The sequence below is a fragment of the Scyliorhinus torazame genome, chromosome 16, assembly GCF_047496885.1.
Source record: "Scyliorhinus torazame isolate Kashiwa2021f chromosome 16, sScyTor2.1, whole genome shotgun sequence".
Classification (NCBI taxonomy): domain Eukaryota; kingdom Metazoa; phylum Chordata; class Chondrichthyes; order Carcharhiniformes; family Scyliorhinidae; genus Scyliorhinus; species Scyliorhinus torazame.
The window spans coordinates 105,019,026-105,091,114 of record NC_092722.1 but is presented as its reverse complement, the minus strand read 5'-3'; the positions used below and the strand labels follow the sequence as shown (position 1 = coordinate 105,091,114).

The window sequence follows — 72,089 nt, the reverse complement described above, 5'->3', positions numbered from 1 at the left end:
CCCTTATTAATCAAGAACCTATCTATCTCTGTCTTAAAGACACTCAATGGTTTGGCCTCCACAGCTTTTTGCAGCAAAGCGTTCCACAGATTCACCACCCTCTGGCTGAAGAAATTCCTCCTCATCTCTGTTTTAAAGATTGTCCCTTTAGTCTGAGATGGTGCCCTCTGCTTCTAGTTTTTCCTACTGGTGGAAACATCCTCTCCACGTCCACTCTATCCAGGCCTCGCAATATCCTGTAAGTTTCAATAAGATCCCCCCTCGTCGTTTTAAACTCCAATGAGTACAGACCCAGGGTATGACATGGAAGATAAGAGGGGCCATGGGAGGGAAAACACATGCTATTCAAATATTTTCATTTTGCACCAATCAAGACTACTTGCAAAAAATTACCAACAGTAATGGGACAACAAATTATAGTTATCATTTAATCCTTATAGTGCAGAATGAGGCCATTTGGCCCATTGAATTTGCACTGACCCACCAAAAAAACACCCCACACTGGCCCACTCCCCCACCCTATCCCTGTAACCCAGCAATCCCACCTAACCTTTGGACTCTAAGGGGTAATTTAGCATGGCCAATCGACCTAACCTGCACATCTTTGCATTGTGCAAGGAATCCGTGGCATCCGGAAGAAACCCACACAGACACGGGGAGAACGTGTAAACTCCACACAGACAGTCATTCAAGGTCGGAATTGAAACTGGGTCCCTGGCGCTTATCTGCTACCCCCTGGAACAACCCACTCATTCTCGCCCGAGTCATATACACCCTGTGCACCAACTTAAACTGTACCAGATTCATCCTTGCACAGGAGCAGATCCCGTTTACCCTATGCAGTGCCTCACTCCATACTCCCCAATTGATCTCCCCTCCCAACCCCTCTTCCCATTTCTCCTTGATCTTTACCACCCGCTCACCTCCCTGCTCCCCCAGCCACTTATATATAACCCCAATTCTTCCTTCCCCTTCCACATCTGAAGCAGAAGTGGAAAGTATTCCATCACACTCCTGACTTGTGCCTTATAGATGGTAGACAGGCTTTGGGGAGTCAGGAGTTAATCGCCTCAGAATTTCTAGGAGCAGCATGGTGGCACAGTGGTTAGCACTGCTGCCCCGCTGCGCCAGGGACCCGGTTTTGATTCCGACCTCGAGTGACTGTGTGGAGTTTTCACGTTCTCCCTGTGTCTGCGTGGGTTTCCTCCGGGTGTTCCGGTTTCCCCCACAGTCCAAAGATGTGCGGGTTAGGTGGATTGTCCACGATCAATGCGCAGGTTTTGGGGATTAGGGCGGGGGAGTGGACCAGGGTAGGGTGTTATATCTGAGGATCGGAGCAGACTTGATGGGCCGAATAGCCTCTTTCTGCACTGCAGGGATTCTATGTTCGATTCCCCAGATGATCAAGATATGGGCTGATGGAAATACCAGACATTGTAGCAATGGCTAATAATATGAAAAGTAAAGAAACAAAAGAATGATCTAAAGAGGTGTAAAAGGAAAAAGTGCAGCCATGACTGACAGCTGCTGCCTGGCAGAATTGGGACAATGGTTATGATCAGAAAATGCTGAATTCAGTGTTGAGATTGTAAAGGCTCGAATTGAAATATGAGGTGCTGTTCCTCAGGCTTATTTATAGCTTCATTCAATCTGGCTCCAGAGATATTTGAACATCGGCTGTGATTGAAAGGGCCTCACACTTCAAACCTTCAACTTTTCTCTCTTGTAGTCAAAAACGGAGTTATAAGTGTTCCACCAAACTTCTCACTTTTGCTATCTTGCAACATTTGGGGCACGAATCCCCCAAAAGGGAACCAAATCCCCTTACGAGCGTGTTTAGCCAGGTGTTTCCCGGCACTCGCAACTTTTAATGCCGTCCAGATTTCCGAGGACTCCAAAACAATCCCCGACCACTCCCCCAGCCCGAACGGTATATGGGAGGGCCCCGCAACACCGCCCCCCCCCCCCCCCCCCCGCCACAACCTGGACCTGATCACATGCACGGAAAAAATGCCAGCTTGGCACCTTGTCATTGCCAACCTGGCAGTGCTCATGCCAAATGGCAGTGTCACCTGGGCACTTTGGCAGTATCACCTGGGCACCTTGGTGGTGCCAGGCTACCACCCAGGTGACACTGCCAGAGTGCCAAGATGGCACTGCCAAGTTACCCAGGTGGCACCAGCAGTGCCAGGGCATCACGCTGCCCAAAGGGTATGCAGCCAGGGGCCTCCGATCACCTTGGAGACCCCCACAAGTGCAGTTCCATTCGGTCCCCGTTTGTGGAGACAGTGCTGTATGGCGCTCGCCCAAAGTCTCTGAGGCGAAGGGGTTGAATCCAAAGACTCAGGTAACTCGGAAATCTGCACATTAGAGTGAGGCTCACTGGCCATCGTGGGCGGGATTCACATCGCAAGGTCTTGCAAAATTGTATTGAATCTCGTGAGGTGTTACGAGCCGGGTCGATCCCGGGAAATGGATCTCTCGGCTTTCAAGGGACGCGCTGCGCCACGGCATGCTGCTTCTCTGGTACAACGTCGGATCGTGCCCTTAACCTGTTAATGTGGATCGGGGGGCTCAAGGACCCCCGATCAGGTAAGTTGAAGCGTTGGGGACGGGGTCCGTGGGAGCTCCTCAGTGCAGGAAATGAAGGTAAGTCCGGCTTTAGCAGGACCTTCCACACCATGGCCTGAAAAAATAACAGAGTCCCATTCGATAGCAGGGTTGTTAATCACGCCCTAAATCTTGGGAACCAGTGACTTCACAGACCAAGGAACAACATCCGGAATAATCCTGCCCAAACATGAAGGAAGATCAGTGGTCACACTCTCCCCTTATGTAAGAGCAGAATGTGGTTCCAGGTCATGAGGTGATTCTTCCCAGAGAACAGTGGACCTGTGGAACAATCTGGACTTGCTGAATTCTTTCCAGTGAGAGCTGGAGTTACATTTGATTGGTGTGAGGGTCACCTCGTACAAAATACAGATCTTGTTCTAAATTAGTCAGAGCCTGAGTGGTTTCCTGGAGTAGGTTTGATTGTCTAAAGGAAGGAGAGGTTTCCTCCTCTTCCTGGAGAGACATGACTCTGGGCGGCATAAGGAGGGTAGATACTGTCATGCAGAAGGACATCGCAGTTTTGTGGGGCATGTCTACCATTGTCATATGTTCATACACAAATAAATACCCAAGTTCCACGCGGAATCTTAACTTGTTGCTACAATAAGAGCAGTGACTGCATTTTAAAATTGGTTGTGAAGTGTTTTGGGACATTCTGAGGTGCTATTCAAATGCAAGCTCTTACTTCCTTTTCAGCTGCTGTGTGTTTTCTGGTGTCAGGAGGCATAGAAACATCCGTCTATTTATCATTGATTGGAATCTCCTGCTTCCGCTTGTGCAAGCTTGTAGGCAGGAAGGTGGGACTGCTTAGGCAGGGTGGGCATAACCCGAACCCCGCCACTTTCTCTCCTCCACCAGAATTAAGTTCCAGATGGTAAGGCTTTGCGACCAGCTTGTCAACTCATTTGGGCAGGGTGGGTGGGGGGGGTGTCTTAGATCAAAGGTACTCAGTGCCTGACCGAGGGATCGGACAAAGGGAAAGGGAACCACCAACCCTGCTCATTCTTCCCACCACCCTTTCCGCCTTTCCCCTTGACCCGATACCCAATGAAACTCCCCCCATTGCTAACTTATAGCCTGGGTCCCCTGCGATCTCTGGATTCCAAGGGAGAGACTCTCCCACAACTGTCATGACCTCCGCAGTGACGTGACTGAGCACAAGAGCATTGGGCTTTGATTGGCTTCACTGGGCAGAGTTTTCGCCCCCGGGGTCTTGATTCGAGGGGAAGGCCTGCCAGTGGGCCTTGTCACTGCCTGATTGGATCTGGTTCAGCAGACCTTCCCAAAAAGAAGACCACAAGATTCTGCCCAATATGTCTGGATGTTTTGGTTCTGTTTTTATTCTCCTTCTGCTCACTTAGTAAATAAATGCCAAGGCACCAACCACACATAAGTAATCATTAACGCACAATGTGTATGTTCATTTATGAAGGATTTGGCAAGTTGGTAACATTATTGCACAGTTGGAAAACTTGTACACATGTCTGAGGTGGGAGTTTTCTCTGAACAATTCGAGCCTGAATCACATGACAACACATTGCATTGTTTCTCCTCTTGTGTTGTATACAGGAAAGATAACCATACTCAAAGAACAAAGAAAAGTACAGCACAGGAACAGGGCCTTTGGCCCTCCAAGCCTGCGCCGACCATGCTGCCCGACTAAACTACAATCTTCTACACTTCCGGGGTCCGTATCCCTCTATTCCCATCCTATTCATGCGTTTGTCAAGATGCCCCTTACACGTCACTGCTTCCACCACCTCCTCAGGCAGCGAGTTCCAGGCACCCACTACCCTCTGTGTAAAAAACGTACCTCGTACATCTCTTTTAAACCTTGCCCCTCGCACTTTCAACCTATGCCCTCAAGTAATTGACCCCTCTACCCTGGGAAAAAGCCTCTGACTATCCACTCTGTCTATGCCCCTCATAATTTTGTAGACCACTATCAGGTCGCCCCTCAACCTCCTTCATTCCAGTGAGAACAAACCAAGATTATTCAACCGCTCCTCATTGCTAATGCCCTCTATACCAGGCAACATCCTGGTAAAGCTCTTCTGCACCCTCTCTAAAGCCTCCACATCCTTCTGGTAGTGTGGCGACCAGAATTGAACACTATACTCCAAGTGTGGCCTAACTAAGGTTCTATACAGCTGCAACATGACTTGCCAATTTTTACATTCAATGCCCGGGCCAATGAAGGCAAGCATGCCGAATGCCTTCTTGACTACCTTCTCCACCTGTGTTGCCCCTTTCAGTGACCTGTGTGTCATAATATCCACTCATGTACATAATGAGATGCAGACAGGCAGTGATTGACACACAGGATGACCAGTAAGCACACAACATAGTGCAGCCGATCACCAGACAGGACACTACCACTATAAAACCAGAGGGCACTAGGTTTCCCACCCTCTCGGGACCCAGCCATTGAGACAGTCAGAGTCCACGAGCTAGCAAGTGCAAACACCATGCGGTAGCTAGTAAGTCTGGTCAGGCTACTACAAGGTCTCCAGTCAGTTCAGTATAGTGTCGACCCACAGCTGAATATGTATATCAGTTCTACCAGTTGAATAAAACAGTGTTGGATTTTCTCCAGTGTTAGACGTCTGTTGACGTCTGTTTCTAGCTTCCCTGCATCGAGTGCAGTCCACATCGAACCTACCGGCCTAACACGTCACTGTGGACCTGTACACCAAGATCACTCTGACTGTCAATACTCTTGAGGGTTCTACCATTCACTGTATATTCCCTACCTGTATTAGACCTTCCAAAATGCATTACCTAACATTTAGAACATAGAACATACAGTGCAGAAGGAGGTCATTCCTAAACTTTTTGGTCACTAAGGGCAATTTATCATGGCCAATCCATCTGACCTGCACGTCTTTGGACTGTGGGAGGAAACCGGAGCACCCAGAGGAAACCCATGCAGACACGGGGAGGCCGTGCAGACTCCGCACAGTGACCCAGCGGGGAATCAAACCTGGGACCCTGGCGCTGTGAAGCCACTTTGCTGTCCACTTGTGCTACCGTGCTGCCCATTTGTCCGGATTAAACTCCATCTGCCATCTTGCCGCGCAAGTCTACAAACGATCTAAATCCTGCTGTATCCTCTGACAGTCCTCATCGCTATCCGCAATTCCACCAACCTTTGTGGCGTCCGCAAACTTACTAATCAGACCAGTTACATTTAACTTCAAATCATTTATATATACTACGAACAGCAAAGGTCCCAGCACTGATCCCTGCGGAACACCACTAGTCACAGCCCTCCAATCAGAAAAGCACCCTTCCTTTGCTACTCTCTGCCTTCTATGACCTAGCCAGTTCTGTATCCATCTTGCCAGCTCACCTCTATTCCCATGTGACTTCACCTTTTGTACCAGTCTGCCGTGAGGGACCTTGTCAAAGGCCTTACTGAAGTCCAGATAGACAACATTCACTGCCCTACCTGCATCAATCATCTTAGTGAGCTCCTCAAAAAACTCTATCAAGTTCGTGAGACACGACCTCCCCTTCACAAAACCGTGCTGCCTCTCGCTAATACGACCACTTGCTTCCAAATGGGAGTAGATCCTGTCTCGAAGAATTCTCTCCAGTAATTTCCCTACCACTGATGCAAGGCTCACCGGCCTGTAGTTCCTTGGATTATCCTTGCTATCCTTCTTAAACAAAGGAACAACATTGGCTATTCTCCAGTCGTCCGGGACATCACCTGAAGACAGCGAGGATCCAAAGATTTCTGTCAAGGCCTCAGCAATTTCCTCTCTTGCTTCCTTCAGTATTCTGGGGTAGATCCCATCAGGCCCTGGGGACTTATCCACCCTAATATTTTTAAAGATGCCCAACACTTTGTCTTTTTGGATGTCAATGTGATCCAGGCTATCTACACACCCTTCTCCAGACTCAAAATCCACCAATTCTTTCTCTTTGGTGAACACTGATGCAAAGTATTCATTTAGTACCTCGCCCATTTCCTCTGGCTCCACACATAGATTCCCTCCACTGTCCTTCAGCCACTCACTTAAAGGTGTACTACAACAGGCTTAATGATAAAATTTCAGGAAATGGAACTGAGTCAGAAAGATCTTGGCTTCAAGCCCCGTTCCACATTAAAAAAAAGAACAATACAGCTCAGGAACAGGCCCTTCGGCCCTCCATGCCTGTAACCGTTCATGATACCAACCTTTGCCAAAACCCTCAACACTTCAAAAAGCACATAGTTTGGGCTTACAGTCCCAGAGAGGTTCCTGGATCAGAGGCCCTTTGCCTGCACTCTCAGGGTGACTCAAAAGATTTAACAACATTTTTATTTTTTGTATTCCTACATGGGATGTGGGCATCGCATTTTATTGCCCATCCCTAATTGCCCTTGGCACAAGTAGGCTCACATTAACACTTCAATGAAGTTACTGTGAAAAGTCCTCAGTCTCCATGTTCCGCCTGTTCGGGTACACAGAGGGAGAATTCAGAATGTCCAAATTACGTAACAGCACGTTCTTGACCCAGCGACAATGGAGATGATCTTCTTTGAAGGTAAAATAGGGGGTTTTCCCTGGCGTCCTGGGTAACATTCTCCCTCAGCCAACATTAAGGGAAACAGATAAACTATTTCATTGGGATCTTGCTTGCAAAAATGGCTGTTGCTATCACCCGGGGATAACATTTCAAAATGTAATTCATTGGCTGTGGAAAACCCTTGTCTGCTAATCTGGCGTGTGAAAGGTGCTATGTCAATACAAACTCTTTCATTTTGTACCACCTGATCAGAACAGTGGATTCACAATGAATTTCTGACATCCTTGAAGTACATCAGGGGTTAAGTCTTGACTGGTTCGCCAACTCGGACATATTCTATTCGTACTAAATCCAGCAGAGCTGGGAGATTTGAATAAACAAAGACTATCGGTGCTGCTCGCTAAACCCACAGACCTTCAGAGGATCGATCCAAGTAGAACTCACATAAACTTAGGTTTTGTTCATGCTAATAAGGCCAATTGTGGTTTGTGTGTAGGATAACTTGCTTCTCTCACACTGCCAAATGCCATTTCTCTACTTAATATGCCATGCATTTATCTTACTTTAAACAGCACCAAATGCTAGACTGCTCCAGTTGTGCTTTTGTAACTTCTTATTTCGAAGGCACAGAGATAGATCGAGACCACCAAACACAGAGTACACCGACGGCCCTCAACATCAGACATCCATGTGTGAGCATCGACTAACTGAGAGCCGAACTAACCAATATTACTGTAGATATTGGCGCTTAAGCAGAAAGGTCTGGCAACGAATCTGCAGGGGCAAGACAAAATGGGTTGATCTCCTGTGGCGTCCGAAGTGATCTATTTTTAAATTCATTCCCGGTATGCGGGCATTGCTGATAAAACCACAATTTATTGCCCATGCTGTATACCTTTGAGAAAATGGGGAGGGGGAGGGCTGGAGGAGGGGATAGTCTGCAACTGTTGTAGTTCTTTGCAATGGTTTGTTACAATTGAATTGCCTGCAGTCGGCACATAAGAGATAACCATGTTAGTGAGATTGGTGACCTATGTAGGTCAAACTAGGTGATGAAAGTAGGTTTCCTTCTCCAATTGTCCAAGGCCATTTTTATCTCTCAGCCAAGAACGACAACAAACAATCTGGGTACTTCTTTCATTGTTGTCTGTGGGGGCTTGCTATTTGCAAGTTGGCTACTTCACTGCAGTAGCAATGACACTTCAAATGCTCATTCTAATATTTAAATTGGGACGGGGAGGGAGAAACCAAAACACGACAGAACCCCCCCCCCCCCCTCCATGAGTTGAACCTCAGTTGTGGCGAAATAGGATTCCAGAGAATGTGAGTGCAGCTTAAGAATGTGGATGGAGTTAAAAACAAAAGAGTCTGGTAAGATAAAGCTGGGATTTGTAAGAGTACCTATACAATTGTTGGATTGTTGAATTTCGGTGGTGGGGAAGCCACTGGAACCTGCCGTTTTGGACCGAGGGACTGAGCACTTGGATATTTAAGAGAGCTAGCCTGGAAATGTGAATGGTAGGTCACTCAATTTTAGTTGAATGCTAACATTTTGGATAAGGGTGTGCGTCTGGATGTTGTCCCTATGGATGTCTAGACGGCATTTGATAGAGTTCTTCAGTAGATTACTATATGTATAAATTAATTAGCATCGAAATGAAAGTACCTTTGGTTCATAGGTTGATAATTGTTTGAGGGGCAGGAGGCAGAAATTAGCTGCTGTATTTTTGCTACGGAGGTGGGGAGCTTCAGTTGGGAAATTTACCGACTGGGCAGACCCATTGAAGATTAAAGGGCCGTGTTTGCCCCAATTTTCACTTTAGGGAAGCGAGGGCTGGATGGAGTTGGGCCCATCAACCCTGAAACCAGATCCTCGGTGGCTGCTAGGGAAGGTGAATGAGAAGACATGTCACAGTTCTCTAAGACTTGGTCCCAGTTGCTTCAGAAGCAGCTATGCCCACTCGCCCTCACACCTCATGCCACCTCCATGCTGACCCATGCCCCCAACCCCATCCCCTCATACCTCGAAAGCAACTCATCCATGGAGAAAGCCAGGGGCCATGTGGAGATGAAAAAAATACTTCTAGCCATCTGTTACAGCTCTCATTCATACACAAATGATGGCAAAAAAAAACTCCCATTCACAAAATACATGCAAAGTTTTAAAATTTCCCAAAGTAGTTAATCTCATATAAAAAAAAACTTTGGCTTTTACCTAAAATCAAAGACAGATAATCCTTTAATACCCTCTTTAAACTGGCAATCAAACTGTGAACTCAGAACGTCTTGCTGAGATAATTGTAGATTTTGAAACTTGTCCACACATTCATAATGATATAACAATAACCATTGGAGAAGTGTCAAGAAACGACTCTATTCTATTGAAACTGCTTTAGTATATAACATTTATCTTTTTAACCCATACCAGATGGCCTGTCAATCAAAGCAATCCATCAGTGGGTTTAAAAAAAATCTGTCATTGATAGCTTCAGCTTTATTTTTTTGTGTTTGAAATGCCATGGGATTTAAAAGACTTTAGATCATGACACTTAAGCAGGCTATTCTCCCTTCTGGGGACTAAGTACTCACGCCCGCCGGAAAACAGGCAAGAATCACTCGGACCTTTTCCTCGAAGGTCTGGGGTGATTCTCCATTTTCCAGGAGGCTAGCAGAACCCTACCGTGTGTCCTGCAGCTCTGGCTACTGGCAGGGTCCTGCTAGCCAGACCATGCAGCCGCGCTTGCGCACGGCGGCTGCAAGCGGGTCCGCACATGTGCACGGCGGCTCACTTCGGCGCGGGCGCCGCCGAGATGGCGGGGCCACACAGCGGGCCTGCACGGAGGAAGGTAGGTCCCTCCCAGATCACAATGGCCCACCGTTCGGTGGCCCCCGATCGCGGGCTTGGCTACCGCTGAGGTGCCCCCCCCCCGGAGTCAGATACCCCCGCCCTCCACCAGGTCCACCACTGCAGCCCCGGGTCCCAGCTCCCGCCAGGTGGTACCACATGTAAACCGTGTTTGCGGGAGTTTGGCCGGTCGACCGCGGAAAATTGCTGCGGGGGCCTGTTCCAACGGCCCCCAACTGGCGCGTGTCGACCATGCAAGCAGGACAGGTGGGTCCATGGAGAATCGCGGAAGGGCGGTCGTGCCGGGTTTCTGGCGTGAACGGCTATTCTCCGCTCCCGCGCTGGGCGCGGTCCCGGCGCGGAGGGTCGGAGAATCCCACCCCCTATCTGGTATTCAAGAGCATTTACGTCTATTGAATACACTTGTGACTCCTACACTGTCGGTGTACCTAAAATGGACTCTGTTTGAACACAGCACTAAGTTCAAATGGCCTGGCTGAGTTTGGGGGTCCTCCTTTTGTAAATCCTATCCATTCCCCTTCCCTCTATTGGCAAAAATGGAGACGGGTCTTTTGCCTTCGAGTCTCACCTACCATTTTTAAATGTTTCCAGAGTCTTCCCAACTGTGAAAAAATCCAGCCCGAGTTATAGCGACAATTCAGAGAGGACTTTAGTGGCTTTGGAGCAGTTTGGGATTCCTGTGCTCCTGAAACTTCCGTACGAATGTAAGTTCTTTCTTTCAAAACAGTAGGATCACATTTTAATACCATTCTGTGATCTGCTGGAAGATCACTATATCATGCCAAATGAGAACTGAAAACTAAACACAATAATTAGTATGCTCAACTGAGTTTATTTGCATTTTGTGACAGAGGAAGTGCTGGGAATCAAACAATTTCCAAACACAATTATCAACATCAAACTACCAAAGAGTGGCTTCGGCACCAAGTGAAACTTCTTTAGCTATCCCTCAGTGGCAGCTCTCGTCTCTGAATCATAAAGTTGAGAGTTTAGATCCAAAGACCTGAGCATGTTAATCCAGGCTGACACTGACCACTGAAGGAGCTCTGCTGGAGATGCCATCCTTCAGATGAGACATGAAATTGAAACAGAAATAACTGCCCTCTGAGGTGGACACACCGATCCCCACAAAACTACTTGAGGAGTAGTGGCCTCCCTAATGACTTGGCAATAGCACTGACCACCGGTCATTTGCTTCATTGCTGAAAAAATGAGACAGGCTGTCAAAGATTTTCATCTTGCACTCATCAGGACAGATTTGCAAGAATACCAATTCTAAAGTGAACAACAATTTACACTGCATTAGAAGCGGAGGGCTGCATGGTTGGCAAGTGGACTCTGATTGGTAGAGATGTTGCCATGGAGAATGCGCCCAGGAACGTTTAGCTGTCAAACTTTTGCTTAAATTTCTTTAGTAAATTAAAGTTAAATGTATTCAATTAAAATTATTCCACTGACGTTTGTGGGAGCTTGGTCTGTATAAATTGACTGCCATGTTCCCTACAATACAACGCCCGCTACATTTCAAATGCACTTCATTGCCTGTGAAGCACCTCAGGATGTCCTGAGATCATGTAAGGTTTACTTATTCAAACTCATGTTTCTTGAACTTTTCCTGTATGTTTTATTTGAATTTACATCGGTTACTTTGACTGTACTAGTGACTGATTGTTTTATAAAATTACAGTAATATATGACTCTCTTCATGGTAACTAAGTTTACGAGAATCCCAAAGGTCTATCCACAGAAGAATATTTAGGTATTCGCTGTGTTAATCGATAAGAGGAAATGCAGGAAAGCTGATTACATTTTCCAGGCAAAATATTTTAAATTCATGGAGATATCTAGGGGTGGAAGGTCTGATTATTGCACAATGTGATTATTAATGCTGCAAATTAAAAAGGAAATCACATGACAGCTCCCCACCAATGTACAGAAATATGGACAAGTGCTGGAGAAAGCAGTATCTCATTCGGAACGTGACTGATGACTCATTATTATGTTAAGCTATGCTTAAACACAGGAGTAAAAATATTCTGTGAACAACGAAGACAGCAAGATCAAATACCAGGCTCAGCAGCGTGTCATCCAAGGGAATTAATGGCACAATTTTGAAGAATTATTCCTCGTGATTATGCCATTCAATTTAGTGACTTATATTTAATGTCTGATGCAGAACTAAAAGATAAAAACATAGCACCTTTCACAACCATATGATGTCCGGAAGCAAGTTACAGGAAATTAAGTAGTTTTGAAGTGTAGTCACTGCTGTAATGGAGGGTAGGATTCTGAGGCCTCATTTCGCCCGACTTGGTGTTCGGGTGAGGCCGCTAATCTCGAGAGAGAGACCTCTCGTGAGATTCGCAATGCTCAAAACATATTGTCAGATTCAAAGGCCAGTAGGCTCATTTATTTCACCTGGCGCCCAGGAATCAAGGACCACACCTCGGAGACCTGGCCAAGAGGCCATTTAGCACTGGTTGCCTCAAACGTGGACCAGTCGTGATGGCAGCTGGGGGAGGGAAGGTGGCAGCTGGGGGGGGTAGCAACGCCATCCGGACACTGCCAGGGTGCCCGAGGAGTACTGCCAGGGCTCCAGGTTACTGGCAGGGTTAGAGCCCAAAGGGCTCCCATCATGTGGTAGGAGAGTGAGGTTTTTTTTGGGGGGTGGCCTCCCCAAGGTTGTGAAAGGGGGCGGTGAGGAAGGATCAAAAGCTGGGGTGGGGGCCTGAAAGGTGGCTAGAGGCAGATCAGGGCTGCTTTTCAAAATGGCGCCCTGCTTTGCAAGGAGCCTCTCCTGATGGCGAGGTTCAGCTCAACGGCAGGAAATCTTCTTGGTGCGGCCTCGGTGGAGAAAATCTCTCTGAGGCCAAAAGAAATGACAAACTGCTGTTGAATGTTGAGATGTTTATCATTGCTGCAGGCACCGAGAAACGCTCTGCTAAATTTCCATTCAGCGGACATTAAATCACGAGCGCTGAATCACGTCCATAGTAACTTTTGACAAGTAGAAATGTGACAGTGACCAGACAATCTGCTTTTGTGATATTGATTGAACTTTGATCATAATCAGGATAACACACCTGCTCTTCTCTGGAATAGTGTCATGGGATCATTTACATCCCGGGTTAGATGGAGCTTTGGCTTAATTCCTGATCCGAAAGACCAATATTTGTATTTACATTCCAAGTATCAATAAAATAGATTGTTTGATATTGGTACTAATATTCCAATATTGTATTGATTTACGTTGCTGTGAAAGACTGTATGTACATCTTACATTAACTCACAAATTCTACTCTCCGCAAGGTCATCCAAAACTCCTTGGGTGGGATTTTCCATCAGCCGCCTCCGAAATCGGGAAATGCAATTGGGCAGAGAATAGCTTCCGGTGCCAAAATCACGGCAGGTGCCAATTTGATGCCAAATCGTGATTTTCCATCACCTCAAAAACGGCGTCAAAGCATTTCACTCCGCACGTACGATAGGCACCGTTTGCATATCATTAGCGGTCCTGACCCAGTATTCCCTGGGGCCTCCGCGAGTCACCACCTCCGATGGGCCAAATTCTCGAAGGCATGGTTCACTTCTGCTTTTAAAATCATGAAACCGGGGTGGCGGCTGCTGAGGGAGAGAGAGGGGGTCGGGAAGGTGTCAACATCGCCATAGTTTGCTGACAATTGTGCTGCTGGCTGGGGGCTTCTGCCAGGGCCGGAGGGTGGGGGAGGGGGTGGGAGGGGTGGTTAGTGGGAGTGGCCACGAGGTGGGCTGTGGGGTTACATAGAACATAGAACAATACAGCGCAGTACAGGCCCTTCGGCCCGCGATGTTGCACCAAAACAAAAGCCATCTAACCTACACTATGCCATTATCATCCATATGTTTATCCAATAAACTTTTAAATGCCCTCAATGTTGGCGAGGTTGGGGTGGACGGACACAGAATACCATTGCCACAGCTGGCAAGGCAGCCATGCAGCTGTGCACACCGCTAACAACCCACTTTGAACCTGCTTCCATGGGTTGTATAGTACCCTCCCCCCCCCCCCCCCCCCAGGCCACCACCCCTGAGTGCCCTTTGGCCCCAGCCGACCCATCAGCTGTAGGGGCCCGCTCCAGCACAACCAGTACCATTTTTTGGCTGAGATAAATGTGTGTGGGGAGTGTAATGTGTGTGAGCGGCTGCAGCTTGTCAGCCTCCCGAGTGTCATTCACGGACCCGGCGAATCGCGCACCATTTTTCATTGGAATCGACTGTGTTCCACGCGGCACCAGTGCTAGCCCCTTAATAGTAGCTGAATCAGTTTTTCTGTCGTAAAGGTCCACGGATTCTCCTTTGGCATCAACACTTAGGTCGGGATTCTCCGATTGCCCACGCGAAATCACATTTGGCAATTGGCTGGAGAATCTGTTTTTACACCAAAATCGAGAGCAGCGCCGTTTTGCGGACGCTCCGCCCCCTCAAAACGGCATAATCACTGAGTACGCCGCACGCCGTTGGGACTGCCTAAGGATGTCACCTGAGGCCCTGCCCCAATGTTCCGCCCCCGATGGGCCTACTTCCCGGCGGCGTGAGGTGCGTGTGCTCACATTTTCGGGGACCTCGCATGGCGGCTGCGGACTGTGTCCAGCGCCTCCACAGTCGAGGGAGAGCCGTTCCGATCGCCGGGGGGCTTTGGCGGGGGCTGGGCGGACTGGTGGGATGTGGTCCGGGGGTCGCGATGGGGGTTACAGGGGCCCACTATCTGGCAGGTCGGGTCCGCGTGTGGCCAGCGCCATGCTGTACGGCACGGCCGTCGCAGGCCGCCACCGTGCACCTGCGCGTCCACGGACCCGGCAATTCTCCATCCGTACCTGCAGGGGCTTTACGTGGTGCGGCTGCTGACCCCTTACCGGGCGGAACATTGGTGCGGGGGCACAACAAGACGCTTCCTCCGGACATCACCTCAAAATCAGAGAATCCAGCCCTCAGTCTCAGCAAAAGAGAATCTTGCCCCTGGTTTTCAAACGCCTCAATTGTATTTTCTTCTAAAAAATTATTTCCAATTAAGGGGCAAGTTAGCGTGGCCAATCCACCTTGAGTGGCTGCAGCTGCTCTCTGTCTCTGTCGCTGAGTGCTGGCTGTTGCTGACTTGCCTGCAGGAAGGAGAGAGAGGGTGGAGAGTGAAGGGAGAGAGGAAGGAGAGAGGAAGGAGGGAAAAAACAACAACAACAACAGGAAGGTGGCTGCAAAAACAAGGTGGGAGTAAAGCCCCTTTGTACTGTTTGTTTGCTGGGCCCCTGCCGGGCTGTGGGCTCGGTTCTCCCCGGTTCTCCCAACTGGTCAGGCCTTCCTCATTCCATCTGGTGAGCTTGTTCCGGGACGGGGACGGGGACATTGAGTGGTTGCTGGGCTCCTCCCAGGCTGAAGATCCCATACACCAGCAGGGAGGAGATCGGTTCCATTGGGTGGTTGTTCCAGGGTGGAGCACAGACTGTATTTTGCTGAGCCCTACTTGGGCCAAAGACTTCTTTCAACCAGCATCACTTACCTCAGTGTGGTGACCTAGGGTGGGAGCACGGACTGTTTTTTTTTTTCTGGGTTCGCTCCTGGGCTGAAGATCCCCAATCCTCCCACCCTCCAGCTTCACCCGGAGTCTCAGGAGTCTCTCACCTCAGGCACCATTCCATCTACGGTGCCACACCTTCCTGTGCTGCTACCCTCCTCCAACAGTGCTCCTTGTTCTCTCTTCTCTTCCCTTCCCTGCTTTGCTCCCCCGTATACCTTCCAAGGGGGAGAGTATGTCATTCCACCTCGCTCTTCCCCTAACATCCCCCCCCACCCTTCCCACTATCTATTTCATCAATTAAATTCCAACACAACAAAACCCACATTGGGGTGGGTGTGGCACTTGACCTGACGGCCACTCCACCTACATCACTGGCGGGGCCGGCCAGAGCCACCTATGCGAGGGTGATAGCCTCTTCGGCCTCTACTGCTCTCGCAGCCCCGCCACCTTTCCGGTTGATGACCCAAAAGCTGGGTGTAAAGTGCTACGCTCACCCCACCGACAACATAGAGGCGTGCGTTCGCACAATGGCCGGGGCCCTCGGCCCCTCGGCCATTGTGGCTGCCTCTCGAATGTATGGGAAAGTCGTGTTCTTCCTGAGGGCCGAGAGTGCGGTTCACCTCATCATTGAAAAGGGGCTTGTGGTGGGCGGGACCTATGTGGCAGTGGACCCTCTTGAGGTCACTGCCGGGCAGGTCATATTGTCCAATGTCCCGCCTTACCTCCCTACCGAGCTCCTCCTTCCCCACCTCCAACTACTGGGGGAGGTTCGTTCTGAGGTAGCGCCGCTCCCCCTCGGCCTGAAGGACGCCCCCCTCAGGCACATCTACGCCTTCTGGCGCCAGGCTTTCATCCGCTTAGCCCAGGAGGATGTATTAGAGGGGGTATTCAGGGCTCCCATCTAGGGGAGACCCTCCGCATCTTCTGGTCTGCAGATGGCATGCAGTGCCATGCCTGCAAGAAGGTGGGGCACGTGCGGAAGAACTGCCCAGCTTCCAAAGTCACCACTGACACCAAGGTGGCTGAGAGTGGCACCGGCAGCCCCTCCCCCTCCATTGGCATTACCACCCTGACCCTACAGGGGGACACCGTTCTGGCGTAGACTGGCCGGTCGGCTGCCGGAGTGGAGGAGGGAGGGCATCCACCAGGCCGCAAGACCCGAAAGAAGGCAAGGCGGGGATCGGCTGCAAATACCCCCAACCCCATCAGCCTAGAGACCCTGACCTGGAGCCACCGCGGACACTCAAGCTCATCCCGGGCCCAATGACGCCTCAGCATCGGGTACTGGGCCGGATGTCGTTTTGGCATGGGTCAGCAATGGTGGGGGGTGGTGATGCCCGAGCTCAGAGGCCGGCGCAGAAGATGGCAACATCTCGAACCCAGGGGCAAAGTGTTGAGGCGTTGAGAGAATGGAGATTCCTTCGGCGCCACTCCTTGGAGGGGGGAGAGAGAAACATCATGACCCCCCTCGGAACGGAGCGCGTGGCGCTCCGACCCCTGCCCCTCGACATTACACCACGCCCCCGGAAGAGATTAGACGAAGTCCTTCATTTGTCGCCCCCTGAGCTGTCGCAGCCCCCCGAACAGGTCACCTCGGGGCAGGGTGCGAACGAGACCCCCGTGGGCCCATTCCGCCCGGTGCCATTTTGCACCCCAGAGACGTTGCTTTTTACAATGCCGGAGGGCTGTGGTGGCTCCCTGACCTCAGGGTCATTGGATGGTGGTGGCGAGGAGCGCCTCCCCTCTCCATCCCAGCCTCCGACGCTGGCAGGCCCCATCTCCACCCCGGAGCTTTTTCCGGAACTGTTCACGGGTCTATCCGGTGGCCCGGCGTCACAAGAGGAGGGGGGACCTGAGCTGCCACCTCACTCTGGCCTGATACAATTAGAGGAGTCTATGAGGAACCCGTCTGTCAACGATCGAGGCAGACCCAGGGCTGGTTGGTGGGACCGTGCCGTCCGCCACACTCAATGTGGCGGAGGACTCGGTCCCAGATGGCGACTGCCCGGAGGAGAAAGGTTGCTCGGTGGGAGGCACCCTTGTTGCTAACTTTTAGTTGGCTCTTAAATGTTCCTCGTTTTGTCTTTACTTAATTTGCTCTGTTTCTGTAATCTTTGCTCTAGAGTCGCCAGGTATCTTTATGATACCACCACGAGTTCAAGTGCTGATCAATAACTCAATACACCAGTTAGTACGTTTCAAATCAAAACACATTTATTATACACAGTCAATCACTACTCATGCATAAACTCTACTTACTAGACTATCTCTAACACTAAAAGGCCTATACTTAGCTTCGGAACTGGCCCACCAGGTCAGGGGAACAAATAGCTTTTCATTCGATTCTGAGTCTGCAGGATTCAAAAGATGGTATGGACAGGTAGCTAGGAGTGCCTATCTCGTGGCGTGCGTTGACTTGAGACTTACTTGGTTGATGCGGCAGCTAGGCAGGTCACTGTCAAGGGTTGTTTCGAGCTGCTGAGTGACCCTGCCAAGAAGGACGATTTGAACTTGGGGACTCTACTTTATAGTCCCCGGGGGCTTTGCGCCTTTCGGGGCGGACCCCGTATCTGGTTCCAAGTGATTGGACTACGTTCCGATCACTTGGATCGATTTCTCCAATACTGGAGTAGTTCCCTGATCGCTGGGCGGTCCCTAGGTGTCCGTTGGCCTTCCTTTGTCTTGGCTCCTGCTGGCGCCGAGGAGTCTGGCTTGGCCTTATTCATCTTAAATGTTTCAATTGTCCCAGAGATCGCTCATTAGTATGTGGATGGTTGCTAGTTTCAGTGCTGTCTGGGTTTCTGCAAGTTCTAATACACAGGAAACTTTGCACCTGCTAGTTTTTCCTGACTTGACTGAATTTCCCTGCATTCTTTGCGGACCTCCATTTCAAGTCGGGAAGTGGCCAACCCAGGTGGCTACACCCTCAGGGAATGATTTTGGGTCCATCAGCAGCGAGATGATGGACTCCCTTGTGGCCGACACCGAGTCGCCCCTCATCCCCCAAGGGGAACTCCGGGATTTGCTGTGTGCAAACCGCGGTCGCTGAAACCGAGTGCAGCTAGCCCTCGACCGGTGGTCGGACTTGCCGCTGCTCATCCGGTCTTCCCTCACCTACGTTAAAGAGGTGGGAGATGCGGACACTTCTGAGCAGCACTGGCAGAAATCATTCCTCGCCGGACTCCTGAGGGACAGAGGGGCCCGCGATCCTCTGCTCCTTCCAAGCACTGAAATGGTGAAGGTAGCACTTTATTACTGACATGGAGGTGACCACAGCCAGCCTCAACATTAACGGCAGCAGGGACTGGCGAGGGGGGGTCTACATGAGTCACCTAACCTCACGTCTAGGCGGGGTGGCTATCTTGTAGGCCCCACATTTTCAGCCGGCGATCTTGGGGGTCAAGGAGCCAGTGCCAGGTCGGTTGCTGCACTTGACGGTCCACGGGGGAGGGTCGAGGTACTTTTCTTTGTGAATGTCTATGCTCCCCAGGCTGGCCACCAGCAGACGGCTTTCTTCAAACAAGTGTCCACTCATCTTGGCACAATCGCTGCGGGCGAGTGCATCATCCTGGGGGGATTTTAATTGCACCCTCGGGACAAAGGACCGCCTTGGTGCCCAGTGCAGCTCTCGTGCGGTGGTGAAGTTAAGGAACCTGGTCGGGTTCTTTGACTTGCTGGACGTCTGGCGGACTCTCCATCCTGACTCCAGCGTCTTCATTTTGTGAGGCCTGGGGTTGGAGAACCCAAAATCACCCGCCGATACATTTGAAGGGCGTACCTGCCCCGGGTCCCGCCGGCCTCTGTGCAGCAGGTGCCGTGCTCGGACCACCGTCTTGTGTGTGCAGGGCTCGCTCAGTCGCGGTCCGCGTACTGGCATTTTAACAAACTGCTGCAGGAGGACGAGCGGTTCCTGGGCTTGTTTCGTCACTTCTGGACCGGCTGGAGAAGGAAGTGGGGAGGCTTCCTGTAGCGCACAAAGACTCCCGAGAGACGAATAGAGGTGAAGTCGAGGCTTTATTAAGCGTGACTTGTTCCCCGCAGTTCAGTAACAGACTGGCCTGCGGGGGAGAACTCCTGGTTCTTATACTCCGCCTTCAGGGCGGAGCTAGAGGTCAACAGCCAACCAGGACCCGGGATCTGTCAGCCAATGACATCACAGCTTCACAGTCCCACATGACCCCTAATGCATACTACCACATTCACCCCTTGTTAAAAATGAACCCGGCGGGGTGGTGCTTCGCATGGTGGTAGAGGTTTACAAGGCTGGTCCTGGGAGGAAAAACTTTTGCATGTCATCACAGTATGTACAGGGTATTTTTTGTTTTGAACTATTTACAGTATTCGTAAGAGGGAAAAAAGGTAAAAAAATTCTCGTTAAAGTCCACAACATTCTAGTGTTACACCGATGCCACAAGTCGGTCGGGCGGTCTGGTCGTCCTTGTCGATCGCCTCAGCCCTGGTGGTGGTGGTGCTTGTTCCAGTGTTGTCGCCTCCGGGAGCTTTACGGTTTCTGCTTCAGCTTCACTTCTGGTCGGACCTGGGAGGAGGACCGATCCTCCCGGGAAGGGGGCTGTCGCGGGGTGCGCCGGTGGCAGGGAGGGGGTGATAGGTGTCGGGGGGGTGATAGGTGTCGGGGGGGTGTGCGTGTTGGCGGCGGGTGCCAGATCTCGCAGGGAGACCGTGCCCTGTCGGCCGTCGAGGTACTCCACGTAGGCGTACTGCGGGTTCGCGTGGAGGAGGTGAACGCTCTCGACCAACGGGTCCGACTTGTGCGCCCGCACATGTTTCCGGAGCAAGATGGGTCCTGGGGCCGCCAGCCAGGTCGGCAGCGACGTTCCAGAGGAGGACTTCCTGGGGAAGACAAGGAGGCGCTCATGGGGCGTTTGGTTAGTAGTGGTACACAGTAGCGACCGGATGGAGTGGAGGGCATCCAGGAGGACCTCCTGCCACCGTGAAACTGGGAGATCCCTGGACCGTAGGGCCAGTAGGACGGTCTTCCAGACCGTGCCGTTCTCCCTCTCTACTTGCCCGTTCCCCCGGGGGTTGTAGCTGGTCGTCCTGCTCGAGGCTATGCCCTTGCTGAGCAGGAACTGGCGCAGCTCGTAACTCATGAAGGAGGACCCCCTGTCGCTATGGACGTATGCGGGGCAACCGAACAGTGTGAATATGGTGTTCAGGGCTTTAATGACTGTGGCCGCTGTCATGTCAGAGCAGGGGATGGCGAAGGGGAAACGGGAGTACTCGTCCACCACGTTCAGGAAGTATGCGTTGCGGTCGGTGGAGGGGAGGGGCCCTTTGAAATCCAGACTGAGGCGTTCAAAGGGACGGGAAGCCTTGACCAGATGTGCTCTATCTGGCCTGAAAAAGTGCGGTTTGCACTCTGCGCAGATGTGGCAGTTCCTGGTGACTGTACGGACCTCCTCCACAGAGTAGGGGAGGTTGCGGGACTATATAAAATGGTAGAACCGAGTGACCCCCGGGTGGCAGAGGTCCTCGTGGAGGACTTGGAGACGGTCTATTTGTGTGTTGGCACATGTGCCGCGGGATAGGGCATCGGACCGCTCGTTCAGCTTTCCGGGACGGTACAAGATCTTGTAGTTGAAGGTGGAGAGCTCGATCCTCCACCTTAAGATCTTGTCATTTTTAATTTTGTCCCGCTGTGCATTATCGAACATGAAATCTACCAACCGTTGGTCAGTGAGGAGAGTGAATCTCCTGCCGGCCAGGTAATGCCTCCAATATCGCACAGCTTCCACTATGGCTTGGGCTTCCTTTTCCACTGAGGAGTGGCGGATTTCTGAGGCGTGGAGGGTGGAGGGTTCGGGAGAAGAAGGCCACGGGTCTGCCCGCTTGGTTAAGGGTGGCCGCTAGAGCTACATCGGAGGCGTCGCTCTCGACCTGGAAGGGGAGGGACTCGTCGATGGCGCGCATCGTGGCCTTTGCGATATCCGCTTTGATGCGGCTGAAGGCCTGGCAAGCCTCTGTCGACAGAGGGAAGGTCGTGGTCTGTATTAGGGGGCGGGCCTTGTCTGCGTACTGGGGGACCCACTGGGCGTAATATGAAAAGAACCCCAGGCAGCGTTTTAGGGCTTTTGAGCAGTGAGGGAGGGGAAATTCCATGAGGGGGCGCATACGTTCGGGGTCGGGGCCTATTATCCCATTGTGCACTACATATCCCAAAATGGCTAGCCGGTTTGCGCTAAAAACGCACTTGTCCTCGTTGTATGTGAGATTCAAGGCTTTAGCGGTCTGGAGGAGCTTTTGGAGGTTGGCGTCGTGGTCCTGCTGATCGTGGCCGCAGATGGTTACATTGTCGAGATACGGGAACGTGGCCTGCAACCCGTGTTGATCAACCATTCGGTCCATCTCTCGTTGGAAGACCGAGACCCCGTTTGTGACGCCAAATGGGACCCTTAGGAAGTGGTATAATCGCCCGTCTGCCTCGAAGGCTGTGTACTTGCGGTCACTTGGGCGGATGGGGAGCTGATGGTAGGCGGACTTGAGGTCCACGGTGGAGAAGACCTTATATTGGGCAATCCGATTGACCATGTCGGATATGCGGGGGAGAGGGTACGCATCTAGCTGTGTGTCCCTGTTGATGGTCTGGCTATAGTCTATGACCATCCTTTGCTTCTCCCCTGTCTTTACTACTACCACCTGTGCTCTCCAGGGACTATTGCGGGCCTGGATTATGCCTTCCTTCAGTAGCCACTGGACTTCGGACCGAATGAATGTCCGGTCCTGGGCGCTGTACCGTCTGCTTCTGCTCCTAGTGGCGACGGGTTTGCAATCCGGGGTGAGGTTTGCAAACAAGGATGGGGGCTCAACCTTGAGGGTTGCGAGGCCGCAGATAGTGAGTGTGGGTATTGGGCCGCCGAATTTGAAAGTTAGGCTCTGCAGGTTGCACTGGAAGTCTAATCCCAGTAATGTGGGCGCGCAGAGTTGGGGAAGGACGTAGAGCCTGTAGTTTTTAAACTCCCTCCCTTGCACCGTTAGGGTCACTATGCAGAAGCCTTTGACCTGTACGGAGTGGGACCCTGCAGCTAGGGAAATCTTTTGCGCACTGGGACGGATGGTCAAAAAACAGCGTCTTACCGTGCCGGGGTGGATGAAGCTTTCTGTGCTCCCGGAGTCGACCAGGCATGGTGTCACGTGCCCGTTGATCAGCACCGTTGTTGTCGTCGTCTGGAGCGTCCGGGGCCGTGTTTGGTCCAGCATCATTGAGGCCAGACGTGGTCATAGTGCTTCAGCGTCTTCCTCGAACCCCGTTGAAGCGTCGATGCTGGGGTCCATTGTTGCCGTCCAAGATGGCGGCGGGGTGAACAGAATGGCCGCCCCCATGTATCGCACATGGCTGGGGGGTCACAAGATGGCGGCGGGGGTGGACAAAATGGCCGCCCCCATGCGTCGCACAGGGCTGGGGGGTCCCAAGATGGCGGCGCCCCTCCTCCCCTCGTGGTGGCCGGGACCCAAAATGGCAGCGCATGCGGGTCGCACATGGGGCGCTGGGGGGGTTGGGGAGCGTTTGAAACGCGCAGGACTCCTTGTTCTCCGGGGACAGCGGTGGCCGGGACCCAAAATTGCTGCGCCTGCGGGTCGTACATAGGGCGTTGGGGGGGGTTGGGGAGCGTTAGAAACGCGCAGGACTGCTTGGGTGGAGGTGTTGAGTTTGGGTATGGTGCTCTTTCCAAGAGCCGGTGCAGACTCAAAGGGCCGAATGGCCTCCTTCTGCACTGTAAATTCAATGATAATCTATGATTAATCTAGGACAAAGGTTCGGCACAACATCGTGGGCCGAAGGGCCTGTTCTGTGCTGTATTTTCTATGTTCCATGTTCTATGTTCTTCTCCTGGGACCGCGGCGACCTCCCGGGACCGGCACACAGCCGCAAAATGCCCCTTTTTCCTGCAGCTCTTGCAAATCGCTGCGCGGGCCGGGCAGCGCTGCCGGGGGTGTTTCGCCTGGCCGCAGAAATAGCAGCGGGCCCCCCCGGGACGACTTGGAGTCTGAACCGCGCAAGCCCGTGGGGTGGGGGGGGGTTTGTCGCGACGGGGGTCCACGGAGCCCAAGGGGCTGCCACGTGGTCTGGGCCGTACGCGCGGGCGTTTCGCGCGGCTACATCCAGGGAGGCTGCAAGGGCCCGTGCCTCAGAGTCCCAGCGACTCTTTTTCCAAAAGTCTTTGGCGGATTTGGGGAGCGTTCATACCTGCGACAAAAGCATCGCGCATCAATATGTCCATGTGTTCAATCGCGTTTACCGGCGGGCAGCTGCAGGCCCGTCCCAAAATTAGCAGCGCGGCGTAGAATTCGTCCAGCGATTCTCCGGGACTTTGCCGTCTCATTGTGAGTTGGTAGCGTGCGTAGATCTGGTTCACTGGGCGAACATAGATGCTCCTTAGTGCTGCGAACGCCGTCTGGAAATCCTCTGCGTCTTCGATGAGAGGGAAAATTTCCGGGCTTACCCTCGAGTGCAGGACCTGTAGTTTCTGGTCTTCTGTGACCCGGCCGGGGGCCGTTCGGAGGTATGCTTCGAAACAAGTCTGCCAGTGTTTAAAAACTGCTGCTGAGTTCACTGCGTGGGGGCTGATCCTCAGGCATTCCGGGATGATCCTGAGCTCCATAGTCCTTTAAGCACGCTTAATAAATTGTAGCGCACAAAGACTCCCGAGAGACGAATAGAGGTGAAGTCGATGAGGCTTTATTAAGCGTGACTTGTTCCCCGCAGTTCAGTAACAGACTGGCCTGCGGGGGAGAACTCCTGGTTCTTATACTCCGCCTTCAGGGCGGAGCTAGAGGTCAACAGCCAACCAGGACCCGGGATCTGTCAGCCAATGACATCACGGCTTCACAGTCCCACATGACCCCTAATGCATACTACCACACTTCCCCTCCTTGAGGCTATGGTGGGACATGGGCAAGACTCACGTGCGTACCTTCTGTCAGGAGTATGCGAGGGGGTCGACAAAGAGGTGGAAATCCAGGGTTGAGGAGTTGGAAAAGGAGGTGCTCGCCCTGGAGTCACGTCTCGGTCAGCCTGGTTGAAGACCCGGCCCTGCGGCTGGTGAACAGAGAGAAGAAGGGCGCACTCTGGGACCTGCAACTTGTCGGGTCCCGGGGCACCTATGTGAGGTCACGGATCCAGATCCTTAGGGACATGGACCGCAGCTCCCCCTTCTTCTACACGCTGGAAAAAAGGAGCGGGGTCCATCAGCAGCTCCGTCCAGATGCTGGCCAAAGACGGGTCCCTCGTCTCGGATCCAGAGGTGGCTCGGGCCCAAATCCGAAGCTTCTACAGTGCTCTCTTCTCTCCGGATCCATCCAGCGAGGATGCTTGCAGAGCTTTGTGGGAGGACCTGCCGCAGGTTGGCCCGGAGGGCGCCGGTAGTCTTGATACCCCAAAAACTTGTGGGAGATGACCGGCGCCCTCGACAGCCTGTCCAGGGGCAAAGCCCGAGGGAGGACGGGCTGACCATGGAGTTCTTCAGGGCGTCCTGGGACGTCCTGGGGAGCGACTATGCAGGGGTCCTGGGGGAAAGTATTGAAACCGGGGAGATGCCCCTCTCATGGCACAGAGCCCCCATTACCTTGCTGCCAAAGAGGGGGGATCTCCACCACCTTATAAACTGGCGTCCGGTCTCCCTCCTCAGCATGTACATAAGATTTTCGCCAAGGCAATGAGTTTGCGCTTTGGCACCGTGCTGGACCACATGATCCACCCTGACCAATCCTACACGATCCCGGCTGCACGATCCATGACAATATCCATCTGGTCCGGGCCTTGCTCCATCATTCCCAGAGGGCTGGTATGTCGAGCGCCTTCCTGTCCCTTGAACAGGAGAAGGCATTCGACAGGGTGGATGACGAATATTTATTCGGGATTCTACAAGCATTTGGGTTTGGGACGCAATTTGTCGCCCAGATCCGACTTCTGTACACTGCCGCAGATTATCTCGTGAAGGTTAACGGGTCCCTGTCGGCGCCCCTTCGCTTTGAGAGAGGAGTGCGTCAGGGCTGCCCTTTGTCTGGCCTATTCTATTTGCGTGGAGCCTTTTCTGCGCCTCCTGCGGAGGAGGCTGTCGGGACTGCTTCTGCATGGGCTGGGGGTGGTCCTTTCGGCTTACGCTGATGACGTGCTCCTCATGTTCACTGACCCTGCTGACCTGCGGAGGATGCGAGAGTGCAGGCTGTGTATTCTGACGCGTCCTCTGCCAGGATTAACTGGCCCAAATGTTCCGGACTCCTGGTCGATCCGTGGAAGACGGCCCCCCTCCCTGAGGAGCTCAGGCTTTTCACCTGGAGCAGGACCAGCCTCCTCTATTTGCGAGTCCAGCTTTGCCCGGCTGAGGAATCCTGGCCGGCTAACTGGCAGGAGCTGGAGGCCAAGGTCACCGCTCGCTTGAGACGTTGGACAGGACTGCTCCGAGTGCTGTCTTACAGAGGTCGAGTTCTCGTTATAAACCAGCTGATGGCCTCCATGTTGTGGTACCGGCTGGTCACTTTGACCCCTCCCCCTGACTTTGTCAAAAAGATCCAGAGAATGCTTGTAGAGTTCTTCTGGGACAAGAGACTGCACTGGGTCGCTGCTGAGGTTCTGAGTCTCCCACTTAGGGAGGGCAGCCAGGCGTTGGTGTGGCTTCGCACCCAGGTGACGACCTTCCGCCTTCAGACGCTGCAGCGAGACCTTTAAGTTGAGCCCCCTCCACGATGGTGTGCCCTGGCGACGCATTTCTTCCGTCAGATGCACAGCCTGAATTATGACGTGCAGCTCCTGTTCATAGATCTGCAGGGTCTTCGTTACCCTCTGCAGGCGCTGCCCGTCTTTTATCAGGACCTGCTCAAAGTCTGGAACATGGCCGCCTCGCACCGCAGCTCCCCCCCGTCAGGAGTGGTGGCTGTCGTCAGGGATCCGCACCTCCAAAAATACCATTTTGAGTGGCTGGCAGAGGAGTGAGCTGTGGCTGCCGGGGTTACCAGGATCGGGGATGTGCTGGGTGGCGGAGGAGTGGGCTCGATGACACCCCACGAGTTAGCACAACGTGCGCCGGTGGATGTCCGGCTCGCGGCCAATGCCATCCGATACCTCAAAACGGTTGTGCTCGGCCCCGATGGCACTCGTGGTTTCGAGGATGCACAAGTGTGTGGTGGTATCCTGTCTGTGCGAAACCCTGCCCGGACGGAATTCCACATTGGTCCCAGGCCCCGAAACCTCCCTTGTGGGCTGGTGCCTCACAATCCTAGCCGCCTCACGGAAATACCCTCAGTGCCTCTTCGCACTGCGCTGTGGGGTTTCCTGTACGGGCTGCTGCTGCACACCCTTCACCTCCTTACCCTCGCCCGTCGTCCGGATACGCCATGGCGTGCCTTGTTGCCGTCCGGCAGCGGAGGTCCCCACTGGAGATCCCTCTATGGAGGAATCCGCACCCTAAATCTTGGGGACCTGGGGTGGAGGGTGTTGCATGCAGCAGTGCCGTACAATCACTGATTGCACCAGTTCATGGACTCCCACGAAGCCTGCCATTTTTGCGGCCTTGTGGAGTCCGTGGACCATGTCTATGTTACATGTTTTAGGCTGCACTTCCTTTTTAGTTTTCTAACCAATCTTTTGCTGGAGTTTTGTTTGCACTTCAGCCCCACGCTCCTTATCTACGGGCACCCGGTGCGGAGAAAGGCAGAGGACCTCCTTGTGAACCTGCTCCTGGGCCTGGCGAAGCGCGCCATTTATAGGTGCAGGCAGCGGGCAACCGAGAGGGTCGTCCAGCCAGACTGTCTGCTCCTCTTCCACTGCTACATTCGCAGCTGGGTGTCCCGAGAAAGTGAGCAAGAGAGGCCTTCTGTGCCCGGTGGGCACCGCAGGGGTTGGAGTGCTTTATTGACCCCTTTAACTGCACTCTTATTTGATGTTTTTTAAGTTTCCGTTGATCTTTGTTATGTTTGGGCAGTACCCCTAACAGGAGTGGCTTTTTCCCTCAGTTTGTTTTACTTTCTTCTGTTTTGTTGGTGGACCTAGCCTCATTTGGGTTATGGGGGTGAAGTCCATGACGTCACGGCGAGAATGTGCAAAGTCCACATGGACAGTGACCCGGGGCCGGAATCGAACCCAGATCCTCGGCGCCATGAGGCCGCAGTGCTAACCACTACATCACCGTGCCGCTCCCAAGCCCCTCAATTATAGTTAATAAGGAAGGCAAATCAAAAGTAGTTTATTTCCTACACACAGTTAGGAAATACGGCAACTAAGCTATACTCCAATTCCCAGCCGGGACCATCCTGCGATGCAGGTTCCTTCTTTTATCTCGGCGAATAAACGAGCACCCCCCCTGTTGGATCTCCTCCCCTCAGCGGGGGAGCTCAAATTCCACGAGCCCCATGGGGAGATCGAAGGGGTCATCCCCACACGTCACATGGGGGCTATAACATCCTCCATGACCCCGCCCTTCTCAATCACTGTAATCCCCTCAAATGTTGAGATACCTGCACCTCTCTAAATCTGATCCCTTGTGCGCCCTTGAATTAATCGCTCCACCATCAGTAGCAGTGCCGTTACCTGCCGAGACCCCAAGTTTTGGATGTCTGCCTGCATCTCTTTACCTCTCTACATAGCTTTCCTTTTATCAGGCAGCCTTTAAAACCCATCGCCTTGACAAAGTTTTTGATCATCAGACCAAACATTGGCTGGGTGTCTGTTTTAAAATGCTCCTGTGAAGCATCCTGGGAGTTTTAAATGCTAAAGGTGCTGTATAAATATAATTTGTTGCACGTGCATGTGTGTACATATGTATTGTACATGTGTGTGTGATATAGATACACCTTAAGATATATTTTATATGACAGCAATGCTTAACATTTGCTGCTGTGTTTGTCCCGACTGAATCATAGAACTGTAGCTGAGATATGAAAGATCAAGGAACTGTAAAATGATAGAAGGTAAGGTGTCAGATGCCATTTTCTGGTTAATAGTTACTGTCCTAAATATGAATATTTATAAGAGCCTTCTGGAGTGACATAAATATTCATGTTTACAGAATTAAAGACATTTTCCCTTTGGATTGTGTAACGGGAGACAGATATTGAAAATAATAAAGAGGCTGTATTTGATTGATCTGAGAATAAAAATGATATTGCCATAATTGTTCATCGTTCAATCTGTAACTCTTAGGTTAATGTAGTGTTCATTCTTAAATTCTTCATTAAATTCATTCCCTGTTCCTCAGTTCTAAGTTCATTCTTCAGTGCTTGCTCATTTTTAATACTTAGTTCAGTGCATTGTTCATTTTTCCAATGTAATATATTACTCCTTCCTTCAGACTTGGTTTAATGCATTGTTCATTCTTTAATTTAATTTATTCTTGATTCTGCAATGCTTAGTTTAATTTAATGCTCATTCTTTCCGACTTGGTTGAATTTATTTGACTGAGCTGGCAGTGCCTTTGTTAAACAAATCCGACAAAGAACTTCTCACCAACAGTTGGGGACATTTGGTAAAATTGGAAGAGGATGGTGAGTGTCCGGGATTTACTGCCTGAATTGGTGAAGGTGGCAGAGACTTGCAACCTTTTTTAAAAAGTACCTTAAGATGCCGGCTTATGGGCTGTGTGCAGGAAAATGGGAGTAGAAAGGGTGCCTGTGTGTCTTTGGGTCGGCATGGACAAGATAGGCTGATTGGCCCCCCTTCTGTGCTGTATCTTTTATATGTTTCTATGGCTCTAGATGTCCCATAGATTTGTCAGAGCCATGTTCAGCTTGCAGCCAATGACCCACATTGCTCTATCACCATCCCTGGGTATGTCTTGTCCCATCGGCAGGACAGGCCCACCAGAGTTGGTGGCACAGTGGTAAACTGTTGCGAGAGAGTGGTTCTCAGATTCCTCAACATCTACTCCAGACCACGTGAAGTCTCAAGTGATTAGGTCATATTTGGAGATGTACCCTCCTGCTGATTACCACCTACTGCCTCCCCTCAACTGATGGATCCACACTCCTTCATGTTGAGTATCAAATGCAAGAAACATTGATGGTGGTTGGGGTACAGAATGTACTCTGGGTGGGGAATGACAATGTTCATCAAGAATGGCTTGTTATCACTACTGACTGGGCTGGCTGAGTCCTGCAGGACACATCTGCCATTGTGCACCAGCGGTGTTAGTGAGGGAACCAACAAGAGGGAAAAACCTACTCAATCTCATCCTCATCACCATCACAGATACATCTGTCCATGACAGTGCTGGTTGGAGAGACCATCGCACAATCTTTGTGGAGATGAAGTCCTATTTTCACATTGAGGATACCCTCCATTGAGTCGTTGACACTACCACTGTGCTAAATGAAATAGACTCAGAACAGATTGACCGATGAACAATTATGGCTGCTTTTTCCCTCTTTTATTTAAAATTTTCGAACAGTTCCTGAGAAGGAAGCTGCCTGTTGAAAAGTCTTTTAGTTCCTTCACCTTTATATCCATCAGACAATTCTCTTGAATTGAAAGATCTCTGATTTGCCCTCCAGCTTTGAGAGCCCAGTCAGCACCCCTAATTGAACAGGAAACCTGTGTCTATGCTAATTGGGATCTCACCAACATGAAAATCTTAAGAGATCCAAACTTTGCTGTGGTAGCATGGCCCCTTTAAGAGGTGTGCTTCGCAGGCCATGTGACAGTCCCTGAGTCCAGGGGGAATGGAGCATTAACTTAACAGGTGTTTAGACCCAGTTCTGGCTGTTGGGTTTTGTCAGAGTTAGTAGCCTGGAGGTTGTGGGGACAAAACCATGTCGTAGTTGCACTGTTCTGTGTTTATAGTTCTTCTTAGTTAAATAAATCACCATTGTGATTAAATACTGCCTCACCGCTTACTTCGCAATAAACATTAGCAACGAGAATAAATCAAGCCAGTGGAAGGAAACTCGGCAAAAATTGGAAGCGGAAGGTGTGTGTGTGGGAGGGAGGCGGGGGGCAAGAGTGGCCACTTAGAGTTCTGAAAATGTAAAAGATCATCAGCAGTGGGTTAGCAATGCCAATATTCGGGCAAATTGATCCATTTGATCCGGAGGTTAAACATTGGGGCCAATATGTCGAATGGCTTCGATATTTGCAATCCCTGAGCCTCCAATATTATGCAGCACTGTAAATTCCATACAGTCATTAGAGATCCTGGCTATCTGCTTTTGTAGCCAGAGTTTAACAAATGTCGGAACATCATGAATTTGGAACTTCTCTCAGCGACATGCTGCGTGACCGAATATTCAGAAGAAGATGCTGGCAGAAACCAAGATATCCTTGGACAAGTAGGTACAATTGGCTCAAGCAACTGAAAGCGCTGAGCAGAGCTCTTTCGGATTGCAAAGTGTGCAGACTGAGGTGTACCAGTTATGGCACGAAACAGAGGCTCTTTGACGTACCCGAAGTGATGGAGCAGCAGAGTCAGAAAAGAACAAAAGTGAAAGGCAGTCAGAAGGATTAAAGGCTTGTTACCGTGATGGGGGAGAGCATTCCAATGACAGATGCTAATTGAAGAATTTCAGCTGTTTTGCATATAATGAGAAAGATCATCTCCAAGCTAGGTGCAGAGGCAGCCTACAAGTTCCCTCGAAAAATGATGGCGACTCCAATGAGCCAGCTTGAGGAAAATAGAAGTATACATCTTAACATGGTGAGATTAAGTAACCCCCCCTGATTGATATCAACCCTGTTGTCAATGGTCGTCCACTCAAAATGGAGGTTGATACAGGGGTAGCTGCCAAAGTAGTGGGGGAGCAGACAGTTACATATCTGCAGGGAGGGCTGCAGCCTGTGAATCTCAGCAGTGCTTTGGCACTGAAGATATTGGGGATGGCATCCGTACCAGTATCATGTCAACAGCAGTTAGCCCAGCTGCCTTTAATTGTTATGAAGGGGGAAAAGGCCAAGCTTCATGGGGTGGGTCTGGCTGAAGAAACTCAAATTGAATTCGGTAGGAATATTCAGAATAACCAATGTGGTTTTCAAAGGAGCTTCTACAGAGATACCACAAGGTCTTCCAGAAAGAATTAGAATGAATCAAAGGTGTGAAGGCAAAGATCTGTGTAGAGCCGGAAGCAACACCAAAGTTTTTGGCGCCAGACCGGAGCCTTATCCTCTACACCAGAAAGTCGAGGTGGAGTTGAAGTGTCTGGAAGATCTGGGGGTAATTACTCCGATACAGTTTTCAGAGTGGGCAGCATCTGTTGTCCCAGTGTTGAAGCCGGACCGCACAGTCCGAATCTGCAGTGATTACAAGGTGATGGTGAACAGGGCGGCTAAAGTAGATAAATGTCCTCTACCTAGGATAGAAGATTTATCTGCTAAGTTGGCAGGAGACCTCAAGGACAAGTAATTGTATTTAAGCCAGCATCTTGAGCTTTTGTTAGTGTAAATACCTAAAAAGGCTTGTTCCAATATATAAGATTGCTTTTAGATATTTCAACTGTTATGGGCCAGGATTTAGAGAACCCCAAAGTATATCATGGAGTTCACCTGACCCACAACTTTTACTAGATTGTGGTATGGGGAGCACATGGCCCACTCTACAGGTGTGGTACAGCAGAAATGGAAAAGTATTTTTAAAAGCAAAACAATGTTTATTCTATGAAATCAAATTAACTTTTTAAAATATACAGTGAACATCTTAGCAACCATTAATTCAAATACAACCCCCAAAGACTACAACACTAAGTAATCCTTTAAGCTTTCCTTTTAACATCCATAAGACTTAAAAACACCTTTTTACAGAAGCACATCAGGCTTAACTTCACTACTGAGAACAGTTACCACGTTGAAATCAGCAAATGGACACTCATAAGCTTGCAGAGGTTCACACACATCCTGCTGTGATTGCAGCTTCTCCAAAACTAAAATGAAACCAAACCCACCCTGCAGCAAAAAAGCCTAAAGCGAAAGTAAAAGGCTGACAGACAGCCCAGCTGCACCCACTCTCTGTCATCACTGCAGTAATAAACACCCATTTCTTAAAGGTACTCTCACATAACACCTCCCCCAAGAAAAATAATAAACCATCAACTTCTAGATGGTTTCATTTTTCACCTTTTCACTATCCTTTAAGAAATGCACACAGTAAAAGAACACACACAAACAGGTTTAACAATATAGTCCATTTCTTTTTTTCTTCTTCTTCCTCCACCTGAAATCCCTCTTGACTGACAGTCTCTTTGAACAAGAAGGTCTCTGCACGATCCATCCATTTCTCTTTAAAGTCAGATACTTTAGTTTAATCTGATCACAGAGTCCCTTGTAATTCTCCAACACAGGAGCATTGGTTATCACAGCTTTCAGGCAGTCAAATGCCTGTTGAAAGTCCACTGTCCAGTGAAATTTTTGACGTTTCTTCAGCAAGTCCATCAGTGGAGCAACCATGCTACAAAACCTTTGCACAAAGTTTCGGTCAAATCCACTCATGCCAAGAAATCGCATTATTGCACTTTGTGATGAGGGTATCGGAAACTCCTCAATAACTGTTGGTTTCACATCCCATGGGACCATTTGACCCTGTCCGATTTTATCGCCAAGGAAAGTGACTTGAGCCTTTCCCAATTCACTTTTGGCTCGGTTTATCACCAAACCCACCTCCTGAAGTCAATCGAATAACTCCATCAGATATTTTAAATGGTCTTTCGATGTCTGGCTGAAAATTACCAGATTGTCGCTGTATACCGCACAATTGGATAATCCTGAAACAACTTTGTTCGTTAACCGTTGAAATGTGGCTGGGTAATTTTTAATGCCAAATGGCATAACTTTGAATTGGTACATACCATCTGGAGTCACAAAAGCTGAAATCTACTTCGCCCTTTCGGATAAAGGTACCTGCCAGTAACCTTTAAGTAAATCAAGTTTGGAAATAAAAGCTGATTGTCCCACTTTCTCAATGCAATCCTCCAAACGTGGGATAGGATAAGAGTCCGTTCTTGTAACTGTATTAACCTTTCTATAGTCCACACACAACCGTTGAGTATTGTCTGGTTTTGGAACCATCACTATGGATGAGCTCCTTTGGCTGCAACCCACTTCAATTATGCCATTTTTAAGCATACTCTCAATCTCTTTGTTAACCTGTGCCAATTTTAAAGGGTTATGTTTGTATAGATGTTGTTTGATTGGAACAGCATTTCCCGCATCTACATCATGTGTAGATATTTTAGTACTTCCCAATTTATCTCTACAAACTTGCCCAGGTGATATCAATAACTCTTTCAGGTCAGTTAATTTTCCCTCTGGAAGGTAACTCAACAATTTATCCCAATTTTTAAGAACATCCTCGTTTTCCAATTTTTGATGTATGTCAAATTCAGTCATCTGGATTTGGTTCGCCACTTTGAGTTAGAATCATTAAAACCTCCGCCTTTTTCTCTCCTTCCCTTTCAAGGTACCTTTTAAGCATATTCACATGACACACTCGGTGAGTCTTCCTTCCATCTGGTGTTTTTACCACATAAATCATCTCACTTAATTTCCTTTCACTCTGATAAGGTCCACAAAACCTTGCTTTTAAAGGCTCACCTACCACTGGTAACAATACCAAAACTTTATCTCCACTGGAGATATTTTGGTTGTCTAGTCCGTTACCCGTTTCATCACATTTTGTGCAACGTTTAAATGTTGCCTCGCCAATTCACCTGCTCTATTTAATTGTTCCTTAAAATTTGACACGTAATCCAATAATGTAATTTCTGATTTCTCACTCACCAACTTTTCCTTAATCAATTTAAGTGGTCCTCTTACCTCATGACCAAAAATTAGTTCAATTTGGTTGACTCATTTGGTGCATCCCTAATTGCAAACAATACAAATGCAATTCCTTTACCCCAATCCTCTGGATAATCGTGACAATAAGCCCTCAACATTGTCTTTAATGTCTGATGCCACCTTTCTAACGCTCCCTGCAATTCTGGATGGTACACAGTTCATTTAAATTGTTTTATTCCTAAGCTATCCATAACTTGTTTGAATAACCTTGAGGTAAAATTTGATCCTTGATCTGATTGTATTTCTGTGAGTAGTCCATATCTAGTAAAGAATTTTAGTAACTCCTCCACAATCTTTTTAGCTGTAATATTACATACTGGTATGGCCTCTGGACACCTAGTAGACACATCCATTATCGTCAAAAGATATTGATTCCCACTTTTCGTTTTAGGAAGCGGTCCTATGCAATCAATTAGGACTCTTGTAAAAGGTTCCTCAAATGCTGGAATGGGTATTAAGGGTGCTAGTTTTATCACTGCTTGAGGTTTCCCTGTCACTTGACATGTGTGAGATGATTGACAAAATTTAACTACACCTTTATGTCGTCCAGGCCAATAAAAATGTTTCTGGATTTTAGCTTGAGTTTTCCTTATTCCCAAATGACCTCCCACTGGTACCTCATGTGCAACTCGCAACACCTCCTTTCTATACCCTACCGGCAATACTACTTGATGAACTTCTGCCCACTTTTAATCCGCCTGCATATGTAAAGGTCTCCATTTTTTCATCAAGACTGATACATGCTTTCTGATACATCCATTTTATTTCTATATCTTTCTGTTTTAACTACGTCAATATTCCTGAAGTAAAAATATCCGCCTCATCCTCCACCTGTTCTTGTTCCTTTTCAACCATCCGATCAAAAATCGTTTCTGATAATTGCACTTCAACTTCATCTTCACTCCTTGATTTCTCCTCTTGTCTTATCCTGTGACATGCGACCGTGTTCCTACACAAACCGGAAAAATCCTAGGATATTCGTCCTTCAACACTTCAGTTGTCTAATCTTCCACTGGCATATCACCCACAGTAGACATCACTCCCACCTGTGATCCAGCTATATCATTACCCAAGATAAACTGTATTCCTGGACAAGATAGTTTCTCTATTACTGCTACTACCACTTCACCACTCTTCACTGGACTTTCCAACCTTACCGTATATAATTGAACACTACTCCTCTCACTCTGAATTCCACATATTACCACCTTTTCTGGTAATGTTCTTCCCAAACTACATAACTCCTCATCTCTTACCATTAAAGATTGACTAGCTCACGTATCTCTTAAAATTGTGACTTCTTTACCTGCTCCTCCTGATATACATGAGTAAACTTTACCCACACAAGTAAATTCTTTGAAGAGATCTGGCACCTTCTTATCAATCACCTCTTGATCAGGCTGTACAATCTTTTGCACCTCCTTCACTTCACCTGGGCTTTCCTTTCCCACTTTAACAAACCCCACTGTCTTATCCTGTTTTACCACATCAGCCTTCCCAGTGCTTTTCTTCAACCACCGACACTGTGACTTTACATGGCCTAGTTTATTACAGTGAAAACATTTGAAACTTTTCATTTCTTTTCCACCCTCCTGGATTTCTTTTTTAATCTGAGGTACACTCTCCTTATTATCTCCTATCAGATCACCTTTACCTTTACCACTTGAGTATTTCTCATGTCCCCAGTTTCTGTCCCTCACCGGCTGAAACTGATGTCGGAAACCAATCTTTGATTTATGAACTAATTCATAATCATCTGCCATTTCCACTGCTAATCTCGCAGTTTTAAGCCTCTGTTCTTCCACATGAGTCCTCACTACATCAGGAATTGAATTTTTAAACTCCTCCAAAAATTTAATTTCTCTGAGAGCTTCATACGTTTGGTCTATTTTCAAAGTCCTTATCCACCTATCAAAATTACTCTGTTTGAGCCTTTCAAACTCCATGTATGTTTGACCAAATTCTTTCCTTAAATTTCTAAACCTTTGTCTATAAGCTTCAGGCACTAGCTCATATGCACTTAAGATGGATTTCTTCACCTCCTCATAGGTTCCAGCTACCTCCTCCGGTAGTGATGCAAACACTTCACTAGCCCTACGTACCACTTTGTTTGAATCAGTAATACCCACATGTCCTGTGGCCATTTCATTTGTTTAGCTACCTTCTCAAATGAAATGAAAAAGGCTTCCACTTCCTTCTCGTCAAACTTTGGCAATGCTTGGTCATATTTAAATAGATTCCAACCAAACCTTTGACTATGATGCTCTTTCTCACTATCCTCATCACTATCATCCAACTGTACATTTCCCTTTACGGCTGGCAATTTTAACTGATTGTCATGTTTCATGGCCATTTTCTGAAGTTCAAACTCCCTCTCTTTATCTTTTTCCCTGATCTGTATCTTCCTTTCTTTTTCTTTTTGTTCTGCTAGGGCTATTCTTTCTTTTCTCCTTTCTTCTCTTTCCTTTTCTTTTTCCTCTCTCTCTCTTTCTCTCTCTTTTTCCTCTCTCTCTCTCTCCCCTATTCAAGTCGCTTTAATTCTTTCCCATGTTCCATTTGTTTAATTTGCAACTGAATTTTTTCCATTTCCAATAAATCAAACTCTATCTCAGGCAGCTTTAAATGCTTAACCACTGCCATAATTACCTCATCTTTTCGCATTTTGTCAGGTAATGTTAACTGCAATATTTTTGCCACATCCAACAGTCTGCTTTTCGTCTCTGTCCATAAGATACTGCTTGTGACATTCTCCACCCCCAAAAACTTCTGAACCTCTGAAAGAGCCATTGTCCACAACACACTTAAACTAAACTACCACACCGGAAAAGCAACAATCCATCACTGTCTTTAAGTTCACAAAAGCCAAACCACTAGATAGACTTGATCCCGTTCAAGCCCCCAATTATTATGGGAGAGGCATTTTCAGAACCCCAAAATGGATCATGGAGTTCAACCAACCTCCCCTTTAATGTATTTGTTGCTTTTCCGAGCACACAGCTTGTTCTCCAGGTGTGATACAGCAATTATGGACAAATGGTTTTTAAACACAAAACAATGTTTATTCCATGAACTCAACTTAACCCTTTAAATAAACATTGGAACTCTTAACACCCCCTTACTTCAAAGATAACCCCGAAAATATTACAACACTAAATACTCCTTCAGTTATTCCTTTCAACATCCAAGAGAGACTTAACATCTTTAAACAGAAACACATCAGGTTAAAGGCATTACTTTTATGAGTTTAAATCACCCAAATGATCCAGAGATAGTCTTTCATGACAGAGATCACAGCAGATCCAGCTCACTGAAAACACAGACACACACCCAAGCTCTTTTCAAACTGAAACTAAAACACTAAACTGCAAAATGGCTGATCGATAGCCCAGCTCCACCCACACTCTGACATCACTGCATTTCTTAAAGGTACATTGCTTAAACATCCATTTCTTAAAGGCACTTTACATGACAGTGGTCTTACTGTGACTTTGTTCATCCACGTTTCTGAAAAGAAAGTTACATTTATGGCTTATTGAGCCTGGGTTCCCTAAATAGGACGTGCCCGCCCAGTTGTAATATCAGTTGGGATCGTGACAACAGCTAGAAATCATATCGTAGGTAGAAAGAAGGATGAGAACCCGAAGGAAATTTTTAGAAAGCTGGGAAAGAGATTAAGATGCAGGAGCTCAAAGGTAATGACCTTCTAATTACTATTGCAGTTTGTGAGTGCAAAAAAGCATGATAAAACAGATGAATGTGTGGCTGCAGAGCTGGTGCAGTCTGTGCCTGCATGCACTAAAACCTGGTCAAAATTCTGGCTATGAATGAAATAGTATTCGTGCCATACAAGTGCCAAGCAGGGCAGCACGGTGGCACAGTGGTTAGCACTGCTGCCTCACAGCGCCGACCCTGCACATCTTTTGGGTTGTGGGGGTGAAACCCAAGCAGACATGGAAAGAATATGCAAATTCCACACGGACAGTGACCCAGGGCCGGGATTCGAACCCGGGTCCTCAGCGCCGCAGTCCCAGTGCTAACCACTGCGCCACATGCTGCCCTTGGACAGACAAATATGTACTGCAGCTACAAGAGCAGGTTAGAGATGAGGAATTCATCTCCTGACTCCGAAGAGCCTGTATGAGGCACAAATGAGGAGTGTGGTGGAATACTCCCCCACTTGCCTAGATGAGTGCAGCTCCAACACTCAAGAAGCTCGACTCCATCCAAGACAAAGCAAGCCCCTTGATTGCCATCCCTTCCACCACGTTCAGCATTCGCTCCCTCCACTACTGATGCACAATGCAGACAGTGTGTACCATCCCCAAGATGCGCTGCAAGAACCCACCAAAGCTCCTTCAACAACACTTCCCAAATCTGGGATGCCTACCACCGAGAAGGAAAAGGGCAACAGGTGGGTTGGAACACCAGCACCTGCAATTTTCACTATAAGTTGCACAATACTCCGACTTGGAAATATATTGCCATTCCTTCACTGTCACTGGAGCAAAATCCTGGAACACCCTCCCTAACAGAACAGTGGGTGTACCACATGGACTCCAGCAGTTCAAAAGACGGCTCACCACTGCCTTCTCAAGGGCAATTAGGGATGGGCAATAAATGTTGGCCTTGTCAGTGGTGCTCAACAAATGAGAAAAAATGCTCGCTGCTGAATGCTCATCATCCTTTCTTGTCCATTAATTAAATTAAATTTATGGCTCATTCTTTAAGGCTTAGTTTAATTTGTTGCTATTCTGTTCAATGTAATTAACTCATTGGTTATTCGTTAATGAGCTGCTGAGTATTAAACATGTGCTCTAAATTATTGAATATCATGTGCGCTCTGCCTGAAGGCAAATTCTTGGCTCATTGTTTGCTGATGTTGATTCTGAGCCCTGTTGTTGGTTTCTGTCAGTGACCATTTGCCATTGCCTTCCACTCTCCGGACCAGGCCACGGAGGCAGCTGCCAAGTCTACCTCGGCTGGAATAGGGATTGAATCTGGACTGTTGCTGTTTTTTTTAACTAAATGTGAGCCATCTAGCCAACAGGGCTAATCGGCCCCACAAATTATTGAATAAGGGGCAATAAATCAAACAAAGCACTGAAGCATTTTGGATGAATCTGGGTATGAGAGCTCAACAGTTAATATTGCTCAATTCAGTATTTCAAAAAAAGTAAATCTAATTGTTGGAAACAGACTTTGTGAAAGAGAGTGAAATTGTTGTCATTTTCTGTTACTTCGCTTTGCAAGTGTAAAAATTTCTAAATTGAGTGGAAGTGGAAAAATAGTTAGAATTGGATTGAAAAATCCATTTGCTATCTGAGCATGGTGATGCTGAACATTATTGAAGACAAGTACTGAAGATTAGCATCAGAATCTCATGGTGGAAACTGGAAACCAAAATCACCAAATTAACTCGATGATGCCCCCCCCCCCCCCCCCCCCCCACCACCACCACCACTGAAGATATTACCCACTCGGGTCCACTTTGTGTAGCTTTTTACTTCAACATGGGTTGGAACCAATGAAACATGAATAAACAGGCAAATGATCAAATAAAAAGGTAAACTTCACTTTAAATAGTCAATAAAATAAAGATGTGTCTTCACAAGTAGGTGCACCCAAAGCGGTCCCTGCAGATATGTGGCACCACATGCAATTCCAAAGCTTTCGAACTTAGCCTCTAGCACATCTCTCACTTGTCCACACAATTGTTTCAGCCATTGAGTCAGGTCCACTGCCGGTCATATTCCATCCAAGGTCCCCTCAGATGGTCATCATCCAAACCGGACAGAATTTCAAAACTTCAACAGCTAGGTTCCTGATGGTCTTGAAGGCACAATTTCCCAGAGAATCCTTTATCCCACCCTTTTAATAAACCATATCAAAGGGTCTGGTTGCCTCTGGCAAAACCTCAGCAGTGGTAAAATTGTCCAATTCACCATCTCAGCTTTCTCCCATCTTATACACACAAAGCTTCTTGTAGATGTGCCTTCTCAGTTCTATGTTCTGCTGCAACCCTCCTTTGTGTCTAGCCACACAGCTTTTGATCTGAACTCCCTTTCTGTTGGTACTGCTTCCAGGTCAATTGTTGCCAGGTCAAATGGACGAGTATTTTGTTTTATCTAAAATAAAATTACAATTGATCCTTTCATACTGTCATTCATTATTTTAATTCCTGAGGCTGAATATCATTGTCGATGCGGGAAAGGGAAGGAATAAAGATGCCATTTCACGTAATGCTAAAATAAGATTAGATTATAGCAGGTTTGCCCTTTCTGACACTCTGCCACCACTTGCATCTGCCAGCTGACACTGAGTGACATAGTAAGGGCAGAAATGCCTCCAAAGGCTCCCTTTCTGCAAGGTGGAACTCCCATGTCAGTGACTACTAGCTTGGTGACGGGCAGCTTCTCGGAAGCATTAATCCGCAGGGCCAACCTTGCCATTTTGTTTCCCGCTGACCAATGCTCTGAACCCTACTTACTGCTGTGTCTACCCTAGAAAAAAACAAAAAATCTTTTGTTTGCACTGAGTGCTGAATTTGGGTGCATTTGAGTGCTATAGTGAGAGTTTGGTGACTGAGGGAGTTAGGTGAGGAGGGAGCAAGGTCCTCCTTTCATTTCATTTCCTCAAAGAGCGAGAAGGGAGCCGGGAGTTTAGAGAGTCAGCTGACTGGGAGCAGAGTCGGAGGGCGGAGTTCCAGTTGGTCCACAGGGCAGCTACATTCTGTAAGGTAAGAGTTGTTTATTTTTGGGTTTTTTAATTTGGCTTTTAAAATTTTTATTTAAAATTTAAAAACATTTTTTAAATGTTTTTTTCGGGGGGTGCAGCAAGCTGTCATTCTTTCAATTTGCAGAATCACCAATTTTCCAGGGTTCACTTGGGAGAGTCGCAGCAGTATAAGGGCCTAACAGGTGCTTAATCTTTCTTTTTTTCCCCCTTTCAATCTCTTTGTGAATTCAGATCAGAGGGGATGGAGGCGAGGGCAGTTACATGCTCCTCCTGTAGGATGTGGGTGGTGGGGGATACCACCGGTGTCCCCGCTGACTATACCTGCGGGAAGTGCACCCAACTTCAGCTCCTCAGAGACCGCGTTAGGGAACTGGAGCTGGATGAACTTCGGATCATCCGGGAGGCAGAGGGGGTGATAGATAGGAGTTACAGGGAGGTAGCCATACCCAAGGTACAGGACAAGAGGAGCCGGGTTACAGTCAGGGGAAGGAAAACGAATGGGCAGACAGTGCAGGGATCCCTCGTGGCCGTTCCCCTTCAAAACAAGTATACCGTTTTGGATGCTGTTGTGGGGGTTGACCTACTGGGGGAAGGCCCTAGTGGCCAGATCTCTGGCACTGAGTCTGGCTCCGTGGCTCAGAAGGGAAGGGGGGAGAATAGAAAAGCAATAGTGACAGGAGAATCAATGGTTAGGGGAATGGATAGGAGTTTCTGGGCGAAATACTCCGTAATCGGCACGATGTCCGCCGACCGGCGCCAAAAACGGCGCAAATCAGTCCGGCATCGCGCCGCCCCAAAGGTGCGGAATCCTCCGCATCTTGAGCGGCCGAGCCCTCACCTTGAGGGGCTAGGCCCACGCCGGACTGTTTCCGCCCCGCCAGCTGGCGGTAAAGGCCTTTGGTGCCCCGCCAGCTGGTGCGGAAATGACATTGCCGGGCGGCGCATGCGCGGGAGCGTCAGCGGCCGCTCACGGCATCACGGCGCATGCGCAGTGGAGGGGGTCTCTTCCGCCTCCGCCATGGTGGAGACCATGGCGAAGGCGGAAGGAAAAGAGTGCCCCCACGGCACAGGCCCGCCCGCGGATCGGTGGGCCCCGATCGCGGGCCAGGCCACCGTGGGGGCACCCCCATAGGCCAGATCGCCCGCTTCCCTCCCAGGACCCCGAAGCCCGCCCGCGCTGCCTTGTCCCGCCAGTAAGAGAGGTGGTTTAATCCACGGCGACGGGACAGGCATTCCAGCAGCGGGACTTCGGCCCATTCGGGCAGGAGAATCGCCGGGGGGGTGCCGCCAACTGGCGTGGCGTGATTCCCGCCCCCGCTGAATCTCCGGTGCCGGAGAATTCGGCAACCGGCAGGGGCGGGATTCACGCCAGCCACCGGCGAATCCCGCCCTCTGTGGTCGCGAGCGAGACTCCCGGAAGGTATGTTGCCTCCCGGGTGCCAGGGCCAGGAATGTCTCGGATTGAGTCTACAGGATTCTTAAAGGGGAGGGTGAGAAACCAGAAGTCGTGGTGCACATAGGCACCAACGACATAGCTAAGAGTTTTGAGGGAGTTAGGTTGGAAGCGAAAGAGCAGGAAAGCAGAGTAGTGATCTCAGGATTGCTACCGGTGCCACGTGCAAGTGAGGCAAGGAACAGAGAGCAAGTGCAGCTGAACACATGACTGCAGAGTTGGTGCAGGAGGGATGGCTTCAGATATGTGGATCATTGGGATATCTTCTGGGGAAGGTGGGACCTGTACATGAAGGACGAATTGCACCTAAACTGGAGGGGCACCAATATCCTGGGTGGGAGGTTTGCTAGAGTTCTTCGAGAGGGTTTAAACTAGTTTGGCAGGGGGATGGGAACCAGAGCTATGCAATAGAGGATAGGGTAGCTGTTGAACAGGCAGAAATAGTATGCAGCAAGTCTGTGAGAAAGGATAGACAGTTGATAGGTCAAAGTTGCACTCAGTCAGGTCCTGACTCAATATGTAGATAGACCGACTAGGGGGGAGGCCATATTGGATTTGGTGCTCGGCAACGAACCAGGCCAGGTGTCAGATGCCTCGGTTGGAGAGCATTTCGGTGACAATGACCACAACACCTTGACCTTTACCATAGTCATGGAGAGGGATAGGAACACACAGTATGGGAAGGTATTTAATTGGGAGAGGGTAAATTATACTGCTATTAGACAGGAGCGGAGGAGCATAAAGTGGGAACAATTGTTCTTGGGGAAATGCACAACAGTAATGTGGGGATTGTTTAAGGAGCACTTGCTGCGAGTGCTGGATAGTTTTGTCCCACTGAGACGAGGTAGGAATGGTAAGGTGAAGGAACTTTGGATGACAAGAGAAGTGGAGCTTCTAGTCAAGAAGAAGAAGGAAGCTTACGTAAGGTTGAGGAAGCAAGGATCTGACTCGGCTCTAGAGGGTTACAAGGTAGCCAGGAAGGAACTCAAAAATGGACTGAGGAGAGTCTGAGGAGATGGGGGAGGCCCTAAATGAATACTTTGTTTCAGTATTCACTAGAGAGAGGGACCTTGTTGCTCATGAGAACAGTGTGAACCAGGTTAATAGACTCAAACAGGTTGATATTAAAAAGGAGGAGGTGCTGGAAATTTTGAAAAGCACCAGGATAGATAAGTCCCCTGGGCCTGATGGGATATACCCAAGGTTACTTTGGGAATTGAGGGAGGCGATTGCTGCGCCGTTGGCGATGATCTTTGCGTCCTCACTCTCCACTGGAGTAGTACCGGATGATTGGAGGGAGACGAATGTTGTTCCCCTGTTCAAGAATGGGAATAGGGAAATCCCTGGGAATTACAGGCCCATCAGTCTTACGTCTGTGGTGAGCAAAATATTGGAAAGGATTCTGAGAGATAGGGGGCGGGATTCTACCCTACCCGGGGGGCGGGGGGGGGGTCCCGGCGTGATGGAGTGGCGGGAACCACTCCGGCGTCGGGCCGCCCCAAAGGTGCGGAAGTCTCCGCACCTTTAGGGGCCAAACCCTCACCTTGAGGGGCTAGGCCCGTGCCGGAGTTTCCGCTCCACCGGCTGCCGGGAAAGGCCTTTGGCGCCACGCCAGCTGGGGCCGAAAGGTCTTCGCCGGGTGATGCAGATCCGCGAATGCGCGGGAGTGTCAGCGGCTGCTGACGTCATCCCCGTGCATGCGCAGGGGAGGGGGTCTCTTCTGCCTCCGACATAGTGAAGAGCATGGCGAAGGTGGAAGAAAAAGAGTGCCCCACGGCACAGGCCCGCCCGCGGTTTCGGTGGGCCCCGATCACAGGCCAGGCCACCGTGGGGGCACCCCCCGGGGCCAGATCGCCCCGTGCCCCTCCCCTGGACCCCGGAGCCCGCCCGCGCCGCCTTGTCCCGCCGTTCAAAAGGTGGTTTAATCCTTGCTGGCAGGACAGGCCTTCCAGCAGTGGGACTTCGGCCCATCGCGGGCCGGAGAATCGCCGGGGGTGGGCCCGCCCACCGGCGCGGCGCGATTGCCGCCCCCGCCAACCGGCGTGATTCCCGCCCCCACCGAATCTCTGGTGGCGGAGACTTCGGGACACGGTGGGGGCGGGATTCACGCCAGCCCCAGGCGAATCTCTGACCCGGCGGAGGGTCGGAGAATCCCGCCCAGGATTTATGATTATTTAGAAAAACATAGTTTGATTAAAGATAGTCAGCATGGCTTTGTGAGGGGCAGGTCATGTCTCACAAGCCTCATTGAATTCTTTGAGGATGTGACGAGTCACATTGATGAAGGCCAGCAGTGGATGTGGCGTATATGGATTTCAGTAAGGCATTTGATAAGGTTCCCCATTGTAGGCTCATTCAGAAAGTTAGGGGGATGGTATACAGGGAAATTTGGCAGTCTGGATACAGAATTGGCTCGCTGAAAGAAGACAGCGAGTGGTAGTGGATGGAAAGTATTCCGCCTGGATGTCGGTGACCAGTGGTGTCCCGCAAGGATCTGTTCTGGGACCTCTGCTCTTTGTGGTTTTTAATAATTGACTTGGATGAGGAAATGGAAGAGTGTGTTAGTAAGTTTGTCGATGACATAAAGGTTGGGGAAGTTGTAGATAGTGTTGAGGGTTGTTGCAGGTTACAGCAGGACATTGACAGGATGCAGAGCTGGGCTGAGAAGTGGCAGATGGAGTTCAACCTAGATAGAAGTGAAGTGATTCATTTTGGAAGGTCAAATTTGAATGCTGAATACAGGGTAAAAGGTGGGATTCTTGGAAGTGTGGAGGAACAGAGGAGTCTTGGGGTCCACATACATAGATCCCTCAAAGTTGCCACCTAGGTTGATAGGGTTGTTAAGAAGGTGTATGGTGGGCAGCACGGTGGCGCAGTGGACTAGCCCTGCTGCCTCACGGCGCCGAGGTCCCAGGTTCGATCTCAGCTCTGGGTCACTGTCCGTGTGGAGTTTGCACATTCTCTCCGTGTTTGCGTGGGTCTTGCCCCCACAACACAAAGATGTGCAGGGTAGGTGGATTGGCCATGCTAAATTGCCCCTTAATTGGAAAAAATTAATTGGGTACTCTAAATTTTAAAAAAAAGAAGGCGTTTGCTGCAGCTTTATAAAACTCTAGTTAGACCCCACTTGGAATATTATGGCCAGTTCTGGTCGCCTCATTATAGGAAGGATGTGGATGCTTTGGAGAGGGTACAGAGGAGATTTACCAGGATGCTGCCTGGACTGGAGGGCATGTCTAATGAACAAAGGTTGAGCAAGCTAGGGATTTTCTCACTGGAGCGAAGAAGGCAGAGATGTGACTTGATAGAGATGTACAAGGTGATGAGAGGCATGGATAGAGTGGATAGCCAGAGACCTTTCCCCAGGGTGGAAATGGCTGTCACGAGGGGACATCATTTTAAGGTGATTGGAGGAAGGTATAGGGGAGATGTCAGAGGTAGGTTCTTTACACAGAGAGTGGTGGGTGTGTGGAATGCACTGCCAGCAGAGGTGGTGGAGTCAGAGCCATTAGGGACATTTAAGCGACTCTTAGACAGGCACATGGACAGCAGTAAATTGAAGGGGTGTAGGTTAGGTTGATCTTAGGTTAGGACAAATGTTCGGCACAACATCATGGGCTAAAGGGCCTGTACTGTGCTGTACTGTGCTATGTTCTCCCAATTCACTGATAACTCTCAAAATTCCAACTGGCCAGTCTTTGTTCAGACTGTTCAGCTCAACATTGGTGCAGCCACCAATCTGCTCAACCACATGCTCGCCTCCAACTCTGATGCCCCAGTTGCCCCAAAAATCAATTATGTTCTCTCTCTCTGGCATGGCACTCATCTCTGCTCCCTCAAGACCAAGTGATGTAGTAGAACAGGTGTTCCCAAACGGGGGTCCACAGAACCCAGGGGGTCCGTGGGAGTGTGCCGGTGTCTGTGACAAGGCAGGCACATTCGTAAAATTTGAAAAAATGCTGCAGACCAGCTTGTCCAATCAGAGATTGGTTTCTGGAGTATGACATTGCAGGGCCATGGGGAAAGAGAGGAGTAGTGGGACCAATTGAATAGCTCCTTCAGAGGGCCAGGTCAGGCATGGTAGGCTGAATGGCCTCTTTCTTTGCCCCGTGATTCTCTATTTGCTTTTGATACATGGAAAGTGTGGCACAGTGGTTAGCACTGCTACCTCACAGCGCCAGGGACCCGAGTTCGATTTTGGCCTCGGGTGACTGTGTGGAGTTTGAACGTTCTCCCTGTGTATGCGTGGGTTTCCTCCGGGTGCTTGGGTTTTCTCCAACAGTTCAAGGATGTGCAGGTTAGGTGGATTAGCCATGATAAATTTCCCCATTCGTATCCAGGGATGTGCAGTTAGGTGGAGTTATGGGGATAGGCGGGGCGGGGGGGGGGGGGCGAGGGAGGGGGGGGGGGTGGCGGAGAGGCACTGGGAAGAGTGCAGACTCAATGGTCCGAATGCCTCCTTCTGCGCTGCAGGAATTCTAAGGTTCTAAGGAAAGGAAGGCTTGCACCCGGGATGGCCATTTTAAGTGCGATCGTGATGACTGTGTCTGAAACTGGGACTCCAAGTCCTCCTTTGTCCTTCCTCAAGAACTGATGGCTCATTGGCTGAAGTCCTCTGAAGATTGGACCACAGATGCACTTGCCATAATATACACCAGTATATCATGGTGCAGATACACACACACTGATGGACACACAGCGGGACCAATCAACACACACAACACCGCAGCCAATCACCAGTTAGAGCACACTCACTATAAAGACAGGGGGCATCAGAGTTCCCGTTCATTCGGGATGCAGCCTCCTACAAAGACAGAGCTTCCAGCTTGTAGCACAGATCCTCACCATGTGCTGAGTGCATAGACTGGTTCCGACAGGCATAGGTCTTTAGTTTAATCTAACATCGTGTTAACACACAGTGAAAGTATGTTCAACAGTTTCTAACTTAATAAAATAGTGTTGCACTATTTTAAGTGTTGGTGGCCTGTCTGTGTCCAGGGATCCAGAGCACCCAACACATCAGCGCTGACCATTCAGCACTCCCACTGTACCGTCTCCCCCGTCTTCAGTTCACTGACAGATTCCACCGTTCATGTGCAGAGTCATCATGCTGCAATTTTTAAAACGCTTTTAAATCCGACTGACAAAATATTCCACTGGAAGTAAGGTGCAGAGAGGTTAAGTCTGAGGTACGCAATCTTTGTTTTCATTAAAAGGTCACGCCCCTCCCCCCACCCCCTCGAGATAATTCCTTACAACAGGCTATTTTCATTTCCTTGAGTAAATACATAAGACACAAATGTCTGAAATCTCAGAATGCCCCCTGGCGAATCCTTTAAATTTAGTAAAAGGTCACAAAGTCTTTTTCACGGTGGCACTCGGAAATTAAATATTAATTTGATCATAGCAAAATGCTGGATTGTTGACATTTTAGCTTCAGCTCTTGAGCAAAACAAGTTCTTTAATCATATCAAATACCAATGGATATGGATCATTGTCAGCCTGAGGAATTGGTTTAGGTTGCAATATTACATCAGTGCAAGAGGCCTGCGGTTAGTGGCTTCCACAATCCTTACTTTTCCACGGTAGCTCACAGCGTGTGGAGAGGTGACGGTCCCGATACCATCAAAGAAGGAGCTTCCTGTGGAACTGTCTCTGTCGTGGTCACATGTCATCTTTTGAAGATCCAACCGTCCAGTTGTTAAAGGGTTATCCATCGGTTGGTAAGCCATCGAGGCATGGGTGAGAGGCAGATCAGGGCACTGTGATAGGCCGACAGCATTGCCATCACGGAATCGCTCACTATCAACATCCTGGGGTTCCATTGACCAGAAACTGGACTGGACTAGCCATATAAATACTCTGGCTGCAAGAGCAGGGGATCAGTGGCTAGGAATCCTGCAACAAGTAACTCACCACCTGACTCCTCAAAGCCTGTCCACAAGTCGGGAGGGTGATGGAATACTCCCCACTTGCTGCTCCAACAATACTCAACTCAACACCATCCAGGACAAAGCAGCCCGCTTGATTGCTCCCGCTGCCACAAACATTCACCCCCTCCACCACCAATGAACTCATCTGATGAAAGAGCAACGCTCCAAAAGTTAGTGATTCCAAACAAACCTGTTGGACTTTAACCTGGTGTTGTAAGACTTCTTACTGTGTCCACCACCAATGCACAGTAACAGCCGTGTGTAACATCTACAAGATGCACTGCAGGAACTCACCAAGGCTCCTTGGGCAGCATCTTCCAAACCCACAACTACTACCATCTTGAAGGACAAGAGCAGCACACATAGGAATACCCCCTCTTGGAAGTTCCCCTCCAAGTCACTCACCATCCTGAAGAGGAAATATATCGCCGTTCCTTCACAGTCACTGGGTTAAAATCCTGAAACTCCCTCCCTTACAGCACTGTGAGTGTACCTGCACCTCAGGGACTGCAGCGGTTGAAGAAGACAGCTCACCACCACCTTACCAAGGGCAACTAGGGATTGACAACAAATGCTAGCCAAGCCAGCAATGCCCACTTCCCGTAAAAAATGAATTAAAAAAAGCATGTAAAAAAGAGATAGGATTAGGATTACGGCAATGTTACACAGGGATACAACATTGAGCTATAGGGATATAATAGCAGTGAGTTATAGGGTTACTAAACCAACAGCTATTTAAAAAAAAAATCTTTTCATTGGCTTTTCTCATATTTATAAACAGTTGTTACTTATATACATTACATTTCTCTTGCCCGTGCTAATTTGCTTTATTTTACAGAGAGGTTTGTTTTGTCCTTCATTTGACTAACTGTACGCACATTTTGCTGCCCTCTGGATCGGTCTGTGATATCCCCCTTCCTTCTCCCCTTCCTCTTCTCTTGCGGTATCCCCATTTTTCTCCTCCCCGGGTTGCGCAGTCCTTTGGTTCTTCATCTTTTTTTTTCCCTGGCTTACTCCTCGTTGCTGGCCTCGAACAGGTTTTGGAACAGGCCGACGAACTGCCCCCAAGTATCCAGGAAGCCTTCCTCTGACCCTTGGATGGCGTAATTAATCTTCTCCAGGTGGAGAAATTCCAGGGGTCAGCGAGCCAGTCTGCAGCTGTGGGTGGTGCTGTCGATCGCCAGCCGAGCAGGATTCACCGGCGTGCGATTAGGGAAGCGAATGCAAGGGCATTGGCCCCCTTCCCCATGTGTAGCTCTGGCTGCTCTGATACCCCGAAGATTGCCACTATTGGCATGGCTTCACCCTCACCCCCACAACCTTGGACGTTGCCTCGGAGAAGGCTGTCCAGAACCCAGCAACTTGGGGCAAGCCCAAAACATGTGGGTGTGGTTGGCCGGGCCCCTCTGGCACCGCTCACATTTGTCCTCCACCTCCGGGAAGAACCTGCTCAATCGGGTTCTGGTCAGGTGTGCTCTGTGCACCACTTTGAGCTGCATTAGGCTGAGCTTTGCGCAGGACGAGGTGGCGTTCACCCTGCTCAGTGCTTCGCTCCAGAGTCCCCATCCTACCTCTGTCCCCAGTTCGTCCTCCCATTTTTGTCTGGTCCCATCTAGTGGTGTTCGAGCTCTGCCCAGTAGCTGTCCGTATTTTTTCACACATAGCCCCCCCTTATCACTGCTTGTGCCTATCAGGTCCTCTAGTACTGTGCTTTCTGGGGCCCCAGGGTACCCCACTGTCTCTTTGCGGAGGAAGTGTTTTATTTGGAGGTGTCTCAATTCCTGTCTTCTTGCTAGTTTCCACTTCCTTGTCAGTTCGTCCAGTGTCGCCAGTCTGCGCCCTACGTAGAAGTCCCCGACCATCAGTGTGTCCCCGTCCCGCCTCCATCTTTTGAAGGTGGTATCTAACATGGATGGGGGGGAATCTGTGATTGCCGCAGATGGGGGTCATCAGGGACATTTTGGTTATCCCGAAGTGCTGTCTCAACTGGGTCCACGTTCTCAGCGTGGCCGCTACCACTGGGCTCGTTGTGTACCTTGTTGAGGAGAATGGGAGTGCTGCTGTAGCCAGGGCCCGGAGGGTTGTTCCTTTACAGGATGCCTCCTCCATTTGTACCCAATCTGTGTCAGGTTCCTGTACCCATCCCCTCACTCTTTCTGCCGTTGCTGCCCAGTGGTAGTATTGTAGGTTTGGTAAGGCCACCCCCCTTTTGATTTTCCTTCTTTGCAGTGTCTGTTTGGGAATTCTCGGGTTCTTACTCCCCCACACAAACGCCATGATTTGACTGTCTACGTTTTGGAAAAAGGCCTTGGGGATGAAGATCGGAATGGATCTAAACAGGAAGAGGAACCTTGGCAGTACGTCCATCTTGATCGTCTGCACTCTCCCCGCCAGGGAGAGTGGGAGTGAGCCCCACCGTTGAAGGTATTTCTTACTTCCTCCACCAGGCTGGTCAGGTTCCACTTGTGGCTCTGTGTCCAGTTTCTGGCTATTTGGATCCCCAGGTAACGGAATCTGTTCTGAGCAGTTTTGAACGGGAGCCCCTCCAGCTCTGTCCCTCCCCCTTTTGGGTTCACTGGGAATGCCTCGCTTTTGCCCAGGTTAAATTTGTAGCCCGAGAAGGTTCCAAACTCTTTCAGTATTTGCAGTATTGCCTTCAGTCCCTCCTGTGGCTTCGAGACATAGAGAAGCAGGTCATCTGCATAGAGTGAGACTCTGTGCTCTCTGTCTCCTCTCCGGATTCCCTTCCAGCTTTTCGCGTCCCGCTGGGCTGTCGCCAGGGATTCGATGGCTAGCGCGAACAGGAGTGGGGACAGGGGGCAGCCTCTCTGATGTGGAGATGCCAGCGTTGGACTGGGGTGAGCACACTAAACGCATTAAAGAAGCCATCCCCTATGGACAAGCCTTCCGTATACACAGGATCTGCTCAGACGAGGAGGAGCGTAACAGACATCTACAGACGTTGAAAGATGCCCTCGTACGAACGGGATATGGCTCTCGACTCATCGATCGACAGTTCCAACGCGTCACAGCACAAAACCTCACCGGCTTCCTCAGAAGACAAACACGGGACACAACCGACAGAATACCCTTCGTCGTCCAGTACTTCCCCGGAGCGGAGAAACTACATCTTCTTTGCAGCCTTCAACACGTCATCAATGAAGATGAACATCTTGCCAAGGTCATCCCCACACCCCCACTACTTGCCTTCAAACAACCGCGCAACCTCAAACAAATAATTGTTTGCAGCAAACTACCCAGCATTCAGAACAGCGACCACAACACCACACAACCCTGCCATGGCATCTCTGCAAGACGTGCCAGATCATCGACATGGATACCACCATTACACGTGAGAACACCACCCACCAGATGCACGGTACATACTCGTGTGACTCGGCTAACGTTGTCTACCTCATACGCTGCAGGAAAGGATGTCCCGAAGCGTGGTACATTGGCGAGACCATGCAGACACTGCGACAACGAATGAACGGACATCGCGCGACAATCACCAGGCAGGAATGTTCCCTTCTAGTCGGGGAACACTTCAGCAGTCAAGGGCATTCAGCCTCTGATTTCCGGGTAAGCGTTCTCCAAGGCGGCCTTCAGGGCGCGCCACAACGCAGAATCGCCGAGCAGAAACTTATAGCCAAGTTCCGCACACATGAGTGCGGCCTCAACCGGGACCTGGGATTCATGTCGCATTACATTCATCCCCCACCATCTGGCCTGCGAAATCCTACCAACTGTCCTGGCTTGGTACAATTCACACCTCTTTAACCTGGGGTTACCCCTATCTCTGGATCGGTAAACACTTAATCAACTGCAAATGCTCGCATTCTAAGCATTGTCTTGCATCTTTGAATCTGTCTATATATATGTTTCTGGAACATACCTCTTCATTCACCTGAGGAAGGAGCAGCGCTCCGAAAGCTAGTGTTTGAAACAAACCTGTTGGACTTTAACCTGGTGTTGTAAGACTTCTTACTTGTTCCTCTCTGTAACTGGAAGTATTTAGAGCTGGTGGTGTAAGTTCGGACACTCGCATTGGGAGCGTTGTACAGGAGCCTCACCCAGGCGGTGAATCCCGCTCCTAGCCCAAACCGTTCCAGTACCTCGAGGAGGTATTTCCATTCGACTGTCGAATGCCTTTTCAGTGTCCAGGGAGAAGATCACCTCTGGTGTTCTCTCCCCGGGGGGTGGGGGGGGGGATCATTATCACATTCAGCAGTCGCCTGATGTTCGTTGTGAGCTGCCTACCCTTGACAAAGCCCGTTTGGTCCTCTGCGACCACCTCTGGTACACAGCCCACCAGGACCTTTGCGAGTATTTTCGCATCCACGTTCAGCAGTGAAATGGGCCTGTATGATCCACATTCCGTCAGGTCCTTATCTTTTTTGGGTATCAGTGAGATTGTGGCCTGCGCTAGCATTAGGGAAAGTGTGCCCCCTGCCAGTGAGTCCCTTAGGCAGGCAGGGATCTACCCCCTTACCTGTAGTACAGGGGCCTTACCGTAAAGCACCTATATCAATATCCTATATATACAATATATACATCAGTGGTGACTACCACATTCACCCCCTGTAAAAGAAATGAGTCCGGCAGGGGTGGTGGAGAACTATATACAGAAAGTTGTGTTTTAAAAGTACAGATAATATTACAAATTCAGGCGGTCCGGTGCCTTGATCTGTCGTTGAGAGCGCCGCAGTGCTGGTGGGGACTCCGGCGGCGGCTTGGTCTTCGGTGACTCCAGAGGTGTGTCAAAATCTTCTTCATCCCCGGGTGTGAGCAAGGGGAGGACGGATTGTCCCGGAGCGGGTTTGCGGTGGGGTGCACCTGGGGGAGGGAGGGTGGTGCTGGGTCGGAAGGTGGTTGTGTGTGGAACCAGCTGGTGCCAGGTCCCTGAGGGAGACTGTGTCTTGGCGGCCGTCGGGGTACGCTACGTAGGCGTACTGCGGGTTAGCGTGAAGTAGCTGTACCCTCTCGACCAACGGGTCTGCCTTGTGGAGACGAACGTGTCTATGGAGGAGAACGGGTCCTGGAGCTGACAGCCATGTTGGAGCGAAACCCCGGAGGTAGACTTCCTGGGGAAGGCAAAGAGATGTTCATGGGGGGTTTCATTAGTTGCGGTGCAGAGGAGCGACCGAATGGAGTGAAGAGCGTCGGGGAGGGCCTCCTGCCAGTGGGAGGCCGGGAGATTTCTGGACCATAGGGCCAGCTGGACGGCCCTCCAGACCGTCCCATTCTCCCTCTCCACCTGCCCGTTTCCCCGGGGTTGTCGCTGGTCGTCCTGCTCGAGGCAATGCCCCTGTTGAGCAGGTACTGGCGCAGCTCATCGCTCATGAATGAGGATCCCCGGTCGCTGTGGACGTAGGCGGGGAAGTCGAACAGAGCGAAGATGGTGTTGAGGGCTTTAATGACGGTGGCAGACGTCATGTCGGGGCATGGGACGGCAAAGGGGAATCGGGAATATTCATCGACTACACTGAGAAAGTACGTGTTGCGGCCGGTGGAGGACAGGAGACCTTTGAAGTCCACGCTGAGGCGTTCAAAGGGACGGGAGGCCTTCACCAGGCGCACACGGTCCGGCCGGTAGAAGTGTGATTTACACTCCGCGCAGACCTGGCAGTCTCTGGTGATCGCCTTGACTTCCTCGATGGAGTAGGGCAGGTTGCGGGCCTTGATGAAATGGTAAAAACGTGTGACCCCTGGGCGACAGAGGTTGTCGTGCAGGGTCCGGAGTCGGTCCACTTGTGTGCTGGCACATGTACCTTGGGATAGGGCATCGGGGGGCTCGTTGAGCTTACCGAGGTGATACAAAATCTCATAATTGTAGGTGGAGAGCTCGATCCTCCACCTCGAGATTTTATCGTTTTTGATCTTGCCCCGCTGTGTGTTATTAAACATGAAGGCAACCGACCGTTGGTCAGTGAGGAGAGTGAATCTCCTGCCGGCCAGGTAATGCCTCCAATGCCGCACAGCTTCAACGATGGCTTGGGCCTCTTTTTCGACGGATGAGTGCCGAAATGTACCTCCGTCTCGTCTTGTGGGGCCGCCTGCCTGCGCGTCCGCCGCTCATGTGCCTCACCCTCGCTGCTGCTGCTGCTTGCGTCTCGCTGTCCCTTCAACTTAATGTTTTTCTTTCCTCCAGCCATCTGTCTGTCTCTCTTTCTTTCCCCGCTGCTGTTCCTTACCCTCTCACTTCCCCCGCTCCTTTGCTCTCGCTGGGTCTGCCTTGGGCTTCGGGTTTCCCTTTTTTTTCATTGGGGGGGGGGGGGGGTTGTGGTTGGTTACCTTCCTCCCTTCCTTCCTTTCTCTCTTTCCTTGTCTCTTTATTTATTTATTTTATACTTTTCTTTTTCCCCCTTCTACTTCTCTTTTTTTCCCCCCTTCCTTTTCACTGGGTCAGGAGGGTTTGGGTCAGGTGGAGAAGGTGGTCAAGAAGGCATACGGCATGCTTGCCTTCATTGGCCAGGGTATTGAGTATAAGAATTGGCAAGTCATGTTGCAGCTGTATAGAACATTAGTGAGGCCACACTTGGAGTATAGTGTCCAATTCTGGTTGCCACACTACCAGAAGCATGTGGAGGCTTTAGAGAACGTGCAGAAGAGATTTACCAGGATGTTGCCTGGTATGGAGGGCATTAGCTATGAGGAGCGGTTGAATAAACTCGGTTTGTTCTCACTGGAACGACGGAGGTTGAGGGGCGACCTGATAGAGGTCTACAAAATTATGAGGGGCACAGACAGAGTGGATAGTCAGAGGCTTTTTCCCAGGTTAGAGGGGTCAATTACTAGGGGGCATAAGTTTAAGGTGCGAGGGGCAAGGTTTAGAGGAGATTTACGAAGCAAGTTTTTTACGCAGATGATAGTGGGTGCCTGGAACTCGCTGCCGAAGGAGGTGGTGGAAGCAGGGACGATAGTGACATTTAAGGGGCATCTTGACAAATACATGAATAGGATGGGAATAGAGGGATACGGGCCCCGGAAGTGTGAAGGTTTTAGTTTAGACGGGTAGCATGGTCGGCACGGGCTTGGAGGGCCGAAGGGCCTGTTCCTGTGCTGTACTTTTCTTTGTTCTTTGTTCTTTGAGAGATGTTTCCTGGTGCGGACCGGAGTCCGTCTTTGCCTTGCCGCTCACCACGTGGTCGCTGCCGGTCTGTTGCAGTGGGGGGCGGGGGGTGGGGGGGGGGGGTCCCTCTCTCTCTCTCTCTCTCTCTCTCCTGCTCGTTGGCCCCACTGGCTCCGCTACATAAGTCTCTGGCTTCGCAGTCCGGGCTGCCGCTTCTCTTCTGCCACCCACGTTCTGCTATGTGGGGGCTCGGTTGCGCAGGCTCGCGCACTTTGGCGCTCGTTCTGCTCGGGGACGTGACTCTCCTCGGCTGCTTCTGAGTCTCCGGCTCCGGTTCCTCCCGCACCTTTTTAAAAGATACTCTCCCACAGGCCTCCGCTTACCGTCGGTCCGGTCCCTTGCGGCTTTTTTCATCCTTTTTGTAGTTTCGGGGTACTATGGCAGCTTTATGATAATTGCTTATTGTCACAAGTAGGCTTCAATGAAGTTACTGTGAAAAGCCCCTAGTCACCACATTCCGCAGCCCGTTTGGTGAGGCTGGTACGGGAACTGAACCCGCGCTGCTGGCATTGTTCTGCATTACAATCTAGCTGTTTAGCCCATTGTGCTAAACCAGCCCCTTACTTATAAGAATATGGCACTAAGATAAAAGGACAAAACACGGAGGTACAGGATTACATCATTGCACGATAACATTCTGGATTGAAGAATATAAGATTCCGAATGATCTTGACAAGATGGACGTGGAAAAGATGTTTCCTCGTGTGAGTGAGTCAGAACTAGGGGTTGAAGTGTTGGATGCTCTGAGATACAGACGAACCAACACGGTTGCGATTGGTACAATGCAGTTTTATTCCTTTAAACTATTTATATAACTCTGAGCAAGCAAGAGAAAGTGCCTTAAGAGCTATGTAACTCAGATTCTCTGGCAGTCCCACAACCAATGGATCCTGGGCAGGATTCTCCATTGCTTGCCGCCGATGTCATATTCGGCAATCGGGCGGAGAATCCCTGTTTACGACCGAATCGGGGGTGCCGCCAGTTTTCGGATGCTCCGCCCCCTCCAAAACGGTGTCACGAGGTGCACGGCGCACGCCGTATGGACGGCCTCAGGATGTTACCTGAAGGCCCTCCCCCTGATGCTCCACCGACGGCGCGGGGCATGTGTGCTCTCAGTTTTCATACACCCGACGTGGCGACTGTGGACTGTGCCCAACGCCGACACAGTTGGGTGGAAGCTGTGCTGCTGGACGGGGGGGGGGGTTCTGCGAGGGCTGGGGGGACTGGTGGGGGGTGGCCCGGGGTGGCAAGGGGGTGTCCAGGGGAACACTATCTGGCAGCTCCTTTTTTGGCACGACCGCTTGAGGGTGTAGCTAACCCGGCGCATACCCGGCCACGAAGCCGGCAATTCTCCAGCCGTTTATATCGGGAAGGCTGTGCGTTTTACATGGTGCGGCTGCTAGCTCCTCACCGGTCGGAGAATCGGTGCTGGGACCTCAAAATCGGAGAATCAAGTCCCAGATCTAAACTCTGCAGTCCTGCCAGATCCAGTCATGAATGACTGTGGACAGTTAAACAACTAACTGGAAGAGGAGGCTCCACAGATATCCCCATTCTCAGTGAATATCAGAGAAACATTTGCTACAATCTTCAGTCAGAGAGACCAAGTGGATAATTCATCTCGGCCTCTCCCCAACAATTCGATTTTCTCCACATGATATCAATAAATGATTGAATGCACCAGACACTACAAAGGCTTTTGGCGCTGACAACATTCAGGCAGTAGTATAGACTACTTGTGCTCCAGAACTAGCCGTGCCCCTCACCAATCTGTTCCAGTGCAATTGCAACACTGGCATCTACCCGAGAATGTGGAAAATTGTCCAGGGATGTCCTTTGCAAAAAAAACTGGATATATGCATTTCCATCAATTACTGCCCAATCAGCCTGTCATCATATGCAGACACACACATGATGATATACAGATAAGCAGCGAATGGACACAGAGAACAGGACATGACCAATAAGCAGGCAGGACACTCAGGGGTGGGATCTGACTATAAAAGACACGAGGCACTCACACTCCGCCTCGTTCCACTGATGAACATCTAGAGAGTCAGTCAAAGGTGTTGTTACAATCTCACACCTCCACCACGTGGCTAAGAGCTAGTCTGGTTCAGTCAGTCAGAGTAACCACACTTAAGTTAGCAGAGAGTCGAACTCACAGAGAACTGTGCTAACTGTGCTTTAGTTCAATAAACCTGATTGAACTAACTTCAAGGTCTGGAGTATCTTTCTGATCTAAGCTGTATCCAGTTGCAGCCCGTGTTAGACCAGTGTACCTAACATGACACAGCCTACACTTGATTTTTAGCAAAGTGATGGAAGATATTGTCGACAGTGCTATCAAGCAGCACTTACTCAGAAATAATCTGTCCTCTCACACTCAGGTCGAATTTCAACAGGGCCACTCAGCTTTTGGCCTCATTACAGCCTGTGGTGATACACCACTGTACTTCCCTACCATATATATAATAGTTGTGTGTAACGTGGCCCTGTAATACTGTGTATTGTACTGTAGCTCTGTAGAGGTTCGGTCACCGGTAGGTAACCCGACCTGGCCACGGAGAGCTCCGCCTTAGCCACTCCCCCGGGAGTTAAGTATAAGAACCCACTTCTGGGACCGGCCCCATTCTGTCTGGGGTCGTCTGTGTCGGGTAAGCCTCCCATGTAGTATATTAAAGCCTTAGTTAAAGTCTCACATGCCTTTGTGGTTCTTGACGCTTAGTGCATCACAGCCTTGGTCCAAAAATGGACAAAAGCAAAATCGACATTGCAGGGCGGAACGGTAGCTCAGTGGTTAGCACTGTTGCTACACAGCTCCAGGGTCCCAGGTTCGATTCCCGGCTTGCGGAGTCTGCATGTTCTCCTCGTGTCTGCTTGGCTTTCCTCTGGGTGCTCCGGTTTCCAAAGATGTGCAGGTTAGATGTATTGGCCATGCTAAATTGCCCTTAGTGTCCAAAAAGGTTAGGAGGGGTTACTGGGTTAGGGTAGAGGTGTGGGCTTAAGTAGGGTGCACTTTCCAAGGGCCGGTGCAGACTCGATGGGCCGAATGGCCCCTTTCTGCACTGTAAATTCTCTGAAAAGAGGTAAACTCCAGAGGTGAGATGAGAGCGACTTCCCCCAATATCAAGAGAGCATTTGACTGAGTGAGGCAGCAAGGAGCCCTAGCAAAGCTGGAGTTAACAGGAATCAGGGAGGAAACTCTCCGCTGGGTGGAGTTACACCTGGCAAAAAGAAAGATGATTGTGGTTGTTGGAGGGCGATCATCTCAGTTCCAGGACATTATTGCAGGAGTTCCTCATGGTCGTGTCTGATGCACAACCATCTTCAGCTGCTTCATCAATGACCTTCCCTCTAATATAAGGTCAGATGTTCACTGATGACTGCACAATGTTCAGCACCACTCATGACTCCTCAGTTACTGAAACAGTCGATGTCCAAATGCAACAAGGCTGGGACAACATTCAGGCTCGGACTGACAAGTGGTAAGCAATATTCAATCCACACACATGCCAGGCAATTACCTTGGCATTCAATGGCAGTACCGTTGCTGAATCACTTGCCTGGATGGGTGCAGCTCCAACAACATGCAGAAAACTCAACAGCATCCAGGACAAAGCAGCCCGCATGATTGGCACCCCATTCACTACCTTCAACATTCACTCCCCCCAACCACTGACACACAGTGGCAGCAATGTGCACCAACTACAAGATGCACTGCAACAACTCATCAAGGCTCCATCGACAGCACTCTCCAAGCCCACGACTGTTACCATTTAGAAGGACAAGGGCAGCAGATACCTGGGAAAATCACCACCTGGAGGTTCCCCTCCAAGCCTGACTCTTAAATGCCCTCAAGGATAGGCAATACATTAGCCAGCGACACCCACATTCCAGAAATGAATTAAAAAATGCCACTCATCATCCTGAAATAATAATAATCGCTTGTCACAAGTAGGCTTCAATGAAGTTACTGTGCAAAGCCCCTAGCCGCCACATTCTGGCTCCTGTTCGGGGAGGCCGGTACAGGAATTGAACCCGCGCTGCTGCCTTGTTCTGCATTACAAGCCAGCTGTTTAGCCCACTGTGCTAATTGGAAATATATCGGCCGTTCCTTCAGTGTCATTGGGCCAAGATCCTGGAACTCCCTCACTAACAGCACTGTGGGTGTACCTACACCACATGGACTGCAACGGTTCAAGAAAATAGCTCACCACAACCTTCTCGAGAACAGTTAGGGATGGGCAACAAATGCTGGCCTAGCCAGCGCCACCCACAGCTTGTGAAAGAATGAAAAAAAAGCCTGTTTCTCATTTGAGGGATCTCCGAGCTGCTTTTGATCTTTTTCAAACTTTTGATCTGAAATTCACTATGTTGGAACTGTTTGGGATGTTTACGCCTCTTCCTGAGCAGTGAAATAACACAGCCAAAAGGGTTGAAATAAAAATCAATGATGACGGATCACAAAACTGGCTTTGTGGCTCAGCCACTGGATATGCTTGTGTGTGCAAAGAGACTTGGGTGCCTCGTACACCAGTTACTGAAGGTGATTATTTAGGTGCAGCAGGCATAAAGAAGGCAAATGGAATGCTTGCCTACATAGTGAGAGAATTTGAGTACAGAAGCTGGGATGTATTGCTGCAATCGTACAGGGCCTCCTTGGTGAGGCCACACCTGGAATACTGTGTGCAGTTCTGGGGCGGGATTCTCCGCGATCGGCACGACGGCCTGACGCCAGCGTCAAAAACGGCGCGAACTACTCTGGCGTCGGGCCGACTGGAAGTAGCGGAATTCTCCTCACTTCCGGGGGCTAGGCCGGCGGCGGAGGGGTTGGTGCTGCGCCAGCCGGCGCCAAAGGGACTGCGCGAGTTAGCCGGCGCCAAAGGGACTGGCGTGGTTCTGTGCATGCGAAACCCGGCCGTGTATTCTGGCGCAAACACAGGGGGGTGTATTCTCCGCACCAGCCATGGCGGAGCCCTTCAGGGGCCGGCGCGGAAGGAAGAAGTGTCCCCATGGCAGATTGACCATGCCCCCCCCCCCGGTGTTGGATCCCGCTGTGCCCCTCCCCGAGGACTGCACCAGCCAACTTATCTGCCAGGTCCCTCTGTGTGGGATCATATCCAATCCATGCCGGCGGGACTGGCCAAAAATAGGCGGCCGCTCTGCCCATCGGGGCCCAGAGAATTGCTGGGGGGGGGCCGCTGCCAATGGCCCCCGACCGGCGTGGCGTGATCCCCGCCCCCGCCCGAAAATCAGCGCCGGAGTATACAGCAGCCGGCGTTGGATCGGCGGGACAGGATTCACGCCGCCCCCCCCGGGGATTCTCCGACCCGGCAGAGGGGTCGGAGCATCCCGTCCCTGGTCTCCTTATCTGAAGATGGTTGTTCTTGTTATGAAGGGAGTGCAGCAAAGATTTACCAGACGGATTCCTACGCTGGCAGGACTGACGTATGAGGATAGATTGAGTTGGTTAGCATTATATTTGTTGCAGTTCAGAGGAATGTGGCGGGATCTCATAGAAACCTGAAAACAGGGTAGATGCAGGAAGGATGTTCCCAATGGTGGATGTGCCCAGAACCAGACAGTCTGAGGATACGGGGTAGGCCATTTAGGATTGAGATGAGGTAAAATGTTGTCATCCAGAGCGTGGTGAGCCTGTGGAAGTCATTACCACAGGAAGTGGTTGAGGCTAAGACATTGTGGCTGGAATTCACCAACCATTCTGATTCACTTTTCCAGCCGGCAGCTTGTCCTGTCCGCAGGTTTCCCGACGGTGTGGGGTGGCTTCAAAATGAAATCACCTTGGCACGTGGCGGGAAGACAGAATCACACCGCCAGCGAACAGCGGGTTGCCGAGAAACATACAGCTGGGAAACCGGAGAATTGTACATTTGCAAGAACAGGGAAGGTCCAGCCCTTGGGGCTAAAAGGATCATAGGGTGTGTGGGGAAGGTGGTATTAGGCTATTGAGTTGAATGATCAGCCATGATCATAATGAATGATGGAGCAGGTTCGAAGGGCCGAATGGCCTCCTCCTGCTCCTATTTTCTATGTGTCAATGTTTACTCCCTGCTCTGCTTTTCTGCATGTTGTCTATTTTCCTTAATGAAGGTAATTCCAACTCCTCCTTTCAGACTGTCAGTTTGGGAGCTGCATTTATAGCCCTCCGCCCGAAATCAACCTAAAGAAGACCCAAGCAGTAAGCAACTGAAGACCGGATGGCCCAGAGACACTGGATGGCACTTAAGTATGGCATTCAATTTTAACTTATATTGCACTCAGTCAATTCTGAGTGGAGGGACTTAAGGTGTCACCTTCTCTCCCTAATCGCAATTGGTTTGAATTGAATGCTGCATTGAAACATTGGTTAATGCTCATTGCTGGGACAGTAGATCGGTATATCTGTGCATTGTTGTGTTCTAGTCCTGTAACTGTTCAATACATTGATGGACAATTGAAAAAGGAGAAAGTTAGGCATCAAATTGGAATTGGGAGGGTGTTCATTTACAATTTTATTTGATATCAATTTATTTTCACTTATCCAGAGGACAACACTGTTTCACAAACAAGCGACCAAAAGTAAGACTCCATTTGTTTTCAGAGTGGTATTTTGTTTTTCCAAGGCAACTCTGTTTCATTAATTTGATATTCGGTCTCACGTGGCAGCATTACCACCACAGACAATTTTTTTTGTTGCATTTTGCGCTCCTGTTTGAATTATATACGCCACCAAAAATGTCGTAAATGACAATGTGATGACAGAACAATAAGGCATAGAGCCATTTATGGCAAAGAATGAAGCCATTCGCTCCATCGAACCCATGCCGGCTCTCTGCCAAGCCAAGCAAACCAGTCAGCCCTATTCCCCCCCACTCTATCCCTTTAGCTCAGCAAGTTTATTTTCCTTCCAGCGTCCATCCAATTTCCTTCTCAAGTTGATCGCCTCTGTTGCCACCAATCTTCTGGGCAACGGTTGCCAGCACATGATCACTTGCTGCATTAAAAACCTCTTCTTCACATTTCCCTTTCATTTCTTGCCCACAGCCTTTCATTTGTGTCCCTTATTTCAAGTACCATCAACTAATGGGAATAGTCTTTACTTATCTATCATTTTGTTACGGTACTGGGCAAGGCCCCCAATTTATATTAGGAAACGGATGAGAAACCCCGACAATTTTTCCATCTGTAAACTGTGAGGAAAGGATACTTCACCCCCAGGAGTGATTTGACTGACAAATGGTAAAACAAAAGCTTTATGATTAACGCAGGATTAACCCCATCAACATCCAAGGGAAAAACAGCTTTTCAACCAACAGTTAAACTGTTCTTTAAAAAATTGGAAGGTCTTTGAGCTTATTTTCCCATCCACCTCTAAAATTTCAATTCAGAAAATCCACATGCAGGTTAAATGCCACTTATTAATAAAGTTAACAATTGGTGGCTTACAGATTTATTCACAAAGTCCTTGGGAGGGATGCTTTCAGAAGTCAGTCTGAGAAACACACTCCCTTTCCTCAGAACCCAGAGCAGAACTCCAAAAATGAAACTTAAAATAACAGACATCAGGCAGGGCTGAAAATGAAACCAAAAACAGACCCAGCCCCTCCCATGAGTGACATAATAGTAATAATCTTTATCAGTGTCACAAATAGGGGGCTGTTTGGCACAGGGCTAAATCGCTGGCTTTGAAAGCAGACCAAGGCAGGCCAGCAGCACGGTTCGATTCCCGTAACAGCCTCCCCGAACAGGCGCCGGAATGTGGTGACTAGGGGCTTTTCACAGTAACTTCATTTGAAGACACTTGTGACAATAAGCGATTTTCATTTCATTTCATTTCAAATAGGCTTACATGAACACTTACTGCAATACAGTTACTGTGAAAATCCCTTAGTCGCCACACTGCGACACCTGTTCGGGTACACTGAAGGAGGATTCATAATGTCGAATTCACCTAACAAGCACGTCTTTCGGGGACTTGTGGGAGGAAACCAGAGCACCCGGAGGAAACCCTCGCAGGCATGGGGAGAATGTGCAGACTCCGCACAGACAGTGCAATTGTACAGTGCCTTGGTGAGGCCACACTTGGAGTAATGTGTGCAGTTTTGATCTCCTTCTCTGAGGAAGGATGTTCCTGCTCTCGAGGGAGTGCAGCGAAGGTTTACCAGACTGATTCCAGGGATGGCGGGACTGTCATATGAGGAGAAATTGACTAGGTTGGGATTGTTCTCGCTGGAGTTCAGAAGAATGAGGGGGGATCTCATAGAGACTTATAAAATTCTAACAGGACTAGACAGGGTAGATCAGGGAAGATGTTACCAATGATGGGTGTGTCCAGAACCAGGGGTCACAGTCTGAGGATTCAGGGTAAACCATTTCGGATAGAGATAAGGAGACATTTCTTCACACGAAGAGTGGTGAGCCCGTGGAATTCATTACCCCAGGAAGTAGTTGATGCTAAAACATTGGGAAGAATGGGATCAAAGGCTATGGGGAGAAAGCAGGATTCGGCTATTGAGTTGGATGATCAGCCATGATCGTGATGAATGGCGGAGCAGGCTCGAAGGGCTAAAAGGCCTCCTCCTGCTCCTATCTTCTATGTATCTATGACCCAAGCCGGGAATCGAACTTGGGTCCCTGGTGCTGTGAAACAACAGTGCTAACCACTAGTGCTGCCCAAGTATATATATAGATATATATAAAGAATTGCTACATTCATCACATTATCAAAATCTTGCTCACCTTCATCAACTCTCCCCTCAATCTCGTTTATTCCAAGGAGAACAACCCCAGTTTCTTCAACCGAACCTTGAATTTAAAATCCCCCCATTCCTGGAACCATTCCGGTGAATCTCCTCTGCACCCTCTCATGAACCGTCACATCTATTACAGCACCCGGGACTAGTGCACGGTCAATTCCAGCCCCATGAGGCACAACACAAGTGAATCAACCAATAATTCTTATAAAAATACCAAAGTCTTTGTCCCTTGACTGCCCAAACATTATAGTTACCAGGTTTGCAAATGTACACACGATTACTGTTTATTTATAACAAGGACTATCACTGAAATATGCAGCAAATATAACTGGTTAATGACAAGCTAATACCGACTGCCCACTTTAACTGTCCCACCCTCTACCTGCACGCATAATACAGACAAACACAGAGGAGAGGAAAGGGGCTAAAAACATAATGATAAGGATTAAGGTCAAAAGATAAGAGTCTTCAGATGATGGTTCTTTAGCACATGTTCTTCACAGCAAGCATGTTGATTAAAGTCTCTGGTTTACAGCCAATAATGGTCTTCTTTGTAGAGCCATTCATTCGGCGTCCCTGTAGTTTAGAAAATGCAGTGCTCACGGGCATAGGTATTCATCAAGCTGGGCCTACAGCTTGAGGTTCGCATTCAGGCCTCTTTCTTTCTGGAGAGATACTTTATTTCACATCAAACCTTGCTTTCAGCTCCTGGTTTGACTTCAGGCCTCTGCAGTCTCAGGAGAACAGCACCCAGATTTGTTGGAGAGAGAGAGAGAGTCAGCCCTCACAATGGCCTTCCGAAGAGAATTAGCTGGATTATTTTGGAGAGAGAGTTAATTAAATCTCTTCATCGGGCTGCTAGAATCAAAACGGAAACCAAACTTAAAGCCTTTGGGCACCAGCCAATCAACCAAATCGAGTTCTCATTGATGCCGTCCAGTCTGCAATCACCAGTTGAAACCAGCACAGCTTTCCGGATGCTTCTGTTTGAATTAAAGGGATCGGCTTCTCACAGGCTGCTTCTCTAAAAGTGAGATGTCCATGAATCATCCATAGATCAAAAATGCAACAGCAAAATAAAGGAAAGGGGAAATAAGGGAATAAACAGTAAGGACCCTTAAATTTCCTAAAGTGTAGTGCCCAGAACTGGATGCAATACTCTAGTTGTGGTCTAACCGGTGCATTATAAAGGTTCAGCATAATCTCCCTGCTTTTGTATTCAATGCCCCTATTTATAAAGCCCATGATCTCATTTGCTTTGCTAACTTCTTCACTATGTCCTCCCACTTTCAAGGATCCATGCATATGCACCCTCAGGTTCCTGCAAACTCTTTAGGTCTGTACCATTAAATCCATTTTACCTTCTGCCAAAATGCACCACTTCACATTTCTCTGTGCTAAATCTGCCCATTCTGCTAGCCTATATGTGTCCTGTTGCATTTGATTAGTATCATCCTCACTGTTTGTCAGCCTCCCAGTTTGGTAGCATTGGCAAATTTTGAAATTTTACTACATATTTCAATATTGGTGTCATTTATCTTAATCTATTAAGATCTGAGCCTGAACCCTTGGAAAACACCATTGTCTACCACCCTCCAGTCTGAAAAATAATCATTTACTACATCTCACTCACTACTTTCTGTCCTGAACCTATTTTTATTTATTTCATTTGATACTGACACATAAACATGAACAACAATGTTATTAACCAACCTTCTTGTGGTACTCTGTCAAACATTTTCTTAAAATCCAAATAGACGGCATCTGTTACATTCCCTTTATCAACCTTCTCAGTTACTTCATTTTTTAAAAATCAATTAGATTACTCAGACACAATCTGCCTTTTACAAATTTGTGCTGACTCTCCTTAATTAACTCAAACCTCTCCAATTCCTTTCTAATTTTCTCCTTGATTAGTGTTTCTAACATCTTACCCATCACTGTTGTTGTACTGACCAGCCTATTGTTACCTGGACGGTCTTTACACCTTCTCTGGAATAAGGGTGCCAAAGTGGCTACTTTCCAATCCTCTGACACCTTCCCCGTTTCTAGGGAAGATTGGAAGTTTATGGAAAACCCTTCAGTTATCTCCACTCCTACTTCCTTTAGCAAGCTGGGATTCAAGCCATCCAGACCAGGGGACTTATCCTCTCTAAGCATAGCCAGCCTTTACAGCACCTCCTGCTTCTCAATTTTTATCTAATCCATTAGATCTACCAGCTCCATGTCTAGCAATGTTTAGTAAGGTACCCCTTCTTTCGTAAATACCAATACAAAGTACTCATTAAATGTTCTAGCCTTGCCTGTGGTTCAAAGCATATATCACCCTCTTTGCCCCAACACAGCCCACCGCACCTCTTACTATCCGCTTAGTATTTACATGCTTGTGGAAGATATTTTAGTTCCCTTTCATGTTAACGGAGGTTCTACTCTCATAATGTCTCTTTGCCAGTCTTATTTTTCCTCTTCATATACCCTCTAAACCTATTGTACTTGACCTGCTTCTTGACTGAAGAATTGCCTGACGAGCATCATACACTCTCTTGTTCCGATTCACAATATTCTCTATCACCTTTGTCCTCCAAAGAGCCTGGGTTTTGGTTCCCCTTTTTGGAATGTACCCAGCCTGTACCCCAACTGGTTTGGCCAGTTGAGCAGTGCCAATCTAGCAGAGGGTGAATGGACCAGCCCCAGCATGAGGCATTAGCAGGCAGCAATCTAGGCAAGTGAAGGAACCAAGGCAAATTGAAGCAGAGAGACTGGACGTGGATACAGACATACTATTAGCCCACAAGCCCAGCAACAGGAATGAAAGAAAGATTTGCATTTATGTAGTGCCTTTTGTGATCTTGGGACAACCCAATGTACTTTTACAACCAATAGAGCTCTTTTGAAGTGTAGTCAGTGTTGGAATGTGGGAGATACAGCCGCTAATTTGTGCATAGCAATGTCCCACAAACACCAATGTGATAATGACCAAGTAATCTGCTTTAGTCATGTTGAATGAGGGATGAATATTTGGCCGCCCAGTAGGGCAAAGTCTTATGTTTCTTTGAACTAATGTCATGGAACCGTTTCTTTCACCAGAGAAGGTCGATAGGACCTTGAAAGATAGACTGCAGTCATGTCTGTTATTGACCTCTAACCACGGATCCTCCTGGGAGAGGTACAACTGAAAGAAACAAATTCAGAAAAGCATCTGGAATGTTCCAGAATCCTGGGAAATCCACACAATCTCAACAACTACTGCAAATGTCCTCCTCAGCAGTTGCCTTTTCAAAGGAATGAATTCACAGTGCATGTTCTGGCAACCTATTCCAGAGGGAAATGCCTCGCTGTCAAACATAAATACATTTGGATTGAACTTATCTTTTTGCATCTTTTAACTGTGGAATGTACACGTGGATCCTTATCATCACCAGCCCCAACACATCGTAACTAACCAACAAAACAAGAATGAGTCCAATCCCTGCATCCAATTAAAAACCTCAGTGATATTCTCTTACACTGTATTTCTACTAGGTAAATATTCCTAGCTCCTGGAGGCCTTCTCCAGAACTAAGAAGTCTTAGACAATGATTATAGAATAGAATTTACAGTGCAGAAGGAGGCTATTCGCCTCATCGAGTCTGCACTGGCCCTTGGAAAGAGCACTGCACTTAAGCCCACACCTCCACCCCATCCCACCTAACCTTTTTGGACACGAAGGGCAATTTTATCATGGCCAATCCACCTAACCTGCACATCTTTGGACTATGGGAGGAAACCGGAGCACCCGGAATAAACCCACGCAGACACGAGGAGAGCGCGCAGACTCCGCACAGACAGTGACCCAAGCCGGGAATCGAACCTGTGACCCTGGAGCTGTGAAGCAACTGTGCTAACCACTGTGCTACCATGCTGCCCATGGGCTTGTTCCACTGTGCCTTCTCTAGAGCCTTATACAGAGGACCAGTGGTCTGGGGATGGGGGTTCCACAACCTGGAGACAGTGCTCTTTGATATATGCTTGTCGCACCATCTAGAAGCCTATTTGCGTTCCCTGTATCCATGCAAATCTCCATTCTGTTGTTATCGATAATCATCACACCTCTTTCTTTAATAGGAACCCTTTTGTTGGATAAACCTGATAAGCTTCCCCAATCCCATATGCCTGACCTCATTAGGAGCCTCTTGTATAGATCAACTTGCAATCAAATTGGTTTCAACTAAAGTACTTATCTTTTTCAATCATCTGTGAATTTAAAAGCTGTTCTATTCGAGTTAGTATCTAAACCATTAAAGGAACAGATGAAAAGTAAAGCTGTCATCCCAAGAGCCATATGGGACTCCAGTTTAGTCTCTGTTCAGATCCACTCTTCTCATAGTCAGTCCTCTGTCTATTAGATTCCAATATGCCACAAATCCCGCACACATCAATCCTATAATGCTGCAAGATTTAATCATATCCAATTGACTTTAGTGCTATCCTTCATCAAATCCTGTTGGCAAATCTTTGATATAACTGAATCGCTAGCTCGGCTGTTTCAGAAAGCCGTTAAGAATCACATGTAGGCCAGTCTGGATTAGGGCAGCAGATTTCCTTCCCTAAAGGGCATTAGTGAGCCAGAAGGATTTTTGATGGCAATCTGATAGTTTCATGGTCGTCATTCCTGAAACTAGCTTTGTTTTCCACATTTATTCAATTGAATTTAAATTCCCCAGGTGCCAAGGTGGGATTTGAATTCATGTCACTGGGGGACGAGTCTGGGTCTCTGTATTACTAGTCCTGTATATATAACCACTATCCACAAAGCAATCACATAAAAGGAGGATAAGTACCCTGCATACTTTTTACTTCCTTAAATAATTCTATCAAAAACTCAATGTGATTGCATTAGAAAGGGTGCAAAGTATATTCACCAGGATGTTTCGTGGGCTGGAGCGTTTCAGCTATGAAGAGTGGCTGGTTAGCCTCGGGTGGATTTCCTTAGAGCGGAGAAGGCTGAAGGGGGACCTGATCGAGGTGTGCAAAATTCTGAGGGGCATAGATAGGGTAGGTAGGAAGAAACTTTCCCCCTTATTAGAGGGGTCAATAACCCGGGGGTGGGAGAGCTACATTTAAGGTAAGGGGCAGGAGATATAGAGGGAGTTTGAAGAAAATATTTTTCACCCAGAGGGTGATGGGAGTTTGGAACTCACGGCCTGAAAGGGTGGTGGAGACAGAGACCCTCATAACATTTAAGAAGCATTTAGATGAGAACTTGAAACACCGTAGCAGACAAGGCTATGGACCAAGTGCTGGAAAATGGGATTAGAGTAGATAGGTGCTGGATGGCCGGTGCAGACATGATGGACCGAAGGGCCTTTTTTTGTGCTGTAAAACTCTACAAATCTGTGACTAACATAGTGAATTAGGGCCAACATTTCCTGAAGCCATACTGGGAATGCAATAACTAATGAGTGATGGGAAACCTTATCCTGTATAATTCTGGATAACAGCTTCCTTACAACCAATAGTAAACTCACCTAGAATCCAATAATGTTTTCCCCTTCCTACACAATGAGACCACACGAGCCTCTCTTCAAAGCCGAGAACCTTTCCAGGTCCCAATGACGTGAACGGTCACACACGAGCGACCCCGATATCCTCCAGGAGTCCACGGTGTGCAGAATCGAGTTCAGCAGTCCTTTCATCTTTAAATGTCGAGATAACTTGAGCAGCAACTTCTGTTGAAAACCAAACTACCCAGGTGAAATCTAATACACAGTATCTCATTAGCTCATCAGCCATGTCTGTACTTTCATATCGAACCTAGCATGATATATCCCTCAAGGATCAATATGGTCATTAATTGGTTTCTGACATCTAACATTACTGAAAAGGCCTTGCCATCACTACTCCAATTATACACTATCCTCTTTCTAATGCTGCTTTAAGCATTCAGAATGCTTACTCAGCCTGTTTTTTGTACTGGTCTCCACCACTGTTGACAAATGCACCATTTCTACTTTCATGACCCTACAAATACTCTATTTTGACAACTAAAGCTTCAGTTTCCCATCAACTCACCTTTTCTTCCTTGGGGTATACAAAGACCTCCTATCCATGAGAACACATTGAAATAAGCTCCACTGTCTTCTCTGTCTCTGTCAAAGTTATCAGAGTGTACCAGTGTACCATTCTCAAATCCTTCCCCCTTTCATCAAAATTTAGTCCTCTTGAAATCTGGTTTTACCATCAACTTAGTGGCTACATTCATTTGCCCCAGCAAAGAATATAAACTAAAAACATAGCTAAAACCTAATTAAGATGAGTGGTAGGAATTGCAGGAAAATGGTATGAAAATATTCCTGAACAAGAGTTGAGTAGCAGACATTGATTTGAACAAGTACATTGGTGGGAAGTGTCTTCAACTGAGGTTTCTTCAGTTCAAAATCCTAGAATTTGAAGTGGAGTTGGAAAAGAGAGGTTTCTGAAGCAAGATCTTCAGAGGGTAGTTACCCAGCGGGGTGACAGGGAGCTAGCAGTGCTAGAGGAAGGAGTAGTGATTATCTAGAGGTCAGGGAAAGTAAGGAGGTTGGAGCAGGCATGACTGTTGTGTTTCAGTAATGATATACAATATATGTGGGTGGCAAGCGGTTAGCACTGCTGCCTCACAGCGACAGGAACCCGGGTTCAATTCCGGCCTTGGGTGACTGTGTGGAGCTTGCACATTCTCCCCGTGTCTGCGTGGGTTTCATCCGGGTGCTCTGGTTTCCTCCCACAGTCCAAAGATGTGCAGGTTAGGTGGATTGGTCATAATCAATGCATGGAGTTCCGGGGATAGGATGGGGGTGTGGGCTGAGGGAGAGTGCTCTTTCGGAGGGTCAGTGTTGACTCAATGGGCCGAATGGTCTCTTCTGCACTGTGGCGATTCTATGGATAATATATGTACAATGACATATGACAGAAGTAATGATGCTTATTTCCTGTACAAGTCACAATTCATCAACTGTCCATGAGAGATTTTGCAATTATGTTGGTTTATTTATTCAGACTTGGCAGACGGGAACATTTATTCAGAGGTATAAAGCTTGAAGACATCAGAGCTGCAGACTGCGGGTACATCAGTTAAAACCAGGGCCACAACATACCTCCTCTGACTCTCATCGTAACAGGTAAAATATAGGCAACTGCGGGTTATCACCTACCATACTTGACTCAGCGAACAAATCATTATTACTCCATGTTGAACACCACTTGAGGTGGCAAGGGTGCAGAAGGCACTCTGGCTGTCCATCACCAAAAGTGGCTGGGTAACACCATTGTTAACTGGCTGGTCGACACCAAAAGGGCTTTACAGGGTGTGCTGCAGGTGGTGAGGCAAACAACAAGAGGGAAAACATTATTTGACATCACACTCACAAATCCACCTGTTACAGTATTATCTGTCGGCGACAGTACTGATAGGAGTGACCACCACTCAGTCCTTGTACAAGGGAAGTCCCATAATGTGCACTAATTATACCCTCGATCATGTTGTGCGGCACTACCACTGTGCTAAGTGGGATAGATTCCAAACAGACCTAGCAACTGAAGAATGGTCATCCATGAGGTGCTGAGGGCCATCAGCAGCAGTGGAATTGTACTCAACCACAACCTATACGCCGGCACATCCCCCACTCTAACATTACCAACAAGCCAAGGGAACAACCTGGTTCAATGAAGGGCATGCTCGGAGCAGCACCAGGCTTACCAAAAAAATGCGGTGTCAACTTGGGTGAAACAGCAACACAGGACTA

The 72,089-nt window shown here is 49.0% G+C and overlaps 1 long non-coding RNA gene across 1 annotated transcript; it reads left to right on the top strand.

Moving 5' to 3' along the window:
- The first annotated feature begins 15,174 nt into the window (after window positions 1-15,174).
- Window positions 15,175-71,459, top strand: LOC140392397 (uncharacterized). The gene is made up of 3 exons (XR_011935330.1): window positions 15,175-15,235; window positions 61,705-61,817; window positions 71,344-71,459. It is a non-coding gene; the product is annotated as an uncharacterized lncRNA (long non-coding RNA).
- Window positions 71,460-72,089: the final 630 nt, after the last annotated feature.